We start from the raw sequence: 72089 nt of genomic DNA, 5'->3' as shown, positions 1-72089 counted from the left end.
TGATTCGCCTCTAAAATGTCAATAAACGTCCCCACCCCTGAATGGGCCTTCCAAATGCCAGACATCTTCAGCTCTTCTTCCCCATATGGCTTCCCACCATACTCCTTCTCCCCATATATCCATATTAAATATAAAAATGACAACTCTCCCAATAGGCCCTCTCCTCAACAAACCAAATCACCCCCATGTACCCCTTCTCAAAAGGCCAGCTTCTCCACCCCATACTCATTCTCCTCAATAAGCCAACGCCCCCATTTACCACTTCTCCTCAATAGACCAGCTCCCCCCATATACCCTACTCAATAGTCCCCTAAACACCTTAATATGCCAGCCTCGGCTCCCATATGGCTTCTCCTGTGGAAGAGAGTGTCGTCCCCCCCTCTTTCCCGAGCACAGCCTCGTTCACATCTCACGCCCACTGCCAAGTCATCCCCGAAGCTGCCCCATGCATCAGCACTATCAACCGCTTCTTACTTACACACACGGCACCTTTGTTGTGTCTGAGGGATGAGCACAAAGTAGCCCTGCCACCCACTGTCACATGAGAGAGAGAGCGGTGTTTGTGGCTGGCACCTCCCCCCTGGCTAGCTGGGATATGGACGAGAGAGCCTCCCGCCGCAGCTGGAATAGAGACTGGAAGTCCGGAACATGAAGCCCTCACAGACATGTCTGCACACCACCCTGTGCCACCACCATCTCACAGTCACTATTATTTTATTATACCCTACGTCTGTGGGTGGCAAAGCCCGGCGGCACCCCAGTTCTGCCGGTGCCCCTGGCGAGTGCCTACCTGGCCAATGGGAAGATATGCCCCTGGGTGTGACCCTCTACACGGTGAACAGTTATTCTATACAGTTCCACATTAATGCAGGTTGTAAACATTAAAAACACAGTGTTACAAGGCGCATCATCTGCCAATGCTCATTTTGCTTATTACAAAGCTTTTTCAAGGCTTATAGTCATCGGTGCCCGCCGCCAGTGACGGTTAAATAGGGTAGTCAGACCAATAGACGATGGTCTGGGAAGGTAACCGCCAATCAGGGATGTGTGTTGGGAGTTTAATCTCCCATCCGTTAGGTCTCATTAGCGCTGCTCCCCGGGACTCCATGTTTGATCACTTGCTCCCGCCTCTCCATTATGATCTGGGCACGCTGGCTCCCGCTGGTGCAGCGGTCCGGAATCTGTATAGCGTCTATGGGAATGCTGCTCAAAGGTGCCCAGATATTAAACCGTACATGTTTAATTTGAACATTTTCCATTAGTGGAAATTATTTATATTATCAATTAGTTATTTTCTGCTCTATGATATTAGTTATGTTAATATAATTTCTCTGAGCATATTAGTCTATGGGCCTAATTCAGAGTTGATCACAGCAGTAAATTTGTTAGCAGTTGGGCAAAACCATGTGCACTGCAGGGGAGGCAGATGTAACATGTGCAGAGAGAGTTAGATTTGGATGGGTTATATTTTTTCTGTGCAGGGTAAATACTGGCTGCTTTATTTTTACACTGCAATTTAGATTGCAGATTGAACACACCACACCCAAATCTAACTCTCTCTCTGCACATGTTATATCTGCCTCCCCTGCACTGCACATGGTTTTGCCCAACTGCTAACAAAATTCCTGCTGCGATCAACTCAGAATTACCCCCATGTTTTTGCCCAACTGCTAACAAATTTGCTGCTGTGATCAACTCTGAATTACCCGCTATATACTTTAGTCAATTCTGTGATATATGATTGTTTTATTCTGATTCTTTCATACCTATTTAGTATTTTATCTATATTACATTTTTATTTATTATGCAATTTATCATAGTGTATGTATTTTTGTATATGTAAATATATTGTCCACCACATAGTTGTGATTCGTGTTCATTATTATATCTTCCAATTATGTACATATATATATGAATAAAATAAATGAAGTAACTCCGTTCGTTGGTGCATTACATGAATTAAGATAAAGTGACTGAAATAAGAATCCAATCTTTGTTTCTCTTTTTCAAAATTTATTGTGTAGTCTGCCTATCATATTAAACAACAATGTGTATAGCCAGACATCATAGTGGTGTGCAGCAGCACATTACAGATAATTGCATATGCTCCTCACACCTTCACTAACTTCTTCTCTCCATTCTTCTCCTTACTGCCATGCGCTGCTGTAGCAGCACAGTTGGTCTGTGGCATATCAGGACAGGGATAGAGTAGAGCATACTTGCCTACCCGACCCTCTCCATGAGGGAGAAAATGCTCTGTTCCTGGACTTTCCTGGTAATGTATGATTGCCATCACCTGTGGTGAGCTAGGTAATTGATAAGAAAGGTGTTTCACCACAGGTGATGGCAATCATACATTACCAGGAGAGTCCAGGAACAGAGCATTTTCTCCCTCATGGAGAGGGGCAGGTAGGCAAGTATGGAGTAGAGACTGATGGTAAGTGGCAGAAGCCTCCCTCCCAGGGCCGGATTAAGCCTTTGAGATGTCCGGGGCACTTGAGACAGGGGGGCCCCGGTGGAGTTGGGGGGTGTATATTAGATTGTGCATACCTCTCAACATGTCCCATTCCAGGAGGGACAAAATGCTGTCTACCTGGACTTCCCACTTAATATATGATTGGCGTCACCTGTGTTGAACTATTTAATTGATAAGAAAGGTGTTTCAACACAGGTGATTGCAATAATAAAATAAGAAGGAAGTCCAGGTAGAGAGCATGTTGTCCCTCCTGGAATGGGTCATGTTGGGATGTATGGATTGTGTATATTAAATTTAAACCAATGGTGTATATTAGTTTTAAACTAATAGTTTAATAATGGCTGGGTACTGTTTACAGCTCCGCTTAATTGAAAGACAACTCTTACATAAAATTTTCTTGTAGTAGAACAAAGACAACTTAACCTTAAATACACATAGAAAAATAAAATAATTTATCTTGTCACATGCAAGAATATCAGCAACCTCTGTACTACTTACACAGTGGGACAGGACACAGAAGGACTCTCTGTGTGTGTCTCTATAGGGGGGTACACAACGGAGAGATCCATTTTTAAAATATAAGCAATCTGACTAGATTGCTTAGGTTTTAAGCATGGATCTCTTGTGTGTATGCCCCGCAGCGATAGCTATGCACGGCCCCGCGCCTCGCTATCGCCAATGCTAGATTGGCCTGCATGCAGACACAGTCTAGCACATAGCTAATTTCACGGCCCCCCGTTCCCCCTCCCCCTCGCACAGCACACATCGCACTGTGTGCTGAGCAGGGGAAGAGATGTGTGCTGAGCGGTCTGTGATAGATCGCTCAGCACACATCTCTGCCAGTGTGTACTGGCCTTATCTCTAGACCAAAATGGTTTAGTTGCATAACAGTTTACACAGGACTAAGACACCCAAGCAGGGTAAAGGAGAAGCTGGGATCCCTGTGTCACTTACAGCTCTCTCCACCCTCCTATCTCTCCTCTGGTCGGAAAGCTCTGTCAGTAGCTCATGAAACATGATATTCCTGTGTCTCTGCCTGCACTGCATACTGTCCTGCTCGTATTCTGGCTGCTGGTCTGCTCCTGCTTAAGATGGATAGCTATTGATGTCAGTGGGCTCTGGCCGGGGCGGGCCCCCTGACAAAGGGGGCCCCGCTGTATAGTATGCCCTGCATCCTCCCTTAATCTGGCTATGCTCCCTCCCCAGCCCAGCACACAGCAGCATAGCAAGCTCTCTCCCTGTCCTGATATGCCTCACACCCACAGCCTGCTGCTAGAGCTGGTAAAAGGTCTGTGTGTCACGGGGTCCCTGATCGCACCCCTTAGATCCGTTACTGCTTATACCATGGCAGTTTGGTTCTATCACTTGCATCCATGGCCTCACATAGGGGGAGATGTATTAAACCTTAAGAGGACAGGTGGAGAAGTTGCACACAGCAAACCATTGGTTTGTCACTATCATTTTCTAGAATGTACTAAATAAATGATAGGTAGAATCTGATTAGTTGCTATGGGCCCCTCTCAGGGTCAGTACACTATTCACCCACTGCTGTAAGCATTACTGTAAAATGATCTGATTATATACAGGTTCTTCTGTCCCGACCCACTATAAGACTTTATACTTCCCAGATGAGCAACATTTGTAGATTGAATTAAATAAGGTGATCAGACTTTATAAATGCTTCTTAACAAGAGTGAAGAACAAGACATTTCCAGTGGCTTAAATAAGGCTGAGTTATGGTTTCTCACATTATTAGATTGGGGTAGATCAGAGGTTCTCAAACTCGGTCCTCAGGACCCCACACAGTGCATGTTTTGCAGGTAACCCAGCAGGTGCACAGGTGTATTAATTACTCACTGACACATTTTAAAAGGTCCACAGGTGGAGCTAATTATTTCACTTGCGATTCTGTGAGGAGACCTGCAAAACATGCACTGTGTGGGCCCCCGAGGACCGAGTTTGAGAACCTCTGGGGTAGATGATCAGAACACTTTCAGGACTCAGTATTTGTTGAAATATGGACAACAGACTATGGTTTTGTTTACATGCATGTAGTTACCGTACAGGGGCAGCAGATGGCGCTGTATAGTTACAGAGATGTAGTGTTTGTCTGTTGCATATGTTATGTACTTGTTTGTTTTACCTCACATGTGTCTTTCTAGAAGAGTCTCTGAGGGAGAAGAGATAAGCTGATGATACTGAAACCTGTTGTATTGATCCTGCTATTACAGTACTATATAAAGGAGATATACATCTCAAGTCTCGTTCTGTCTGTATACAAGGTAACTCCTGAGGTAATACTTTATCTAAGGCTCCCCACTGCACACCTATGGTATCGATCCATCGCACTATACCAACAGGTTATGGGCCCAGACTGGAGTCTGTACAAGATAAAGTTTTCAGGAGTGCATCCCAAGCAGCATCCAGATCACGAGTCGCACTGCAAGTCCCAGCAGGCGCAGACAGCAGACTGTGTAACGCACAAGAAACAACCCAGGAGAACCTTGGAAAGAAAACTGTGAGTAAAACAAGTTTAATACCACAGAAGAATAGAGAGATCTATACAAGGAAGGGTTATGGCAAATTACACAGATCTCAGACTAGCTGCAAGCAAGCTTTCTAATGAGAACTATCAAACATGGAAGTTTAAAGTAGAAATGCTATTAACCAGAGATGATTTATGGGATGTTATAAATGCAGACAGACCTGAAGGAGAGGATCAGCAGTGGATTAAGAAGGACAGACAGGCAAGAGCCACTATAAGTTTACTAGTGGAAGATGAACAGCTTATACACATAAGACAAGAGAGTACAGCTAAAGGCATGTGGTGTGCTTTGCAGAGAGTGCATGAAGGAGCAAGTTTGAACAGCAAACTATTCCTATTAAGAAAATTATATCAAATGAGATTTAATAAAGGCAAGACAATGCAAGAACACATCAGTGCACTACTAGAGATAACCATACAGCTCAGGTCAATGGGAGAAGAAATCAAAAGCAACCACATAGTAGCCATCCTCCTTTGCAGTTTACCAGATACATACAGTGCACTAATAAACGCACTAGAAATGAGACCTGAAGCAGAAATCACACTAGACTTTGTGAAGAACAGGCTCATAGAGGAGTATCAACGCAGAAAGGAGCTTACAGAGTGCAATACTGAAAGTGACACAGAGAAAGCACTTAAAATGGCGGACACTAAGCCACACACCAGGGAAACAAGAGCATGTTTCAGATGCAAGAAAGTGGGTCACCTGAAAAGAGATTGCACCATATGGAAGACAGAGCAGCACAAACCACCAGAAAGATTACACAAACAAAGAGCCAAAGCCACACTTACAGATACAGGAGCACACAAGTGGAATGGAACATTTAAAGCGACAGTAAACCAATTATCAGAAAAGTGGTATGTAGACTCAGGAGCAACTAGTCACATGACAAATAACAAGGACTTCTTTACTGAACTTGATTTGAACCATAAAGAAACAATCTACCTAGCAGATGGAACAAATATCATTGCAGAAGGGAAAGGGAATGGTCAATTCCTATGTTCCAAGGGTAATGGCAGCTATACAGAAATACCCGTAACAGATGTGCTATATGTTCCCAAGCTTGAGGGAGCACTGCTATCAGTAAAGAATCTAGTAGAAAAAGGACTTACTGTAAAGTTTCAGAATAATAAGTGTTTTATCCAAAACGGAAGAGAAACACTAGCTACAGCCAGAATAAAAGAACAATTATACTGTCTGGATATTGCAGCACAGCAGGCAAAGCTGAGTACACAGAAACACGCTGACTGTATTCACAAGTGGCATAGAAGATTAGGACACAGACACCCAGATTGCATAAAGGAAATGCAGAAGAGAGACCTAGCTAGGGATCTCAAAGTGTCAGACTGTTCAGAAATGATGAAGTGCCAATGTTGCATAAAAGCAAAAGCAACGAGGATAACAATTCCTAAGAAAAGTGAAAACAGAGCTTCCAGACCACTAGACCTGGTACATAGTGATGTATGCGGACCTATGAAAACGCGAACCGTAGGAGACAAAAGGTACATGCTGACATTCATTGACGACTACTCCAGGTTCACAGTCACTTATCTAATAAAAAGTAAAGATGAAGTCTTTGAAAAGCTGCAAGACTACGTGAACATGACCAGAAACAGATTCAAGAGGAATATGCTAACTCTTCGCAGCGACAATGGAGGCGAGTTCACAGGACAGAAAATAGAACGGTACTTAAGAGGACTCGGTATTGAGCATCAGAAGACAGTACCATATACACCAGAGCAAAATGGCGTATCTGAGAGGAAAAACAGATCACTAACAGAAATGATAAGGTGCATGCTTACAGATTCAGGACTACCTGATAAATATTGGGGTGAAGCAGCAGCAACAGCCACCTATCTTCAAAACAGACTACTTTCCAAAGCAGTAAGGAAGACACCATATGAGCTGTGGCACGGTAAGAAACCCAGCTTAAAGCACATTAGAGTTTTTGGATGCAGAGCCTTCGTTTACATTCCTGCTGAAAAACGAAGCAAGTTGCAGAACCGAGCAGAAGAGGGAGTTCTAGTCGGCTATAGTGAACACTCAAAAGGCTACAGAATCTTAAATCCAAGAACTGGAAAAGTAGTTATAAGCAACAGTGTGACATTCATAGAAGAAACACGAGATGATGTCATAATTCCAGTAGACTCTACTGAAGAAGAAGAAAGCACCAAATTCAAAGAAACAGATGAAGTAGAGATCATTCAAGAAGTTGAAGTACAACACAAGACAAATACCAGCGACACTCATGAGAGTGCATCCGAGGGTGTGAGACGCTCTTCAAGAGAAAATAAGGGAAAAGCACCTACACGTTTATCTTACAAAGCAAAAGCCATTAGCATGCAAGAACCTGCATCACGAGAAGAAGTTGCTAAAGGATATTCACAGAAATTTGGAGAAGATTATGATGAAACGTTTGCTCCAGTTGTGAAGCACACAACCATTAGAACCTTACTCCTAACAGCAGCCATAAAGGGTATGAAAGTGAAACATTTCGATGTAAAGACGGCTTTCCTACATGGTGAACTAAAGGAAGATATATATATGGAACAACCACCAGGCTTCGTGAATTCTCAGAACCCAGATCACGTATGTAAACTGAACAAGAGTATATATGGTCTTAAACAAGCAGCAAGAGCATGGAATACAAAGATAAATGGAGTTCTGACAGAAAAGGGATTCATCAGAAGCAAAGCAGACCCATGTCTCTATACAAAGTTGATAGAGGAAAGATGGTTCTATGTATTAATTTACGTGGACGATTTGCTAGTTTGTTTCGAACAAGAAGGGGATGAAGTTGAATTGTTACAAGAACTAAACAGTCAGTTTGAAACAAAAGACCTCGGCCACATAACGCATTACTTGGGAATGCAAATCTCAAGAGAAGGTGATGGAACATTCACACTAAGTCAGAAATACAAAATTCAGGAAACCATTGAGGAATTTGGTATACAAGATGCAAAGACAGCAAGCACTCCTATGGAGACAAGTTATGGAAAGGAACCAAATGATCAGAGCAACCTGTTAGAGGACAACCATCTATACAGAAAAGCCATAGGAAAATTGCTATACATTGCAACCGTCACCAGACCAGATATCTCCACAGCAGTCGGGATTTTAAGCAGAAAAGTCTCTAAACCAACCAAGATGGATTGGAACGCAGTTAAGAGGGTAATTCGTTACTTAAAGGGAACGATTAACAAGAAGCTTAAGCTCTCAGCAAACACAAGTCACAAGTTAACAGGATACGTTGACGCAGATTGGGCTGGAGACACAAGTGACAGAAAATCCACAAGTGGATATCTATTCTCTATTGGAGAAGGATTAATCAGCTGGACAAGCAAGAAGCAGTCTACTGTAGCACTATCTTCTACAGAAGCTGAATATATTGCAGCAGCTCACGCAGTCAAGAAGTGGTATGGTTAATGCAACTACTATCAGACCTAGGAATGCCTCAAGAAGAACCTATCAAGATATATGAGGATAATCAAGGATGCATTGCATTAGCGCAAACAGAAAGAGTGAACCCAAGAACCAAGCACATTGATGTCAAGCATCACTTCCTGAGGGATCTACAGGAACAAGGTCTTATAGAGTTGAACTATTGCCCAACAGAAGATATGACAGCTGATATCATGACTAAGCCTCTTACCAGAGAGAGACATTGGAGACTTACGTCAAAGATGGGTCTAACTGAAGAAACCCAGTCTGTTGAGAAGGGGTGTTGAAATATGGACAACAGACTATGGTTTTGTTTACATGCATGTAGTTACCGTACAGGGGCAGCAGATGGCGCTGTATAGTTACAGAGATGTAGTGTTTGTCTGTTGCATATGTTATGTACTTGTTTGTTTTACCTCACATGTGTCTTTCTAGAAGAGTCTCTGAGGGAGAAGAGATAAGCTGATGATACTGAAACCTGTTGTATTGATCCTGCTATTACAGTACTATATAAAGGAGATATACATCTCAAGTCTCGTTCTGTCTGTATACAAGGTAACTCCTGAGGTAATACTTTATCTAAGGCTCCCCACTGCACACCTATGGTATCGATCCATCGCACTATACCAACAGTATTGTCATAGATAGTAAACTATGTCTACTATTAGGACAGGCTTGGGATAATATTAGGTCTCAGATTAAAATTTGGGGCTAGTTCACATTTCTCTGACGTCCTAGTGGATGCTGGGAACTCCGTAAGGACCATGGGAATAGACGGCTCCGCAGGAGACTGGGCACATATAAAGAAAGATTTAGGACTATCTGGTGTGCACTGGCTCCTCCCCCTATGACCCTCCTCCAAGCCTCAGTTAGATTTCTGTGCCCGGCTGAGCTGGATGCACACTAGGGGCTCTCCTGAGCTCCTAGAAGGAAAGTTTAATTTAGGTTTTTTATTTTACAGTGAGACCTGCTGGCAACAGGCTCACTGCACCGAGGGACTAAGGGGAGAAGAAGCAAACCTACCTAAGTGGTGGTAGCTTGGGCTTCTTAGGCTACTGGACACCATTAGCTCCAGAGGGATCGCACACAGGACCCGACCTCGTCGTCCGTTCCCGGAGCCGCGCCGCCGTCCCCCTTACCGAGCCAGAAGCAAGAAGGTCCGGAAAATCGGCGGCTGAAGACTTCTGTCTTCTCCAAGGTAGCGCACAGCACTGCAGCTGTGCGCCATTGCTCCTCATGCACACCACACACTTCGGTCACTGATGGGTGCAGGGCGCTGGGGGGGGGGTGCCCTGAGCAGCAATAAATAACACCTTGGCTGGCAAACTGACACCATATATAGCCCCAGAGGCTATATAGGTGTATATTAACCCCTGCCAGAAATATTAAAATAGCGGGAGAAAGCCCGTCGATAAAGGGGCGGAGCCATCTCCCTCAGCACACTGGCGCCATTTTCCCTCACAGCTTCGCTGGAAGGATCGCTCCCTGGCTCTCCCCTGCAGTCCTGCACTACAGAAAGGGTAAAAAAGAGAGGGGGGGCACAAATTTAGGCGCAGTATAATATATATATGCAGCTATATGGGGAAAACACTCTTTATAGGTGATATCCCTGTGGTATATAGCGCTCTGATGTGTGCTGGCATACTCTCCCTCTGTCTCCCCAAAGGGCTTTGTGGGGTCCTGTCCTCTGTCAGAGCATTCCCTGTGTGTGTGCTGTGTGTCGGTACCGCTGTGTCGACATGTATGATGAGGAAAATGATGTGGAGGCAGAGCAAATGCCTGTAAATGTGTTGTCACCCCCTGAGGGGTCGACACCTGTGTGGATGGACTTATGGAAGGAATTACGTGACAGTGTCAGCTCCTTACATAAAAGGTTTGACGACATAGGACAGCCGGCTACTCAGCTTGTGACTGTTCCAGCGTCTCAAATGTCATCAGGGGCTTTAAAGCGCCCGCTACCTCAGATGACAGACACAGATGTCGACACGGATACCGACTCCAGTGTCGACGATGATGAGACTAGTGTACCCTCCAATAGGTCCACCCGTTACATGATTGAGGCAATGAAAAATGTGTTACACATTTCTGATAGTACCCCAGGTACCACAAAAAAGGGTATTATGTTCGGTGAGAAAAAACTACCAGTAGTTTTTCCTGAATCTGAGGAATTAAATGAGGTGTGTGAGGAAGCCTGGACTTCCCCCGATAAGAAATTGATAATTTCTAAAGGTTATTGGCAGCGTACCCTTTCCCGCCAGAGGATAGGTCACGTTGGGAAACATCCCCTAGGGTAGATAAAGCGCTTACACGTTTATCAAAACAGGTGGCACTACCGTCTCCGGATACGGCCGCCCTAAAGGATCCTGCTGATAGAAGGCAGGAAGCTACCCTAAAAGCTATATATACACACACGGGCATTATATTGCGACCAGCGATTGCATCAGCATGGATGTGCAGTGCTGCTGCTGCGTGGTCAGATTCCCTGTCGGATAATATTGATACCCTGGATAGGGACAATATTTTGCTGAGGGGTGGAACTGTTGGGGATGGTCTTTCAGACCTCGTTTCCACAGCTACGGCTGGGAAATCGACATTTTGCCACAGGCTACCCCACAGCAAAAGAAAGCACCGTATTATCAAGTACAGTCCTTTCGGCCCCATAAACACAAGAGGGCTCGAGGCGCATCCTTTCTGCCGAGAGGCAAAGGTAGAGGGAAAAAGCTGCAGCATACAGCCAGTTCCCAAGAGCAAAAGTCCTCCCCCGCGTCCGATAAGTCCACAGCATGACGCTGGGGCTTCACAGGCGGACCCGGGTACGGTGGGGGCCCGTCTCAGAAATTTCAGCACACAGTGGGCTCTCTCACAGGTGGATCCCTAGATCCTTCAAGTAGTATCTCAGGGGTACAGGCTGGAATTCGAGACGTCCCCCCCCCCCCGCCGTTTTCTAAAATCTGCCTTACTAGCAACTCCCTCTGTCAGGGAGGCAGTGTTGGTGGCTATCCAGAAACTGTATTCACAGCAAGTGATTGTCTAGGTACCCCTCCTTCAGCAAGGAAAAGGTTACTATTCCACAATGTTTGTGGTACCGAAACCGGACGGTTCGGTGAGGCCCATCTTAAATTTAAAATCCTTGAACACTTATATCAAACGGTTCAAGTTCAAGATGGAATCGCTCAGGGCGGTTATTGCGAGCCTGGACGAGGGGGATTACATGGTCTCCCTGGACATCAAGGATGCGTATCTACATGTCCCCATTTACCCCCCTCACCAGGAGTACCTCAGATTTGTGGTACAGGACTGTCACTATCAGTCCAGACGCTGCCGTTTGGGTTATCCACGGCACCGAGGGTCTTTACCAGGGTAATGGCCGAAATGATGATACTCCTTCGCAAGAAGGGAGTTTTAATTATCCCGTACTTGGACGATCTCCTGATAAAGGCGAGGTCCAAGGAACAGTTGGTAGTGGGGGTAGCACTTTCTCGGGAAGTGCTACAACAGCACGGCTGGATTCTCAATATTCCAAAGTCACAGCTGGTCCCGACGACACGTCTTCTGTTCCTGGGAATGATTCTGGACACAGACCAGAAAAAAGTGTTTCTTCCAGTGGAAAAAGCCGAGGAGTTGTCATCTCTAGTCAGAGACCTCCTAAAACCGGGACAGGTGTCGGTACATCAATGCACACGAGTCCTGGGAAAAATGGTAGCTTCGTACGAAGCAATTCTATTCGGAAGGTTCCACGCAAGGACTTTCCAGTGGGACCTGTTGGACAAATGGTCCGGGTCCCATCTCCAGATGCAACAGCGGATAACCCTGTCGGCAAGGACCAGGGTGTCGCTGCTGTGGTGGCTGCAGAGGGCTCATCTACTAGAGGGCCGCAGATTCGGAATACAGGACTGGGTCCTGGTGACCACGGATGCCAGCCTTCGGGGCTGGGGGGCAGTCACACAGGGAAGAAATTTCCAAGGACTGTGGTCAAATCAGGAGATTTCGCTTCACATAAATATTCTGGAGCTAAGGGCCATTTACAATGCCCTAAGCCAAGCAAGGCCCCTGCTTCAGAACCAGCCGGTACTGATCCAATCAGACAACATCACGGCGGTCGCCCATGTAAACAGACAGGACGGCACAAGAAGCAGGAGGGCAATGGCAGAAGCCACAAGGATTCTCCGATGGGCGGAAAATCATGTGTTAGCACTGACAGCAGTGTTCATTCCGGGAGTGGACAACTGGGAAGCAGACTTCCTCAGCAGGCACGACCTCCACCCGGGAGAATGGGGACTTCATCCAGAAGTCTTCCAAATACTGGTAAACCGGTGGGAAAGACCACAGGTGGACATGATGGCGTCCCGCCTCAACAAAAAGCTAAAAAGATATTGCGCCAGGTCAAGGGACCCTCAGGCGATCGCTGTGGACCCTCTAGTAACACCGTGGGTGTACCAGTCGGTTTATGTGTTTCCTCCTCTGCCTCTCATTCCCAAGGTAATACGAAGGCGAGGAGTGAAAACTATACTCGTGGTTCCGGATTGGCAAAGAAGAGCTTGGTACCCGGAACTTCAAGAGATGCTTTCAGAGGACCCTTGGCCTCTGCCGCTCAGACAGGACCTGCTGCAGCAGGGGCCCTGTCTGTTCCAAGACTTACCGCGGCTGCGTTTGATGGCATGGCGGTTGAACACCAGATCCTGAAGGAAAAGGGCATTCCGGAGGAAGTCATCCCTACCCTGATCAAAGCCAGGAAGGATGTCACCGCAAAACATTATCACCACATTGGCGAAAATATGTTGCTTGGTGTGAGGCCAGGAAGGCCCCAACGGAGAAATTTCAACTGGGTCGATTCCTGCATTTCCTACAAGCAGGGGTGACGTTGGGCCTCAAATTGGGGTCCATTAAGGTCCAGATTTCGGCCCTGTCGATTTTCTTCCAGAAAGAACTAGCTTCCCTGCCTGAAGTTCAGACTTTTGTCAAGGGAGTTCTGCATATTCAGCCTCCTTTTGTGCCCCCAGTGGCACCTTGGGATCTCAATGTGGTTTTGGAGTTCCTGAAATCACATTGGTTTGAACCACTTAAGACTGTGGATGTGAAATATCTCCCGTGGAAAGTGGTCATGCTGTTGGCCCTGGCTTCGGCCAGGCGTGTGTCAGAATTGGCGGCTTTGTCCTATAAAAGCCCTTATCTGATTTTCCATATGGATAGGGCAGAATTGAGGACTCGTCCTCAGTTTCTCCCGAAGGTGGTATCAGCGTTTCACTTGAACCAGCCTATTGTGGTGCCTGCGGCTGCTGGGAACTTGGAGGATTCCAAGTTACTGGACGTAGTCAGGGCCCTGAAAATTTATGTTTCCAGGACGGCTGGAGTCAGGAAAACTGACTCGCTGTTTACCCTGTATGCACCCAACAAACTGGGTGCTCCTGCTTCTAAGCAGACTATCGCGCGCTGGATTTGTAGCACTATTCAGCTGGCGCATTCTGCGGTGGGACTACCGCAGCCTAAATCTGTAAAAGCCCATTCCACAAGGAAGGTGGGCTCATCTTGGGCGGCTGCCCGAGGGGTCTCGGCTTTACAACTTTGCCGAGCTGCTACTTGGTCAGGGGCAAACACGTTTGCAAAATTCTACAAATTTGATACTCTGGCTGAGGAGGACCTGGAGTTCTCTCATTCGGTGTTGCAGAGTCGTCCGCACTCTCCCGCCCGTTTGGGAGCTTTGGTATAATCCCCATGGTCCTTACGGAGTTCCCAGCATCCACTAGGACGTCAGAGAAAATAAGAATTTACTCACCGGTAATTCTATTTCTCGTAGTCCGTAGTGGATGCTGGGCACCCATCCCAAGTGTGGATTGTCTGCAATACTTGTAAATAGTTATTGTTACACAAATCGGGTTATTATTGCGAGCCATCTGTTCAGAGGCTCCTTTTGTTATCATACTGTTAACCGGGGTTCCTATCACGAGTTATACGTGTGATTGGTGTGGCTGGTATGAGTCTTACCCGGGATTCAAAATCCTTCCTTATTGTGTCAGCTCTTCCGGGCACAGTGTCCTAACTGAGGCTTGGAGGAGGGTCATAGGGGGAGGAGCCAGGGCACACCAGATAGTCCTAAATCTTTCTTTAGATGTGCCCAGTCTCCTGCGGCGCCGTCTATTCCCCATGGTCCTTACGGAGTTCCCAGCATCCACTACGGACTACGAGAAATAGAATTACCAGTGAGTAAATTCTTATTTTAGTATTTCAGATAATTTAATAATTTCATTTATTCAGGAGATCATGGTCATATAACCCATGTATTATTATTATTATTATTATTATTATTATTATTATAATCATGGTATTTTAAGTACTTCACTTATCTAGAACACTTTTTGCTTCTTATGGCAGGGACTCCATGTTATATTTTATTTTACAATGTCTCACAAACAATGAGTGATTAATGAATGAGTTTTATTTTGACTATGGGGGTAATTCAGAGCTGGTCACATGCAGGCCATTTTTTGCACTGCTGCAACCAGGTAATCACCGCCTGCAGGGGGAGAGGGTAAGGGCTTTGCAGGGGTGCAATAGGCTGTGCAGTGAGCTGCACAAACAAATGTTTGTGCGGTGTCTGCACAGCCCAGGACTTACTCACCGCTGCGATGATCCACAAAGCAGCTGACGTCAGGGACCCTCCTCTGCAACGGCCAGACACGCCTGCGTTTCTTCCGACACTCCCAGAAAACGGTGAGTTGTCGCCCAGGAATGCCTTCTGCCTGTCAATCTTCTTACGATCACCCCTGCGATCGCTTTCTTCGTAGAAGTCAACGCTCTCTGGCATGTGGGAGGGTATGTAACAGTCCAGTCAGGTTTTAAGGATAACCCATGCTTGAGCACAAGTGGTTTAAAAATTTAAATAGTACCTTGGTCAATTTGCTTGAACCGACTGTGCTTATTTATGGATACACTGTATCATTAAATCCTTGGACTGTTAGGGTGTCTTGAGGACCTAGTTTGGGATCCACTTGATTAACATCTAAACTAATTTGACTATTAGCAGAATATACCATTATGCATTCATACTGGTTTGTTTGTGTGCTGGCTGCTTTGCTGAAGACAAATATTTTGTTCTAGCATTTGATTGATCCTGAGTACATACCTATATGTTCCCAAATTGAATCAGCCACCCATACACTTGCTCAGTATCCTCCTACAGATGTTCCATACCTTAGGGCAGTGCTTCTTAAATCCAATCTCTGGGATACACTTAAGGCCCGTATTCACGGGCAGATCTAATGAGAGATGTGTGCTGAGCGAACCGCTCAGCACACATCTCTCCCCCCACTCAGCATAGGCCAATCTAGCACCAGCTATAGCGATGCGCGGAGCTGCGCATCGCTATCGCTGTGAGGGGTACACACGGAGTGATCGCTGCTTAAAATCTAAGCAATCTAGTCAGATTGCTTAGATTTTAAGCAGCGATCGGTCCGTGAGTACCCCCCTTAACAGTGCATGATTATCATATCTCCCTTGGGGAAACCAGCCCTGGTGTTAACTGGCCATGGGCTGGTGGAATCATAGTTCGGGCCAGTGGTGGGGGTGACACCAAGTGCCCACTCTTCTGCAGTGACAGGAGTGTGATATTCTCCTGCAGCACTCGGCTTCTGTCACAGAAGAAGAGCCGACACACACATAGCTCAGTCTCCGAGAGCAGCCAGCATATCCAGGAATGCTGGGCACGGCCCCAGAGTGATGGAAGAGAGATCCCTGTTAGGTCACCCTCATTATATTAGGCCACAATAGTGCAGAGTGCGCACCGGTTGTAAGCACACCCGGTGGCGCTTCTGGTGGGGGCACTCCTACACTGCAGGCGTCCCCTCTCTGGATCTATTAGTCTTGGCTGATCAAGCCAAATGGTGAGGGTAATGGAAGAATTGGTGGTGCACAATGCTCTTTGTCCACCCAGTTTTTCCAACTACAAGCCTAGGTAGAAGTGCTACAGCTAGTTAAGCTTAGAGGGGGTGGATGGGCTCTATGCTTTTTTCCCCTTTACATTATTTCATTTAAACATCAGTAAAATGGGTATGGGTCATTAGGTCAACAAGACTTAGGTCGACAGTCATTAAGTTGACAACTATTGGTCGACATGCATTATGTCGACATGGTCACTAGGTCGACATGGTCATTAGGTCGTTGTTTTCTTCGTAAAGGGATGGGGAACCCCAATTAGTGCACTGTGTCCCCTCGCATGCCTTGCTTCGCTCACCATGGTTCAGGTAGGTTGCTATTCCCAATCGTAGTCCATGTGGATTGTAAAGTATGAAAAAGTTTAAAAAATGGTAAAAAAGTGAAAAACTCATGTTGACCTTTTTCCATGTCGACATAGTACATGTCGATCTAATGACCATGTCGACCTAATGCATGTCGACCAATAGTGGTCGACCTAATGACTGTCGACCTATGTCTTGTCGACCTAATTACTGTATCCCCAATAAAATAAATGAAGCAGTGGGAGAGCTGCACTGGCACCACCTTTTGGTGGAGCGAAAATGAAAATCTTTTTTTAATTGGAACTGTGCGTCTGATCAAGTGCACAGGCAAGATGCATCATCGCTTGGATAGTGATGCACTAAAGAGAGAAAAAGTACCAGCCAGTCAGCTCCTAACTGTCATTTTTCAAACACAGCCTGTAATGGTATCCGGACTCTAGGTCGACTCCACTTAGGTTGACACCCATTAGGTTGACATCCATTGGTCAACAGTGGATAGGTGGACACTAGAAATAAGTCGACATTGCCATTAGGTCGACATGAACAAGGTCGACATGAAAAAAGGTTGATATGAGTTTTTCACAATTTTTTTGTGGACTTTTTCATACTGTACGATCCAAGTGGACTACGATTGGGAACGGTAACCTGTGCCGAGCGCAGCGGTAGCAGAGCGAGGCACCTTGCCCGCAGAATGGCGAGCGAAGTGAGCCATGCAAGAGGACGCAGTGCACTAATTGTGGTTCCCAGTCATTTGACGGAGAAAATGACACCAAAAAAACATGAAGAACTCACTTTTTATTGTTAATGTGTATATATATATATATATATATATATTAATCTCTTTAATTATTATAGCAGTAAACAGGTAGAAAACATATTCAACTGGAGAACAAACATTGTCATAGAAAGGGTTGGGTATGAATTGGCGGCTGTCAGGAGACCAACAGCGACATACCGACAGTTGAAATCCTGACAAGTGGGTAAGTAATCTAACCCTTCCCATACCCTAAACCTCCCTTTTAGGTGCCTAACCCAACCTCCCTCCCCTCCACCAATCCCCCTTCCCCCCTTGCAGCCTAACCCTAACATCCCTGTATGGCACCTAAACCTAACCCTGTCTCCCCACATCCTAACCCCCCCATCCCCGGCATAGTACATACCTGCCCCGGAGTATTGATGATCAGAAGTCCCAACGGTCAGGATTCTGTCATCAGTGTCCATTCCCCTTATTGATTCTGTTGTCTGCATTCCATCGTGTGTCGGGATTCTGGCACTGGTATCTCTTGTGCCGTGATCCCGATTGTCAGGATTCTAACCGCATCCACATAGAAAATACAAAGTAGATTAATATAGAAAATACAAGGTACAGAGATCAAAAGACACATAACAATCTTTCCAATCACACTAAATAGAACATCCAAATCGACTATGTTAGGAGATCAATAAATGACAATAATTAGCAGAAAAAAGGACCAATAACATGTAATGATGGGAAAGGTCTCAGTGCCATAATAAAGAAATGTATAACTAATGTTTTTGTTGTTGTTATTATTCTTTACAGAATCTATTAACGATCAGAGATGTGCATCGGACCATTTTTGTTGGATTTGGATCTGCTTCGTCGTCCAGCTTTGGATTTGCATTTGGATTTGCCAAACTGGCGTGACTAGTTTTGGATTTGGATTTTATTTAAAAAAATTGACAAAACAAAACTAAAATCACAAAATGTGGGCCTTTTTTTTGTTCATAGAGTATTATTAAGCTCAGTAACATTAATTTCCACTCATTTCCAGTCAATTTTGACCACCTCACAGCTTACAATATTGTTTTCACTAATACTGGTCATAGGCTGCAGCGAGCAGGCTGGTTACTAAGCAACGGAGCAGCGGCACAAGCACAAAGCAGTTTTTAGCACATCTACAGTATGAAACATTGCCACAGTGTATTTGGGTACAGTTCACAGAACAGTACAAACAACAGATCTTTTTTTCTTTTCTTTTTTGAACTTGCAGCTCAGTTCAAGCTGTGTAGAGTTACAGGGCTTATAGTTGCACGTGAACAAAGCGCACTAGGGTAAAGCACACCAATCCATACAAACAATAAAAATATATATTTTATTTTTCTGTTTTTTAACTGGCAGCTCGGCTCAAATTGCGTGGATCACAGGGCTTATAGATGTTCATGAACAAAGCACGCTAGAGTAAATTGCACCAAACAGCAGCGCCGTAACTACGTGTGTGCCAGATGTGCCTGGCACACAGTGCAGTCGCCCTGAGGGCACAACGGCCAGCGGCTTGTAATGAGTCTGTCTGCGTAATTGTAAAAAGGGGGACGCTGTCTGACGTAATGTGTAAAAAGGGAGACTGTCTGCCGTAATGTGTAAAAGGGCCTCTACCTGGTGTAGTGGCGCTACCGTGCAGTGTAATTTGAATAATGGTGACTACTGTGCACCGTAGTATTAATTGGTATTATTTTGTGGCCATGCCCCTTCCCCATGAAGCCACACCCCTATATATTTTTTGTGCGCACTGCCCCTATCTTGCATCGGGGGGCACCAATGCCGTTTCTTGCACACAGCGCTAAAATGCCTAGTTACAGCACTGCCAAACAGTTCAATTTATAGCAGAGTATAGCGTAGCAGCTTTGCAGAATGCCCCCTATACACAGTAGTGATGAGCGGATTCGGTTTTACTCGGTTTTACTCGGTTTTACTCGCTCACGGATGTCACGTGTTTTGGATAGCCAATAAGATGCCGTTTTGAGAACCGAGTAAAACCGAGTAAAACCGAACCTCGCTCATCACTAATACACAGTCACTCTATAACACAGCCATTTATGAGACACAGCACAGCCAGCATAGTAGAGTATAACGCAGCATGTATCAGCGTGAAGTGTGCCCCAATACATAGTCACTCTATAGCACAGCCACCGGTGAGACTCTGGACACAGCACAGCCAGTATAACAGAGTATAGCACATCAGACAGAAACATTCAGCATGCCCACTATACCCAGTCACTATATAGCACAGCCACCTGTGAGACTCTAGACACAGCACAGCCAGTATAGCAGAGTATAGCACAGCATGCAAGTGAGACGGACGTTCTATACCGGCTTTTCGCTGTCATACATGGCTGAATTGAATCGAGCATTATGACTTGGGATAGATGCAAATCCCGGACTGGCCACCAACATAAGAATGCGCTCCATATTAGTAATAGGAATGTTTTAGAGTTAGAGATCTATGTCTGGAAATAGGTTTTTCTTGTGGGGAGATCATTAAGGGTATAAATATCCAAGCAGCTATTACTTCCTCCATGCCTTGACAAAGACAGGAAGTATCGAAACGCGTTGGTGGTGGGAGCAAGCAGTGGTCCTGATTCGAGCCTGGTGTGTTTTGGAGCTTGCAGGGACGCCTGGACTTTCCATTCTCATGCTCATTTGTCTGCCCATTTTTGAGTAGACCACTCACTGGGTGAGAGGCTAGCATCACTGTCATTGTTCATTTTTATTGCATATTTTATTAAAACAGTATTACACTATCTTGGGATTATCTCTTCTCTTGGAGGATGAATACGTGAGGTATCCGGTGCGGGTTGTACCCCTAAAATATCACATGCTGTTTTGTCTACATAAAACGTAGACCACTCCAAAGGGTAGGAGTCCTCATTTATCCATATTGCACTAATATTGAAGAATTGGATATACTGCCCTATGAGGTGTTATTTTATGTTTTTAAGGTTCTAAGTGGACGATCTATATCTACTTTGAGTCAGCTTTACCAGAGGATTTTGGGACTGTAGCCCTGAGCGCCAAGGGAATCGAGGTTGATGGTCTTTTTTGGTGCTGTATATAGCACAGTCACCTGTGAGATGCTGGACACAGCACAGCCATTATAGCTGAGTATAACGCAGCACACAGCAGCGTGCAGCATGCCCCCATACACAGTCACTATATAGCAAAGTCACTGGTGAGAATCTGGACACAGCACAGTCAGTATAGCAGAGTATAGTGCAGCACACAGCAGCGTGCAGCATGCCACCTATACCAAGGCATTATATAGCACAGCCACTTGTGAGAATCTGGACACAGCACAGCCAGTATAGTAGAATATAGCACAGCACACAGCAGTATGCAGCATGCCACCTGTACACAGTCACTCACTATATAGCACAGTCACCTGTGAGACTATGGACACAGCACAGCCAGTGTAGTAGAGCATAGCACAGCATGCATCAGCATGCAGCGTGCCCTCATACACAGTTACTATATAGCACAACCACCTGTGAGAATCTGGACACAGCACAGCCAGTATAGCAGAATATAGCGCAGCACACAGCATCATGCAGCATGCCACCTATACACACAGTCACTCACTATATAGCACAGTCACCTGTGAGACTCTGGACACAGCACAGCCAGTAAAGTAGAGCATAGCACAGGATGCATTAGGAAGCAGTGTGCCCCCATACACAGTCACTATATAGCACAGCCACCTGTGAGACTCTGGACACAGCACAGCCAGTGTAGTAGAGCATAGCACAGCATGCAGCGTGCCCTCATACACAGTTACTATATAGCACAACTACCTGTGAGAATCTGGACACAGCACAGCCAGTATAGCAGAGTATAGTGCAGCACACAGCAGCGTGCAGCATGCCACCTATACCAAGGCACTATATAGCACAGCCACTTGTGAGAATCTGGACACAGCACAGCCAGTATAGCAAAAATCTTTCATCCAATTTCCCTTGAGCCTAGAACAAAGGATATTGAACTTACACACTGTACAATCAATGCAAACGACCAAATGATTTATTGTCTGATTTGATCATATACGATTTATCAATGCTCCTGTCCTGTGCACACTAGAACGATCATTGACAAGAGATGACGTATTCGGAGAGAGGCCAAATCGGAGTGACATATCGTCTGTTCGCCCGGTTGGCTGTACACACTGCACTATATGCTATGCACCAAATAGTGGTCCCCAGGATGTCATATGTGACCAGTGGGAGATTGGAATTGCGTGTGCACACTGGACGCACACAGCAAATCATCCAGATATTGCTCTCTAGTGTGTACCCATCCTAAATCTAGCAATGGAACAATCCATGCCCTACACTCAGGGCAGGGTTATCTATTTATCCTAATAGGCTACCTGCAATGCACCAGATAAACATCTCAGCTCATTCCTCCTTGCCCTTGTACTAAGCGCCAGTCACCTCTGCAGAGTGTTACACTAGAGATGGTCATAGGCAAACCAGCAGCAGTCCCAACTGTGAGTTAGACTGTGGACTATTGTTAAAGTTCTTTGAAAAGGCGGCAGATCACTATTGGTGTGGCAAGGGTACCCATCTCTGTTGGCATATTAGTCATTATTAACAATTAGAATATCAACCCATCTGATTTATAGTCTGAGCACCCACATATGTTGCTGTTGTATAATCATGGGCACTGTTGGTTTGCTATGGATATCCAGCTCGGCACTTCTACTGCTGGTATATATTAACCACTTAACTGAGGTTTTTTTCCCTTTTTATTTAATATAGTTTTCTCTGACGTCCTAGTGGATGCTGGGACTTCCGTAAGGACCATGGGGAATAGCGGCTCCGCAGGAGACTGGGCACATCTAAAGAAAGCTTTAGGACTAGCTGGTGTGCACTGGCTCCTCCCCCTATGACCCTCCTCCAAGCCTCAGTTAGATTTCTGTGCCCGAACGAGAAGGGTGCAAACTAGGTGGCTCTCCTGAGCTGCTTAGTGAAAAGTTAGTTTTAGGTTTTTTATTTTCAGTGAGTCCTGCTGGCAACAGGCTCACTGCATCGAGGGACTAAGGGGAGAAGAAGCGAACTCACCTGCGTGCAGAGTGGATTGGGCTTCTTAGGCTACTGGACATTAGCTCCAGAGGGACGATCACAGGTACAGCCTGGATGGGTCCCAGAGCCGCGCCGCCGGCCCCCTTACAGAGCCAGAAGCCTGAAGAGATCCGGAAAAATCGGCGGCAGAAGACGTCCTGTCTTCAATAAGGTAGCGCACAGCACCGCAGCTGTGCGCCATTGCTCTCAGCACACTTCACACTCCGGTCACTGAGGGTGCAGGGCGCTGGGTGGGGGCGCCCTGAGACGCAATGAAAACACCTTAGATGGCAAAAGATGCATCACATATAGCTCCTGGGCTATATGGATGCATTTACCCATGCCAAAAATGTACAGAAAAACGGGAGATAAGGCCGCCGATAAAGGGGCGGAGCCTATCTCCTCAGCACACTGGCGCCATTTTCCCTCACAGCTCCGTTGGAGGGAAGCTCCCTGTCTCTCCCCTGCAGTCACTACACTACAGAAAGGGTTAAAAAAAGAGAGGGGGGCGCAAATAGGCGCAGTATAAAACAATACAGCAGCTATAAGGGGAAAAACACTTATATAAGGTTATCCCTGTATATATATAGCGCTCTGGTGTGTGCTGGCAAACTCTCCCTCTGTCTCCCCAAAGGGCTAGTGGGGTCCTGTCCTCTATCAGAGCATTCCCTGTGTGTGTGCTGTGTGTCGGTACGTTTGTGTCGACATGTATAAGGAGGAAAATGATGTGGAGACGGAGCAGAGTGTCTGTAATAGTGATGTCACCCCCTAGGGGGTCGACACCTGAGTGGATGAACTGTTGAAAATTACGTGACAGTGTCAGCTCTGTATAAAAGACAGTTGTTGACATGAGACAGCCGGCTACTCAGCTTGTGTATGTCCAGACGTCTCATAGGCCGTCAGGGGCTCTAAAGCGCCCGTTACCTCAGATGGCAGATACAGACGCCGACACGGATACTGACTCCTGTGTCGACGGTGAAGAGACAACCGTGTTTTCCAATAGGGCCACACGTTACATGATTGAGGCAAAGGGAAATGGTTACACATTTCGGATAATATGAGTACCACCAAAAAGGGGTATTATGTTGGTGAGGAAAAACTACTTGTAGTTTTCCTGAATCTGAGAAATAAAATGAGGTGTGTGATGATGCGTGGGTTTCCCCCCGATAACAATTGATAATTTCTAAAAAGTTATTGGCAGTATACCTTTTCCCGCCAGAGGTTAGGGTGCGTTGGGAAACACCCCCTAGGGGGGATAAGGCGCTCACACGCTTGCAAGAACAAGGGCTCTACCCTCTCATGAGATGGCCGCCCTTAAGGATCCTGCTGATAGAAAGCAGGAGAGTATCCTAAAATGTATTTACACACATACTGGTGTTATACTGCGACCAGCAATCGCCTCAGCCTGGATGTGCAGTGCTGGGTTGGCGTGGTCGGATTCCCTGACTGGAAATATTGATATCCTAGATAAGGACAGTATATTATTGCCTATAGAGCAATTAAAAGATGCATTTCTATATATGCATGATGCACAGCGGAATATTTGCCGACTGGCATCAAGTATAAGTGTGTTGTCCAATTCTACCAGTAAAGTGGTCAGGTGATGCGGATTCCAAACGGCATTTGGAAGTATTGCCTTAAAAAAACCACGGCAACAGCTGGGATATCCACGTTTGTACCCCAGGTCGCCTCTCAAAATAAGACGCCGTATTATCAGGCGCAGTCCTTGTTGGCAAGCGGACAAAAGGGTTCCTCTTTTCTGCTCGTGACAGAGGGAGAGGAAAAAGGCTGCGGAGATCAGCCAGTTCCCAGGAACAGAAACCCTTTCCCGCCTCTGCCAAGCTCTCAAACGCTAGGGCTTTACAAGCTCAGGCACGGTGGGGGCCCGTTCTCAATGAATTTCAGTGCGCAGTGGGCTCACTCGCAAGTACACCCCTGGATCCTTCAGGTAATATTTCAGGGGTACAAATTGGAATTCGATACGTATTCCCCTCGCCGTTTCCAAAAGTCTGTTTTACCGACGTCTCCCGCTGACAGGGAGGCAGTTTTGGAAGCCATTCACAAGCTGTATTCCCAGCAGGTGAAAATCAAGGTACCCCTCCTGCAACAGGGAACGGGGTATTATTCCACACTATTGTGGTACCGAAGCCAGACGGCTCGGTGAGACCGATTCTAAAATCTTTGAACACTTACATACAGAGGTTCAAATTCAAGATTGAGTCACTCAGAACAGTGATTGCGAACCTGGAAGAAGCGGATTACATGATGTCTCGGGACATCAAGGATGCTTACCTTCATGTCAAAATTTACCCTTCTCACCAAGGGTATCTCAGGTTATGGTACAGAACTGTCACTATCAGTTCAGACGCTGCCGTAGGGATGGTCCACGGCACCCCGGGTCTTTACTGAAGTAATGACCGAAATGATGATATTCCTTCGAAGGAAGGGAATTTTAGTTATCCTTTACTTGGACGATTCCCTGATAAGGGTAAGATCCAGGGAACAGTTGGAGGTCGGTGTAGCACTATCTCAGGTAGTGTTGCGGCAGCACGAGTGGATTCTCAATATTCCAAAATCGCAGCTGGTTCCGACGACTTGTCTTCTGTTCCTAGGGATGATCCTGGACACAGTCCAGAAAGAAGGTGTTTCTCCCGGAGGAGAAAGCCAGGGAGTTATCCGAGCTAGTCAGGAACCTCCTAAAACCGAACCAAGTCTCAGTGCATCAATGCACAAGGGTTCTGGGTAAAAATGGTGGCTTCCTACGAAGCAATCCCATTCGGCAGATTCCACACAAGAACTTTCCAGTGGAACCTACTGGACAAATGGTCCGGGTCGCATCTTCAGATGCATCAGCGGATAACCCTGTCACCAAGGACAAGGGTGTCCCTCCTGTGGTGGTTGCAGAGTGCTCATCTTCTAGAGGGCCGCAGATTCGGCATTCAGGACTGGGTCCTGGTGACCACGGATGCCAGCCTGCGAGGCTGGGGAGCAGTCACACAGGGAAGGAATATCCAGGGCTTATGGTCAAGCCTGGAGACATCACTTCACATAAATATCCTGGAACTAAGGGCCATTTACAATGCCCTAAGTCAAGCGAAGCCTCTGCTTCAGGGTCAACCGGTATTGATCCAGTCGGACAACATCACGGCTGTCGCCCACGTAAACAGACAGGGCGGCACAAGAAGCAGGAGGGCAATGGCAGAAGCTGCAAGGATTCTCCGCTGGGCGGAAAATCATGTGATAGCACTGTCAGCAGTGTTCATTCCGGGAGTGGAGACACGACCTCCACCCGGGGGAGTGGGGACTTCACCCAGAAGTCTTCCAACTGATTGTAAACCGTTGGGAAAAACCAAAGGTGGACATGATGGCGTCCCGTCTTAACAGATATTGCGCCAGGTCAAGGGACCCTCAGGCAATAGCGGTGGACGCTCTGGTAACACCGTGGGTGTACCAGTCGGTGTATGTGTTCCCTCCTCTGCCTCTCATACCAAAAGTACTGAGAATCATAAGAAAGAGAGGAGTAAGAACTATACTCGTGGCTCCGGATTGGCCAAGAAGAACTTGGTACCCGGAACTGCGAGAGATGCTCACGGAGGATCCGTGGCCTCTACCTCTAAGAAAGGACCTGCTCCAGCAGGGACTTTGTCTGTTCCAAGACTTACCGCGGCTGCGTTTAACGGCATGGCGGTTGAACGCCGGATCCTGATGGAAAAAGGCATTCCAGATGAAGTCATCTCTACCCTGATCAAAGCCAGGAAGGATGTAACCGCGAAACATTATCACCGCATTTGGCGAAAATATGTTGCGTGGTGTGAGGCCAAGAAGGCCCCCACAGAGGAATTTCAACTGGGTCGTTTCTTACATTTCCTGCAAGCAGGACTGTCTATGGGCCTAAAATTAGGATCCATTAAGGTTCAAATTTCGGCCCTGTCGATCTTCTTCCAGAAAGAACTGGCTTCAGTGCCTGAAGTTCAGACGTTTGTCAAGGGGGTACTGCATATACAGCCTCCTTTTGTGCTACCAGTGGCACCTTGGGATCTCAATGTAGTTTTAGGGTTCCTAAAATCACATTGGTTTGAACCACTCACCACTGTGGACTTGAAATATCTCACATGGAAAGTGGTAATGCTGTTAGCCCTGGCTTCAGCCAGGCGTGTCTCAGAATTGGCGGCTTTATCATATAAAAGCCCTTACCTAATTTTTCATTCAGACAGGGCAGAATTGAGGACTCGTCCTCAATTTCTACCTAAGGTGGTTTCAGCGTTTCACATGAACCAACCTATTGTGGTACCTGCGGCTACTAGGGACTTGGAGGACTCCAAGTTACTGGACGTAGTCAGGGCCCTGGAAATATATGTTTCCAGGACGGCTGGAGTCAGAAAATCTGACTCGCTGTTTATCCTGTATGCACCCAACAAGCTGGGTGCTCCTGCTTCTAAGCAGACGATTGCTCGTTGGATTTGTAGTACAATTCAGCTTGCACATTCTATGGCAGGACTGCCACAGCCAAAATCTGTTAAAGCCCATTCCACAAGGAAAGTGGGCTCATCTTGGGCGGCTGCCCGAGGGGTCTCGGCTTTACAACTTTGCCGAGCAGCTACTTGGTCAAGGGCAAACACGTTTGCAAAATTTTACAAATTCGATACCCTGGCTGAGGAGGACCTGGAGTTCTCTCATTCGGTGCTGCAGAGTCATCCGCACTCTCCCGCCCGTTTGGGAGCTTTGGTATAATCCCCATGGTCCTTACGGAAGTCCCAGCATCCACTAGGACGTCAGAGAAAATAAGAATTTACTTACCGATAATTCTATTTCTCGTAGTCCGTAGTGGATGCTGGGCGCCCATCCCAAGTGCGGATTGTCTGCAATACTTGTATATAGTTATTGTTGCAAAAATCGGGTTATTTTTGTTGTGAGCCATCTTTTCAGAGGCTCCTTCGTTATCATACTGTTAACTGGGTTCAAATCACAAGTTGTACGGTGTGATTGGTGTGGCTGGTATGAGTCTTACCCGGGATTCAAAATCCTTCCTTATTGTGTACGCTCGTCCGGGCACAGTATCCTAACTGAGGCTTGGAGGAGGGTCATAGGGGGAGGAGCCAGTGCACACCAGCTAGTCCTAAAGCTTTCTTTAGATGTGCCCAGTCTCCTGCGGAGCCGCTATTCCCCATGGTCCTTACGGAAGTCCCAGCATCCACTACGGACTACGAGAAATAGAATTATCGGTAAGTAAATTCTTATTTTAAAAGAGTTTTATTAAATATTTAAATATTATAGTATGCACTTCTGCAGAACGGATCTCCTCGTCAAAAACTGGGGCACACAGTTAGGTGGCACGGTCACATGTGATCTGACTATGCCAGTTACGTGGTTAATGACCACTGCTGGCATTCTATGGGAATTATGACATTTATGGGTACTGCTGGTTTGCTATGAATATCCACCTCTGCTGGCATACTTGGCACTTCCTCTGCTGGTATATATGAATGGCCAGTGCTAATATTCTATGGGAATTATGATTTTATGATATGAAGGTCATCATGAACAACGTTGGTACAATATAGGCATATGCTTCTGATGACAGCTTGCCACCAATGCTGGCATAATATGAGGACACACCTTCACAGGCATATAGTGATAAGCACTACTGGCAAATATTGGCACAACAATTCACTGGATTACAGTTATGAGCCTGATTATGAACTATGGACAAAGGTCTGTATGTACATACTGTACAGTATGTACTAAATACCTAGGTTCCACCCACATGGTATGATACTGTGTTTCATGATAATGTCCATCAGTACAGGTTGAAGATACCAAGATAAGAGGAACAGCTGATGTTATCAGTTTGTTTTGGAACAGCTTGTCCTCACTGGCCAGTCTGTGATTGCACAACGTATATCAATAGAACGTTGGGAATTCTTTTGACTTTTTATTTGATTTATTTTTAGAGTTTTTGCATATTTGTACTGATACATGTGATATTTTCACCTTTACATTTACACACATGCCCCATCAAGTAATGACATTCAATTCTGATTTAAACCTCAAAACATGCAGTTTTTGGAGATTTGGCTGCATTTCTCATATGCACCAAGCTCCTGAATACGATATGTTCCGGAGCTGGACCCGGTAGGCAATGCCATCTTTAGATGGTGTTGCCTAATAGAAGCCTATGGGATTCTTTTCCCAATGTTTCCTGAGAGGATCCAGATGTATCCTTCCTAGTTGTCCTCTGTGGTGCGTGTGCCAGCCGATGTATGTACAGAAGGACTCCCAAGTCATGTGAATGTGTCTCACGGCATGTAAGGGGCCCGAGGGGGTCTGATAGCATTGGCATGTAGAGGTGTCTGATGGTATATTTAAGAGGTATGTGGAGGGATCAAATATATACATATAGTATTGACACATTGAGCTTGACTAGGTTTTAGCTGGCACACTGAAAGCAAAAATAAAGTTGCATAGCCCTGAACTAGTGTCTTGGAGATATCCCTATTTCCTAGTGTGTGGCAGTGGCACTAAGAATCGTGTCATCACAGCCCTCTTTCAGAGACAGAAACAACTTTCATTTTAGTGCTAGATGCTGAAGGCAGCTGCCTAATGGTATCGCCATGTCTGATTACTCTCCTCTCTCTCTGGAGACATCTTCATGGTAGAGAGGTGATATATGTATGGCACACTGTATTAATCCGTGAACATCACATCATGGAATTACAAACTTCTACCACTGAATGGCTCCACATAGTCATAGCATAGTTGCCTTCCCTCCTGGATCCTGCAGGAGAGTCCTGTTTGAAGCTCTTGCCTCCTGCTGCCCTGCATTATAAATTAAATCTTCCAATTCTTTGGATTCTTCACTGCAGCCAGAGGCGGATTTAGACCTTAGGGGGCCATGAGCAAGACACCGATTTGGGGACCCCCTTCCTCAAACAATTCATAGAACTATATCTTCGTACCTGAATTATGCACCTTACATTATTTTAAATTATTTATCAGTGTGTGTGTGTGTGTGTGTGTGTGTGCGTGTGTAGTAATATAGTTCAATTTTAAAGCGCATTGGAATATGCTGGGGCTGTGTTAATAATGGGATGCGGGACCTGCTAATAGGGGGTAAGGTATGTTTTATTAAAAATGTTTTTAATTAATTAAGGTTTAAGATTATTCTTTAATGAATTTATTCTATTTTTTTTTTTTTACCATTTTCACATTGGTGCAACTGAATGCCCAAATCTGTGCTACGCTTGTGCATATCTGTGAAAACTAGCCAGCAAAGTGGGAAGCATTCCTTTTCTGTGTCACCTTCTGTGGCAGTGGAGAGGTATCTGAACACATTTGAAAACTGCAGGACACTGTATTATAAATCAAATGAGCTGTCCATATTATTTATTATATCATAAATGGCACTTTGTGAGGGGGCTGCGGTGCTGGAACTTGGAGAGCTGGGCTGTTATCTCTGGCTTCACCTTCTGTGTTAACAGTCCTGTGCAACCCTAGCTGACTCTTAAAGTGATTGTAGCTCCCATCCCCCCCCCCCCCCCCCCCCCCCCACACGCACACACACACACACACACTTTTTCCAATTGTAGCAGGCAGGCCCCTGCCAGTCAGTGTATGTTTCCCCATTCCCTGGCACACATTCCCACTCACCCCTCACTGTCACACATTCCCACTCATCCCTCACTGTAACACATTCCCACTCACTGTAACACATTCCTCCTCACTGTAACAGTCTCATTCACCACTCACTGTAACACATTCCTCCTCACTGTAACACAGTCTCATTCACCACTCACTGTAACACATCCCTCCTCACTGTAGCATAGTCCCATTCACTGTAACACATTCCCACTCACTGTTCACTGTCACACATACCCACTCACTGTCATACATACCCACTCACCCCTCGCTGTAACACATTCACCCCTCACTGTCAGACATACCCACTCACTGTCATGCATACCCGCACACCCCTCACTATCACACATACCCACTACTGTTACACATTCCCATTCCCCCCTCACTGTCACACATACCCACTCACTGTAAAACATTTCCATTCACCACTTACTGTAACCCATAACTCACTCATTGCCAGAGATCCCAGGATTACCACACAGTCACACACAAATAAGTCTATGTGTCTCACATGCCTCCTATCCTTCCGTGCTTTATCCATTAGTATTCTCCCTCCTCCACTTCAATGCCACAAATGCCCCCTCTGCCTCTGCCCATCTATACTACATCCAGGGTGATTCTTCACCTCCTGCCCAATGTGCAGGCACATATCACATTTCATCCAGCTACTATGACCAGTGTGCGTGTGTGTGGGGGGTGTAAAGGCATGGTCAAAAAGATCCCCCTCACCTTGCACCAGCAGGACAGTGCAGCACCTCAGAGAGTGTTTAACGTGCTTCTCCTTCTCCTGCAGCCTGCTTCCAAACAAAGTGTAAGGCTCTGGAGATCGCAGTCCCATCATGGTCCCAGCAGCTATGTCATGGCCGGCTTCTCACTACGTGCATGTCACACGCACAACACATTCAGTTGGAATGAGGTCGCAGGCCAGCACTGGACAAGCTAGCACCGGACAGCTGTCCAAACACTGACAGCCTGCTGAGATCATTAAGACAGCCCAGTGTGCACAGATTTTTGGAAATGCTGTGATTCAGGCGGGCCCTGTCAGCAGGCTCTCTGGGACCCACTGGGCCCTAAATGTCTGCCTTGGATGCCTTGCAGGATATCCTCTGACTGCAGCTAGGTGATCACCAAGGAATTTTTGGGCAAGGACAGTGATTTGCTGCTGTCACTAGCATGACTTCTGTCCAGGGCTCATCAACCTTTGCTGTCCAACTCTCAGTAAAACTTTGTAGGACCCCCAGCAGTAGAGAATACAGCTTGCCTGACCCCTGTGATCTGTGTCCTCTTATCTCATCGTCTGCTGCTGCTGCTGCTGCTGGTGTGTGAGCTGTGGAATGTTTGATTAGTAATCTTTAGTTAAAAAAAAACTAAAAGACAATACAAAACAAGTTTTCAAATTTACTTTTTACCAGAAGATGAACCTTAAAGTAAGAATTCACACACAGTCAAATTGTATTTGGAATTTTTTGCAATGTCACCACTTTTATTATGTATATTGGGGGTCATTCCGAGTTGTTCGCTCGTTATTTTTTTCTCGCAACGGAGCGATTAGTCGCTAATGCGCATGCGCAATGTCCGCAGTGCGACTGCGCCAAGTAAATTTGCTATGCAGTTAGGTATTTTACTCACGGCATTACAAGGTTTTATCTTCGTTCTGGTGATTGTAATGTGATTGACAGGAAGTGGGTGTTTCTGGGCGGAAACAGGCCGTTTTATGGGTGTGTGCAAAAAAAACGCTACCGTTTCTGGGAAAAACGCGGGAGTGGCTGGAGAAACGGAGGAGTGTCTGGGCGAACGCTGGGTGTGTTTGTGACGTCAAACCAGGAACGAAACTGACTGAACTGATCGCAGATGCCGAGTAAGTCTGGAGCTACTCAGAAACTGCTAAGAAGTGTCTATTCGCAATTCTGCTAATCTTTCGTTCGCAATTTTGATAAGCTAAGATTCACTCCCAGTAGGCGGCGGCTTAGCGTGTGCAAAGCTGCTAAAAGCAGCTTGCGAGCGAACAACTCGAAATGACCCCCATTGTGTGGAGTGACAGGAAAAGAAGTATCACAGTGACTAGTTGCAACCAAGAAATTATGTATTGAAGGTAGCAATGTTAGTAGTGATAATGGCAAAATTTCCCAAAATATATTGTTACCAACGTTATATGCAACATCCATTTAAGCAGAGCCGGCCTTAGGCATAGGCAAACTAGGCAAATGCCTAGGGCATTTGGTATGCTTAGGGGCACCAGCAGCTTCTGCTGATTAAAATGATATGCGGCATGCCTATATTCTGTTTGTGACTGCGGCTGTATCTGCATACGAAATGCTACGTTGCAGTGTATTCCTCCAAATCACTGTAATGTAGCATTTTGTATGCAGATACAGCCGCAGTCGCACACAGAATATAGGCATGCTGCATATAATTTTAATCAGCAGAAGCTGCTTGTGCAGCTATCCACATAGTAATGCAAATAAGATGCATTTTCATAAACAAAAGGCGCCCGACGTTAGCAGAGCTGCCAGCTAACTCATGCCAGGCATCTCCTGCAGAACTAGTGGCGGTGCTAGGGGGCACCAGCCAAAATCTTGCCTAGGGCATCATATTGGTTAGGGCCGGCTCTGCATTTAAGCATAGAATTTTGAGCAGAATTTGCAATACTTCGACTCTCATGCTGGGGGCCGCTTATCGCAGGGCAAGGCTGCCCAGCATGCTGACCGCCGCCTCCCCATGACCACGCACTAATTGTGATTGCACTGCAATTAGTAGGCTGTAGCAGAAATTTGGGAAGCCTCTTGCCGGTGCAGCAAGAGGTGTAACGCCATGCAGCTGCCCGGGTAATGCCTGCGCCATGCCCCCATGTGCACCACCTAGCCCCCGTTTCCCTGCCACCGCATCGCTCCGTCACCGCCTTGGAAACGAAGTGTTGCCGCCCCGTGAACGCCTCTCACTGTCAATCAAGTAGAGCCGTTTGCATTTACTGCGGGTCTCCCGCAGAAAATGTGGACACATGCGCAGGACGGACCTTACGCATGGGCCCGCCGGGCAAATGCAGAAATTCCAGTTGGATAGTGATTTGCGATCCAACCTGAATGAGGTCCCATAATCTCCCTGAAACTTGTGGCATATGTATTCAAATTTGCGGTCTGCAATCAACATTATTTATATCCGCATATCCCATCAATAAACAATATTTTTCGGAGTACGTATGATCCTTCAGTCACTGGGACATGGGTTCCAATAAGAGCTCTTGCCGGTGCTAATAAAGAAAAGTACAGCGATTGCTTACAGAATAACTTTACTTCTGGGTTCAAACCCGGACAGTTAAGACCTTCTTTCCGGCCCACCGGAGAGGAATCGCAAGCTATCGCACTACAAAGACTTCCATCATAGAGCACAGCAGACTAACATCATCTAAAGATTCCATTATGTACTGTAAGCAAGTTACCAGGAGCTTAGCTCTTGTAGCTTGTTACATAGCCCTAGATGTCTTCTCCATAGAAATCCATGTGGATTGTTCCTGCAATGACTGGTAATTTCCGAGACCTTCTGCTTTCAACCCTGTTACATAATGATTCTGTTAATTCTGTCCTAAAACATGTGGAAACAGCAGTTTCTACACGTTTTAAAGGCAGAATTATCTTGATAAATATGCAACTAAATAAACAGAGTAGCATCTAAACAAATACAAAAACCAAAACTGATTTTTTTAATTCAAATATATCCCAAAAAATTTCATTTATATTATTATTATTATTATTATCCTTTATTTATATGGCGCCACAAGGGTTCCGCAGCGCCCAATTACAGAGTACATATGCACATAATCAAAACAGGAAGACAGTGACTTACAGTTGAAGACAATACAGGACAAGTACAGGGTAACTAAGCATAACTACACTAGTAAACGAGGTGGCCACAAAACTGCGGGATTTGGGCAGTTGAGGATTATTAAAGTAAGAAAAGGATAAGCACATGAGGGAAGAGGGCCCTACTCGATAGAGCTTACATTCTAAGGGGAGGGGTGTACAGACAGGGGTGACACAGATGGGGTACATAGAGAGCGTGGAACAGAGGGTTAGGATGAGATTTGGCTGGGTTTGGTAAAGAAGTGGGTAACATATATATTTAATTTTTTATTATGCTTCCACTTTTAACATATTAGCTGTCACCGGGGAGAGATTACAGCCTCCCCATATGATCTGAGGATGGGGTAAAAAACCCCATCACAGATCCCCCTCCTGGGCATGACAGATGGCGACGCGCACTACAAGCACCACAGTGGCAGAGGTTGCTGCAGGGAGATGTTCTGGACCATTCAAGTTTTAACCCAATCACAGTTGGGCTGTTTACTTTCAAGCCTCTGAGTGCTGCCTTTGGTACCCCTGGCTAAATCAGAGGGAGAGCCAGAATGGTTTTTCTTTTCTTTTCTTCTTCTTTATAAATGTATTTTTTTTATTACGCATAAATGTTGTAGAACTGCTACCTACTGTAGCACCCCTATTACTCAGCACAGTGTTGTGCAACTCCAGATACAGCCAAGTTATTACCAGATGTTTGGCAAAACACATTACTGTCTTACTGGCCACTGCCCCCACAGTGGATTGTGCAACTGCAGGTAAAGCCAAGCTATTTACAGATGGTTGGCAAGGTTCACTGGTTACTGTCTTAGTGGCCACTGCCCCCCGCTTGCATCAGCAGGTTATTACCACCCAGCAACATGTCATGTGGGTCATCAGACATAATAACATGCCCTTTTATCAACTACAAAGCCCAGGCTGCATTGCGAGTGACAGGCTCTCCCCCTATGAAGTACCAATAGCAAGCAACAAGTGGGGAACTGCCCCTGATAACACGGGTCCGCGCAGTTCCTATATATAAGGCAATGAGCAGCAGAGCCGGCTACACACACACTGGCTGCTCATCCTTCCTGGGAGATGGAGTCCATGCTGCACAGCATTGAGGCGTCGCTGGGGACCGACTATTACTCTCTGTTAGGATGTGATGAGCTCTCCACGGTCAGTGTGCTCTGCCTATTAGTCTGCTGCCTGTCTGACATATTGCATTGCCGCTTACAGGATACGTATGTTTAGTTTTTGTATGGGTTGCTAAGCCGATGTGCATGATAATCCTAATAGTCTATTGCAAATGAGTCTGTGATATGTAATATGTAACTATGTACACTACATGCAGCACAGTGTGGTGGTGCAGATGTTTCCATTCCATGATGTTTTAATTGTACATAAGCATAAACCGCTCTTAATGATATATCATATATACAGCCAACCAGCAGCTATTACATTATCATTTGAGGGTATAGATTCAGCTGTGACGTGATATCATATAAAACGTATTTTTAAAAATATGATATTACATATGATTATGAATATAATACCAATACAATCACACAATGCATTTTACTTAACCACTGTCTGTTTTTTTGCAAGAGGGGGGCAGCATTTAAATTCATTGAAAAATAATTGTATGTGATGTCTCCAACTACTATTGGTAAATGTTGGTGCTTTATAAACAGTGCTAGAATGCTACGGGCCTGAAATCTTTTATTTGAGTTCTGTTTACAGTTTTCGCCATTTTTATTTAGTACAGTATGAAAATAACAGGTGCTGCTTATACTTTTGTTATTTGCTAGCTTTGTGTGGGTTGGCAGAACGCACTTGTGTCTTGTGATAAACACTGAGGATAATTGCAGTTTATTCAGGCTTTGACGTCACTGTTCAGCTAGGCAATACCTTCCACCCCCTGTGTCACCAAAGCGACATGACGGAGTCTGGTCTCTATGGCACAGATGGTTCTGTGAGCTTTGAGCTGCTATTTCCAGCCTGATTTGTCCACCCACAACTATTACAATTTGTAAGGGTCAGAAAAAGAGCAATTTTTTTTTAAATCTTGACCTACAGGGTCCAGAAATGTTTTGATGTATATTATACACGAATTCTAGCATGTCTTAAGCATTTAGCTTGATTCATAACTTAGACAAAGGGACATTCCAAGTTGATCGCTAGCTGCCGTTGTTCGCTGCGTAGCCTTTAGTGAAAAAAACGGCTAATCTGCACATGTGTATGCTCCGCACACGCGTCGTACGGGTACAAAGTCCATTGTGGTTTTGCACTGGTTTAGCGACAATTCCAATCGCACAGCCGGCCGCAAGGAGATTGTCAGAAAGAGGGCGTTTCTGGGTGCCAGCTGACCGTTTTCAGGGAGTGCTTAGAGAAAAGCAGGCATGGCAGAAAAAACACAGGCGTGGCTGGGAGTTCGCTGCACAGGTGTGCGACGTCAAAAGCCGCCCCTCCGTCGTTAGAATCAGCGCACACGAAGAGTTACTACAGGGCTACTCTTGTTTTACACAAAAACATTTTGCAGGTGCTCGGCTGTACAAGCGTTCGCACTTCTGCAAAGCTAAAATACACTCCCCAGTGGGCGGCGACAATGCATTTGCACGGCTGCTAAAAACTGCTAGCGAGCGATCAACTTGGAATGACCCCCAAAGTTAATTAGGTGAAATGTATTGTACAGTGTCATTCGTGTGGTTGATTATTTTGGTAACAGTTGCTCTTAGAGACAGCTCACTGATTTATTCAATGGGGGGGAACTCAAATGTTTGAAAAGTCATTTGGGTGTCTGTTTTTCCCTGTCTATTAGATAGGAAAAACAGACACCCAACTGACTTTTCAAACAATTGAATCTCCCCCAATATGTCTAAATATTGTTGTTGGGTTTATGTGACTTTCTCTACTACCTCTTCTGCAGCCACGTTTGGTATATATGACAACAGATTGGGTCTCCTGTGAATAATGGACATGCTTTGTGAATTGATGTTCATTAATCAGTTGTCTTATAAAGTATAATAGAGATGCAGTATTCTCACGTTGTACCTCATGTGGCACCATACCCGATGTGGCACCATAATGCTTCCTATTTTCATAATGGAGTGATGCCACTTGATGTAACTCTGCAATTTGGCCATCTACAGTACATTTGAGATTGGTTCTTATAGGGACAGAGTTTTTTTTATTGGTAATTAAGGAGGGTGATTAGGCAGGGAGGACACTAAGCTAATCAAGTAAAGAGTATACTGTACATTGAAAATATAATAAGCACACATCTAATTGCCTTCATCAGTCTTCACTTGTTCAGGCTACTCTAAATATTTCCTGTGCTTTCATCTTTGCACTTGTTATCAGGTAAGTAACAATGACTAAGGGAAAGTGTTTACTGCAGAAGAGAATGAAGTGGAAAATGAATCCTGACAGGTTTCCTACTGCTCAAGGAAAATAGCCGACCATTGTCCAAGCATGCATAGCTTATTCTTATCGGAATAGTCAGTATGATGGAAACATTAATGGCGAGCATCATGCGCAAATGAGTGTTTCTTTTATTCCATTAGGTCGAACAAATTCTTGCAGAATATAAAGTTAAAGCCCTCGAGTGCCATCCTGACAAACATCCGGGAAATCAGAATGCAGGTATGTTAATGTTACACATACTGTATGTGATTAGGAATGGGACGGTGTAGTGACCGCCATAGTTTATGAGAGTTAGAAGTCATTGAAGAGTTCTCTGATTATATAACAGAGTGAGGCTGTAGGACGAGTACTTTATACTGGTCACAGAAATCTGATGTGTCCTAACAATATACAGTAGAGGGTATAATATTTCTTATAATATACAAGTTTTCCAAATGAACACTGAAATGATGACATCGGAACTCTCTGATTATAAACAGTGTCTGAGAGAACTCACTATTTATGCAGATAATGTTTATAGGTATGACTGTTTTACAGGTTGAGTATCCCTTATCCAAAATGCTTGGGACCAGAGGTATTTTGGATATCGGATTTTTCCATATTTTGGAATAATTGCACACCATAATGAGATATCATGGCGATGGGACCCAAGTCTAAACACAGAATGCATTTATGTTACATATACACCTTATATACACAGCCTGAAGGTCATTTTAGCCAATATTTTCTATAACTTTGTGCATTAAACAAGGTGTGTGTACATTCACACAATTCATTTATGTTTAATATACACCTTATACACACAGCCTGAAGGTCATTTAATACAATATTTTTAATAACTTTGTGTATTAAACAAAGTTTGTGTACATTGAGCCATCAAAAAACAAAGGTTTCATTATCTCACTCTCACTCAAAAAAGTCCGTATTTCGGAATATTCCGTATTTCGGAGTATTTGGATATGGGATTCTCAACCTGTATTACTATTTCATATATTTATATAGTGTCACCAAGGTCCAAATGTAATATCGGCAATATGCAGAAGTTGGCGAGATTCCGGTGAGATAGTCACTAGATTTAAAGTGACAATTAGTTCAAAGACAAAGCCAACCTTTGTGCCATACAGTGAAACACTGCAGTGATTATGAAGTAATTAAATGTAAAGAGATTCAAATAGGAAGCACAAGATAGAGAAAAAATCAGACTGTGAAATATTCACACTTGTATATAATAACAGTATTATATATAGTATTTAGTGTTGGCGTCTATAGCTAAGGTCCTGTTAATTGCAATCCCCCCATCTATTGACCGGGTCATCAATGAAAATGTAAATAATACACTGCTCAAAAAAATAAAGTGAACACTAAAATAACATCCTAGATCTGAATGAATGAAATATTCTTATTAAATACTTTGTTCTTTACATAGTTGAATGTGCTGACAACAAAATCACACATAAATTATCATTGGAAATCAAATTTATTAACCCATGGAGGTCTGGATTTGGAGTCACACTCAAAATTAAAGTGGAAAAACACACTACAGGCTGATCCAACTTTGATGTAATGTCCTTAAAACAAGTCAAAATGAGGCTCAGTAGTGTGTGTGGCCTCCACGTGCCTGTATGACCTCCCTACAACCCACACAAGTGGCTCAGGTAGTGCAGCTCATCCAGGATGGCACATCAATGCGAGCTGTGGCAAGAAGGTTTGCTGTGTCTTTCAGCGTAGTGTCCAGAGCATGGAGGCGCTACCAGGTGCGAAGGCAGACAGCTACTGGCCATGTTTCGGGTTGCAGCAGCTGCGAGTGTCATCATGCAGCCGCCGCAGCCCGCCCCGCAAATGGTCCAGACACGCCTGCATTGCCCATAAAACGTGCGTCAGCGCCCTGCAAATGCCTCTGCCTGTCAATCAGGGAGAGGCATTCGCATATGTGAGATGCCGTCGCATCTCACTGTGTTCACAAGCGCAAAAGACTTCAGTATGCGAACGCATCGTAGATGCGTTCCATGCTGAATTGGGCCCCAGGTCAGCATTTGTAACTGAAAGCATAGGTTTGTTCTAGAGTGTCAGTTTCATGATGTCCTAAATGACTGAAATTATTACTATTTTGTAGTTGAAGATTTTCAGAAACTTCAGCAAGCCAAAGACACCCTAATAGATGAGGAAAGTCGTTCACATTATGATTACTGGAGACGGAGCAAAATCATGATTCCATTCTCACAATGGGAAGCTCTGAACGATTCTATGAAAATGGTAGGTTTTAATGAAATATTCTCTTCTGGGCAATTTGCCTTTGAGTGTAACAGAATGGTGTGTCGCAGAAAACAAATGGCAGTGGAGGGTTAATGTCACTATGTCACTGTATGTGTCTCCAATTGTCTGGTTTTAATTTCACAAACATGTTTGGATGTTATCATGTGACCTAGCCATTGTGAAATCTTATTGGTGGAGGGTTTTCTATTGGCACATATCTGTGTTTTGAATGCATAAAGTTCTATTTCCCAATCATTGTTTTTCTTTGATGAAATGGTTTCAATATCCTATGCCTTTGAACATAGTAAACAAATATTTCCTAATCCATGGCTTGTAGTAATTTGTACAAATGGGTCACTACTCTACAATAACCCTTCATTGTTTGTTTGTTTTATTCTGTACTCGTTGTTGTTGCTTGACTTTGATCTTTCCAGAGGATGGGCTACACAATACACTGTTGACTGCTATGTTTCTAAGGAAAAACAGTCTTGCATGGTGCAAATCAATAACAGAGTAGGAAAAATGTGCAAATTATTTTATACATCCCAAATGATTAGTATCACCAGCCGGTGCCCCACTACCCAACTTGATAGTGTAGCACCCCATCACAAAATAGGGTATCACAAGATACAGATGAAATGTAATGATTTTTATCTTTACATAGAGATGTGAGCTCTCTGGTTGGTGAGACAGACACGGGTTGAACGCAATAGCAAAGTGTCAGGTCTTATATGGATAGCTTGGACTCTAGAAATTGCTGGAAAGTCTGATGGTTACAAGGTAGCAGACACAGGGTGGCCAGGGTGCATAGACTGAAGATATGTAGTGTAGCCATTTGAAGAACAAGGACTGAAGATACACAGGATAGCCAAGTCAGGAACAAGGACTGATGATAGACAGAATAGCCAAGTCAAGAACAAGGACTGATGATAGACAGAATAGCCAAGTCAAGAACAAGGACTGATGATATACAAATAGGCAAGTCAAGAACAAGGACTGATGATAGACAGAATAGCCAAGTCAAGAACAAGGACTGATGATAGACAGAATAGCCAAGTCAAGAACAAGGACTGATGATAGACAGAATAGCCAAGTCAAGAACAAGGACTGATGATAGACAGAATAGCCAAGTCAAGAACAAGGACTGATGATAGACAAATAGGCAAGTCAAGAACAAGGACTGATGATAGACAAATAGGCAAGTCAAGAACAAGGACTGATGATAGACAAATAGGCAATTGAGGAACAAGGACTGATGACAGACAAATAGTCAAGTCAGGAACAAGGGGCCTAACTCAGATCTGATGGTAGATGTGCTAAATTTAGCACATCTACGATCAGCTTCCCAGACATGCGGGGGGACGCCCAGCACAGGACCAGTCCGCCCCGCATGCCAGGCTCTACCCCCCTGCACAGGTACAAAAGCATTGCACAACGGCGATACTTTTGTACCTGACAAGTAGCTCCCTGCCAGCACAGCTCCTGCGCACTGGCAGGCCGCTATCTCGCCGCATCCCGGGTCGCAGCAGCTAAGTGTGATGTCACGCAGCCGCCGCGGCCCCCCACTCCCCCCAATGGTCTGGACACGCCTCCGTTGTCTGGACCGTGCCCTGCCAACTGGGTTCTAACGCCTTTGGCACGTCCCCTCCTGCCCCACGACCGCTTCTGCCTGTCAATCAGGCAGAGGCGATCGCAGCCCTGAGATGCTGATAGCATCTCATTGTGCTCCCGGGGTGCACACGCGCAGTGCGGCCTCTGCACGTGCGCACTCCACAAAGTAATTCAGACTGCGATGCAGCCAGAATTACCCCCAAGGTCTGATGACAGACAGAATACCCAAGTCAGGAACAAGGACTGATGTAACATAGGAAGCCAAGTCAGGAGCAAGTAATGTAGGTACACAGGATAGCCAGGTCAGACACAAGTACTGAAGAGACACAGGATATCCAGACTAAAAACAAGGACTGCAGATGTACAGGCTTTCAGAAATGGCTGTCATGTGACACCATAGAATTACTCAGTGTTCTGGCACTGATAGCGGGGAGAGCCATGGTTCTAACACCCAAGTACAGGAGCATATAGTCACAGGCTGGTAGATGTGACTAACTATTCATATGTTGGAGTGGCATAACTCTAATACACCGCCGCACCTCTGACGATAGAACAGGACTCCTAACAGGTCTATTTTCTATGATCAGACGATGATAAATATTTTCTTAGGAACATCAACCCCATTTACATCACCCAAGCAGTTGAGCGATACACAGCGGCATATGCTTTTCTGGCAAAGCTGACGGCGCCCCTGCCCGCTCTCATTAGGAAAACTTGCAGAAGTGTCCTCTCACATCTTTGCGCCATCTGCTAAATGTTGCATTATACATAACGAATGAGTGCCATGTGACTTAGCAGTGCAGAGCGTCTTTTTTGCCATGCATTTTAGTCGCAAAGTAATGCAATAGGATGCACAAGCAACTTCTGCTGATTAAAATGATATGCATCATGCGTATACTCTGGGTGTGACTGCAACTGTATTTGCATATAAAATGCTATGCTACAGTGTTTTGCTATAAAACATTGTAAAGTGGCATTTCGGATGCAGATACAGACGCTATTGCACACAGAATATAGGCATGTTGTATATAATTTTAATGAGGATCTGCTCATGCATCCTATTGCATTACCTTGCAACTAAGATGCATTTTCATGACAAAAACTGCAAAATAAGATGCTCTGCGCTACAGTCCCGCCACTGCATGGCACGACTTGAAGGGCTGTTTAGCATGACTGCAAAAAGGATGTGAGTCAGTTACCTATAGCACCAATGGTTAAGAGGTGCCTAAAATGCTGAATGATTAACATAATGTCACACAACCAGTGTGTTTCATTTTTGTACTGCACAAAACACAAAGCACCTGCCACAGACATTGAGAAGAACCACCTTCCCTATAACAGCTGCTGCTCCACCATGTCTGTGTGGACTGGGAGTGTGATGCTGGGTTATGTCGTCACAGCCAAGCACCACACTACAACTCTGAGGAGCAGAGCATGCATCCACACATAGAGGGGGAGATGTATCAAGCCTGGAGAGAGATAAATGGGAAAATGTATCAAACCTTGGAGAGAGATTAAGGGTCTTTGTACTAAGCCATAGAGAGTTTAAATTGGACGTAGATTAAGAGGCAGATTTACTAACGAATGATATTCTTGTTGTCACCAGTAACTAATCTTAAATGGTGCTCCAAGCAATCCGCTCCTGTCATTTTTCAAACACATGACAGCTAGGAGCTGAGTGGCTGCAGTGTCCTGCGGTGTGGGATAGGAGGAGTTGGAAGGCCCCCGTCACTCGCTGCTGTGCTTAGCGCATGCACACATCATCTATTCAAGGTAGATGGGGACTAGGGGCATGTCCAGCCACTCCTGGAGCTCTGAGCATGCTCCCAAAGTGAGGAAAATGGGGACAAGGCTCCCGGGCACAGCATTTCCTGCAAGACAAGGCCCCCTAACAGCAAGGCCACTCCCCTGATTTCAGGCACATAGGTGTCCCTCGTCATGCCTGATAAAGTTGGGGGATATGGGCAGAGTGGGGAAGGCGGTCTCTATTTACGAAGGGGGAATTGCCTAGGTTATTCCTCAGAGCTAGTGCTGACCCTGCTCAAAAGGCTCTGTCAATTCTGTTTCCCTCAAAGCTAAAGTGTTCTGTAAAGGATAACTAAATGATTTAGAATATATTCTAAGACAAGACAAAATACATTAAAAGTTTTATGTAACAACTAGAATAATCATATATCGTTTCTATGTAAAGTTTTGCTGATTTATGGTTTGGAAGCAGAGTGTGTTCCTATGGTAGGTTTCCTTACAGATTTCTCTGCTTTTAGTCAATGCATTGGGCTGTAAAGAGCAAAAAAGAAGCGATGCTTGAGGCACCAGCCACGTCTTCAAGTGAAGCACATGATGACATTTCATTTAACGCTGAAGAAAAGAAAAATCAAATCGATGATGAAAACCAGGATTACGTATTGAAGAAAACCCTAGAAGATATAGATATGCTGCCTGTTACCAGTCCTGAAGGTGAGAACAAAATTAAATAAACGGCTGAATCAATGTGTACTTTGAGCAGTTCATTAGCGTTAAGGCGTTATAGATATAAAATACATAATTTCCACGCACATTCTAAAGACTTTATTTAGCTTTCATTTATAAAAAAAATTCTTGAAATGTAAAAATACATGAACCTGTCTTTGTTTGTCAAGAGTATGTGACTTATGAGTGTGTTTTGCCTCTTCTGTTAATAAACTTGGCACACATTCAGAGTGGAGACACTAAGGGTATATTTACTAAGGGGCGATTTTTATCAATTTCAAACTGTTGAAAATCTATCTAAATCAATGTTTTATTTCCAGAGCTAAAACGCACATTTACTAACAGTTTAAAATGAATATAAAAAAATTATCTGTTAGGAAATGTTTGTTTTAGCCCTAGAAATACAACATCGATTTAGATCGATTTTAAAACGACTTTTTAGAAATATACCCGCAGTAGTAGAAGGTGGAGGATACATCAACATCTTACTTATCTCTTCACTTAGATACATTCTGTATTGATGCTTATCAATGTACAATATGAAGTCTCTGTAGTGATCTTGCAGTAACTGACCCCACAGGTGATTGTGTTCCTTTGTGTTACATCAAAGTAGCGCTGATGTGATATGGAATACGCATGTTCAACATATTAATGCAACATGTATGTTTATATTAAGCAAAGTGCACATTACAGAAGGTTTATGAAGGAGGAGTCTGCAAAAGTGGCTTCGGCACTGTAAGTCCCTCACAAAACAGGATCACTCCCATAGAGAGCTGTAGCAGCCTCGATAAAATACCTTTTTCTGGGATATATTTATAAGAAAACGGCCATGAATTCTTGAGGAGAGGAGGCAATGACATTATAGAGGCACAAGATACTTGTCTTGGATATAGTACAGTCCACACCGCCAGTCTTCCAGCAGTCTGGGATTTCACTTTCCAAACTGTTGGATACTAAGGGGCAGATGTATTAAGCCTGGAGAAGTGATAAAGCAGTGATAAGTGGAAGGTGATAACGCACCAGCCAGTCAGCTCCTAACTATAATTTTTCAAATCTGTAATGATTGGCTGGTGCGTTATCACCTTCCACTTATCACTGCTTTATCTCTTCTTAATCCCTTCTCCAGTTTAATACATCTGCCCTTAAATCATGTGGTTTGGAGATGAAAACCTTCAACATTGCACCAACATTTCACCAAAGTAGTTGATATTTACTAACAAATTAGCACTTTTCATAATTTAGATGCTCTTCATCCATAATCACACACTAAACCAAAGACAAAACTACAAATATCCGGTAGTGTAATGGTGGGAGTGTCTATAACATATCTTGTAAAGTGTTTTCACTTGTTGTATGCGACTGTGCTGCACTTTTACCAACAGTTGTTCTATTGTGTTTGCCTACAGGAAGCCCAGACAAGACATACTGCCTTCTGAGCTTCCGCTGGTCGGCTGAGGCGCCCTCAGATCTTCTTCGGAAATTCAGAAATTATGAAATCTAAACTCCTTTGTCCTGAAGTATTATAAATATACTGTCACTATGTGTTAATGTATTTGTGAATAGTATTTTATTGCATGGAATGTAAATTAAGCACTTTTTTATTTTATGTAAAACAAAAACAAAAAACCTACAAAATATTCTGATTGGCTCCAGAAGAGTAATAAGTATATTATGATATTTTTATTAGCTATTCTATGATTATACAGCATATCACTAGACATGATGTATGTAATAGAATCTTTTATTTAATGTCTTCGTTATTGTCTGTCACTTATGCTTGTATTCTTTTGGTAACAGTTTCTTATTCGCCTGTCTATAGAGTTTAATGTATTTAACGTTACTGTGCGCACCAGCTATTGTTACATATTGCAGAGAATTCAGTATGTCTGACCGCAACTGTTTAGTATGTATATGAGATTCCGTTGTTTTCTGAGCATATTCCTACTGTATTTAATGATGTAATTAAAATGATGGCACAAAATTATCTAGTTTACTTCATGGTATATTTAATAATGGCTGAGTTACATGCATGGTAATGTTCACCAATAAAAAAAGTGAGATGTAATTCAGCCACAGATGTTTCCAATGTTTTGTAGACTAGCGTCTTATGTGTTTTGTGATACTTCTGCCATATGCTTATATAATAAGCTAAGGTTTGTCCCATCTCGGATATTGCTTCCACTGCATACATGGGACAGACCAACCAGTAAAGAGGGACGACCAGGGCTGGCTCCAGGCCTACTAGCAACCCGAGCGAGAAAATTTAGCCCCGCAGCAGTGCCAGATACACGATATGCCCCCCAGCATTGCCAGATACACATAATATGCCCCCCAAATACACGTCCCCACAGTGCCAGATACATATATGCCCCACAGTGCCAGGTACATATATGCCCCACACAGTGCCAGATACATATATGCCCCACACAGTGCCAGATACATATATGCCCTGCAGCGTCAGATATGCCCTCAGTGTTAGATATATCCCCAATGCCAGATACACGTCCCCATAGTGTCAGATATGCCCCCAATGCCAGATACACGTCCCTATAGTGCCAGATATGCCGCCAATGCCAGATACACATGTCCCCCAGTGCCAGATATGTCCCCAATTCCAGAAACACATGTCCCCATAGTGCCAGATATGTCCCCAGTGCCAGATACACATGTTGTCGCCCCCCACCCCCCCACCCGTGCTGTTCACCGGGCATCTCTTCTGAAGTGTGGGGAGGCTGCTGCTTCTGCTCCTTAGTTGAGGGCGGGGAGGAGAGTGCAGCGTGCGCCTCTCCTGCCCCTCAGTCTCCGGCGGCCGTGGCGGTGTGTAGCTACAATTAGGCGCCGGTCCGCAAGCCAATCAAAGCTCACGGTCCGGCAGCCAATCAGGAGCCTCAGCTGCCGGACCGCGAGCTCTGATTGGCGGTTAGCGGGAAGGGGGTTGGGGCTGTGTTGCAGTGTACGTCTCTGCTAGGAGACGGACACTGCTGCTGCTGTAGGCATGGCTCCAGGCTCCAATATGGCGGCCAGTGCTAGTGGCGCCCATAAAATGTAGCGCCCTGTTCGGCCGCTCTATTGGAACGTGCCTGGAGCCGGCCCTGGGGGTATTAATTGAACTTGGTTATAAGGTAATATTTTCCCTTTGAATCAATCCATTAAAAGGAAGTTATAAAGCCCTAAGTATAAGAGTAGGTAATAATAACTGCACACAGAATATGTTAGCTTAAACTGTGCAGCTAATATTAAAAATATGAACATTTCAGGCTATGTCTGAGCTGGACTGGTGTGTGTATAAACCACAAGCATAAAATCCATCCCAAAAAGGCATATTTTGCTTACTGTAGCGTGCAAAGCTGCCTGTATAGATCCATGTATGGGTAGCATACGTGCCTCATTTACACTTGGAGTGAATATAGTAGTAAGCACATGGTTTATGCCCAGATATATTACAGTACACAAGTTACACACAATTCATTACATGACCGGACAGCATTATAACCAATAGGCGTATTCGCCTACTTCAAAATTAAAATTCTTAAGTTCCATTCAATATGCACATTTGTCTCTTTACCCTTTAACAGTTAATTTGCTGTGACAATTTATTTGTGCCAAGCGATTTCTAATTGCACAGTAAAAATGCAAACATCAACATTTCTATTTTTTCTATGATTTGAGGAGGATACAAACAGTAGCAGCCAATATTCATTGTCGTCATCACAATCAGTATGCATTTTGCACCAGGGCTGGAACACCTGCACACGGTCGGACTGACTCACAGGGGTAGGGGGGGGGGGGGGGGGGATTCTCCAGTGGGCCCCACTAACTCCTCTAGGGATCAGGTTCCAGACTGTGCAGTAAATTTATGAATTGTTACTATATTAGAGATCAGTTACCTGAAAGAGCAGGACCACTGATAAACATGGGTGTTTGGTTCTCTTCTATAGAAACTACACTATGGATCACCTAGTGGTTAGCCAATTGTCTGTGGTGACTGGCCACACACCCTTAGTCATGGGCCCCTACCACTGTGTTTTCCTGGTAGGGCCTTCTTGCCCCAGTCCGACACTGAACCCGCACGTGATATAACACACCAGTGCATCTGCACCTTATGGTCATCATGGGACTCGTTTTGCATAAAACTGCCCTTACTGTACTTTGGCCACGCTTACACATCCCCTCCCACTGTATCTTGTCCCCATAGAGCAAGGAGGGGTAAATCCAAAGCGTGTCTCAGTCAGTATAGATCCAGATGCAGAAGAATTCTTGGTGCACATTTACAGTTAAACAAGACGTACTTTGTAGGGAGAAAACGTCCAAGTTTACGTCCACCTCTACACGAGCCCCTGATTGTGGGTGTCTGACCACTGTAGATAGGAATAGAAGATTGAGTAAGACATGCGTATAGAGCGACTCTTACTGCCAATCTGTTTGCATGTGTGTTATAAGGTAAGTGACCTACAGTATTTCAGTTGATTAAAGAGACAAATAAGCATGTATATTGAGCACCACCATTTACTTATAAAGAAATTAATAATACACAATAGCAATTCATATGGTTATGAAATTATATCTAAAATTTAGTAGAAGTGGCCAGTTCTAATATGAACAATTAAGATCCCATCAATTATTAGGTAAGTTAATATGCTACCTATATCCTTCTTGAATTGCTGTTTCAGGAGTTAACTGGCTTTGTAACGTAGTATTCTATGGGGGAGATTCAAATGTTTGAAAAGTCAGTTGGAAGTCTGTTTTTTCTATCTAATAGACAGGAAAACACAGACTCCCAACTGACTTTTCAAACATTTGTATCTCCCCCTATAAGTCTTCTCCTGTATATAATCACTGAAATATGGGGAGACTTCTAATTACTACAACAGAGTACATTATCATCTATACAATGCACAATGATTTTGAACGAACGGTCAGATGTACAGACTGCTGATTAGCAATACTGGGGCAGATGTATTAACCGTGAGAAGGCATAAGGAACTGATAAACCAGTGATAAGTGCAAGGTGAAAAACTCACCAGCCAGTCAGCTCCGATATGTAAATTAACAGTTAGGAGCTGATTGGCTGGTGCGTTTATCACCTTGCACTTATAACTGGTTTATCACTTCCTTATGCCGTCTCCAGGTTAATACATCTGCCCCACTGTACTGTAGCTAGGGAGACGTTTTTGAAATTCTTAAAGGGCAACAGAAACTGTGAGATGACCACCAGAGCATCTGTGAGTTTACTTCTAGCTTACAAATAACCAGCATGGTGTGAATCAATAAAAATGGTTGCTGTATCTGATTGTAGGATTTCATTTCCGTAGAGATACAGTACACATTTTTAGTTTTCTACATTGAAAAAAATCAAAATACCATGGCAATAACTCAGAGCTTCTTAAAGAAAAATGCAATCATCTTCAGATACAATCTTTTCAATTTTGCCTGTACATCAATTTTATAACTACTTTTCTGCTATTTCACTGTTAGGCAAAAATCAGTGTGCGTTGCTATATATTAATAGGTAAACAAGCAGTTCAATTATGCTTTTTGCCTTTCATGTAAAAAAAATTATAATAATTTTCTGGGATATAAATGTCTTCGCTGACTGATGTAATCTTCCATCTAATAAGTTTTATGGCTTGGATCCATGCATATAGTTGTTGCAAAAAAACATTCTAACAGGCCTGTCAAATGTTCTGACCGAAGTCAGATCCTTTTCCTTTAGAATGAGATTTAAGCAAAGGGGTTAGTTCTAGAAACCTTCAGCACACCATTACTTATTATTACCCTTTATTTATATGACACCACAAGGGATCTGCAGCACCCATTATAGAGTACATAATCAAATAAGCAAAGTAGCACTTACAGTTCAGGACAGTATAGGATAAGTACATAAAACCAGGGGTTAGGTGCCATTAAAGGGAGTATGGAGTATGAGATACAGTAGTGTAAGTAAGAGAAGGAAAGGCACATGTGGGAGAAGACCAAGCTTACAATCTAAAAGCTGAAGGGCTAACAGACCGGGGTGACACAGAAGGGGTTAGACAGTGTGCGCAGACAAGAAGGTTAGGAAGAGAGTTGGCAATGGATGTGTGGACTCAGTTAATAGGTAAGCGTTGGTGGCAGAGGGTCACCGGATAGTTGGCCTCTCCCCCTTATAACGACAAAGGATGCCAAAGTTGGTGCGGGAGCCACCTAAGTGGGCCCCTTCCCCATTCTGTGACCTTAAGAGTCCACTGGCTAGTCGGGTAGTGCTGTCGCACCAGGAAGAGATGGTGTGGGCAGGGGCTAGATAAGGAGCAGGAGGAAGGAGGGGGAGAGATCTCAGTGCCTCCTGGAAGCACAGTATGTCAAGAGTAAATTACCTTCTCAGCTCTGACAAGTCCATGGCCACCAATTAGACAACATAAACCAACACCAGCCTGAACCGTTTACACAAGGTACTATAGATTCATGCATTTTTGTTGCTTAAGCCAAATTCTGATCTTACTACAAGCATATTACAGCATGAATCATGATTTGGCAGACCAGGCAAGTTCTTCTAATCCTCAGGTGCCCAGAATTGGAACACCTGTGTTCAATGTAACCTCAATTTCCTTTGCTTAACTGACAGGAATGAAACCTGGTGTGGTCCTCTGCTACTATAGCGCACCCCCTTCAAAGTGTGAAATGCTCCTCTACATATCGCTTCATGGCTATCTGAGTTATACCCCTTTCAGACCGCCATCTATGAACATGGGTTATTGGCACATGAGTGCACATAACCCGTGTTCCGGTGCGGTCTGAAAGGTGCAAGGGTTGAAATACTAGTTCGAGTGACCCAGTATTTCCACCCTGGTCATGAGCAGGGTTAAACACGTCTTCAACCGGTCTCACTGTACAGTGTGAACGGGAGCCAGGTCAATGCGACCTGTTTCCCGTTCACTTTCTGTGTACAGGTGGCACTTGGAGATCATGTGATCAGGAGCATTGCATGGTTGCCAAGCACTGAATGTGGGACTGAGAAGTGCAAATGTTGCAGGAAAACATCATTGCACATCTCTCTCTTCTATTATAATTGTATGCAGGAAAAAACAACAATGCATAAGTGTTAAATAAACTTTTGTTCTTAAATTATTAATGAAACAAACTGATCTACTTACTCAAACCGGAACATTTCTATTGTAACCTAAACAGAAATGTACTATATTTATAGTCCAAATTGATTTTTTCTTTCTTGTAATCAATAAAGGAAAATGTATTTTCTGTGAAAAGAAAATTCCTCGTGGATTTCGTGTAAAGAACTCACCTACAATAGTTAAATTTAACAAAGATTTTTATCGCCACTGTATTGCGGTTCTTAACAAGTACTCGATGGCCCTTATGACTTTAGTAGTAGAAGAGTCTGCACGTGAACTCACTGTGATTAGACACAAAGGGGATCATTCTGAGTTGATTGCTCGCAGCCGATTTTCGCAGCGCGGCGATCAGGTGAAAAAAACGGCATTTCTGCGCATGTGTATGCCCCACAATGCGCACGCGCGACATACGGGTACAAAGCTCCTTGTGGTTGTGCTCAGGTTCTAGCGAAATTTTCCTTCGCACTGGCGGCCGCAAGAAGATTGACAGGAAGGGGACGTTACTGGGTGTCAACTGACCGTTTTCAGGGAGTGTTTGCAAAAACGCAGGCGTGTCTAAAAAAAAAGCAGGCGTGGCTGGGAGTTCACTGGGCGGGTGTATGATGTGAAATTCGGACACGAATAGGTGGAAGTGATGACAAGCACTGAGTAGGTTCAGAGCTACTCTGAAACTGCACAAACTGTTTTTGTAGAGCTCAGCTGCACATGCGTTCGCACTTCTAAGCTAAAATACACTTCCCAGTGGGCGGTGGCATAGCGTTTGCATGGCTACTAAAATTAGCTAGCGAGCGATCAACTCGGAATAACCCCCTAAATACGTGAACAAGAGGAGTCTAATAAAAGACTATTACTACAATACAGTTCAATGAAATGGATGGAGAAGTTAGATCAGCAGATGGCTAAATATAAACGCGACCTGATTGCATTCAAAATTAAAAAACTTGAAACCGTGAATAGAGATTATGCTGAGTTCACTGTGTATCACTGGCTGTCTGGTAAAGGGGACACTGAATCTAAATGTAAAAATTCTAGAGGCAGAGGGAGACGTATATACCCGGATGTCCGACAATCTAGTGAGATATACACCTCGCCGGGGGAAGATTCAGTGGACTCTGACAAATTTGAAACCTCCTATAGGGGTGACTGCCAGAATGGGACGAGGCACAAGAGGAGGCGCATGAGGCGGGGTGGACAATACCGCCGCAAAAAGTGCCAAGAACAAAAGACACAAGAAATAGACTTGGTGTTTAATCTATCTGATAGAACACTCACTAAGGTAGAAAAAACTATCCTGAGTAAAGGTTTAAGTTTTGTGCCAACTAATTCATATAATAGTCTTGAATGGAAAGTTGATCAGTATTAGTTGAACCGTCAATTAAAGTTGAGAGAGTACTTTGATAATAAAGAAGCAAGTGTTACATCTGTGAGTGGACAAAGGGTGTTTAACCACTTGCCTGGCATGGTTGCATCAGATGCGACCACACCAGCAAGTGCTCTATCTGACCTGGTCGCACGGGATGCGACCAGTCAGATAGAGAGTGTTAGCAGCGGCAGGAAAGAGAAACTTCCCCCCGCTGCTGCTGTCAGGGGGACCGGAAGGTCCTTCTGCCTCCCTGCACTCTACCCCTGTGTCTGCCGTGCTGCCGATCACTGCTGATCGGTCAGCATGGCAGGATCCCCCCCCCCCTCCAGCGGCTGCAGACAATGGCAGCCGCTGGGGAGTGTAACTGAACCCTCCCAAGCCACCCCCAAACCCCCCTGTATACCTGCAGGTTGTCCCGGCTTTCATAACGATGGTTGTGATGTTCTCGATCGATGTTCCAATGTTTGGGGGAAAAAATTTAAAACAAAAAAATCGAAAAAATATATATTTTTTTCCTTTTTTTTTTACTAAAATCATTTGGGATAGGGTTAAATTCATGTTCTTCACCTAATTCACTCATAAAAAAAAAAACGACAATTTCGGAGCGGTTTTCGGTGAAATAAATAGTCAGTTAAGTGGTTAAGAGAAAATCAGTCTTTGACCCTGTATCTAGAAATCCAGCTTTGCAGAGCTTTATGAGGGTGTTAGATGCACAAGTATTGGAATCTCAGAAATCTCCTATTCCTTATAGAAATAACCTTAGTCAGATTGAATGGCAGGCATTGAAAGATCTTAATGGTTATAAGGATATTGTAATTCGCCCAGTCGATAAGGGTGGGGCGTTGTGGTATTAAATGTAACAGATTACTGTAATGAGATCTATTCGAAATTGTCAGCATGTGATGTATATCGTAAACTGGACTCTGACCCCACTGACACCTTTAAGAAGCAGATTGATATTAGATTGGATAGTGCGGTGAGAGATAATATTATCACACTAAAGAAGAGGGTGATTTTCAAAAACAAGATTTTCCAAAGGTACTGTATACATTGCATAAGATACACAAGAGGTTAATTAACCCCCCTGGTATGCCTATCATTGCCGCCAGGGATTCATTATACAGCAATATAGCAATTTTTTGGGATCATTTCTTGCATTCATGTGTACAAAGCAGACAAACCTATCTTAGAGACACCACCGATCTGTTATTACAGTTAGAGGCTCTTGGTGCACTTCTTGACAATACCTGGCTTTGTGTATTAGACATCACCAGCTTATATACCAATATTCCGCACACAGGTTGTTTGTTAGCAGTGTACAATTATTACAGGATAATGAATTATATACAGGACCTCAATTATCAGTTTTTCTGCAATTGTTGGAGACTATATTAAGTCTTAATTATTTTTATTTTAATGGTGAATATTTTTTGCAAACAAGTGGCTGTGCTATGGGATCTCCCGTAGCACCAGCCTATGCAAATTCATACATGTTCAGTGTGGAGGAGTTTTTTTTTACAAGAGATATACGCGAGAAAATAATCTTTTAGAAAAGGTATATAGACAATGTGATATTGTTTTGGAAGGGGTCATTTGATGAATAGCATACCATCATAGAGGAAACTAATGTACGTGATCATCCTATTAAATTTACTTTTAAGATGGATGTGGAACAAATAGATTTCTTAGATCTACATATTGAGGTACATAATGGTGTAATATCAACCAGTATCCATTCTAAAGAAATGGATAGGAATACAATTTTGAGGGCAGAGAGCCACCATCCACCTTCTTTGATGAGAGGTTTACCGTATTCACAATGGCCCTCATTCCGAGTTGTTCGCTCGCAAGCTGCTTTTAGCAGCATTGCACACGCTAAGCCGCCGCCTACTGGGAGTGAATCTTAGCTTAGCAAAATTGCGAACGAAAGATTCGCAATATTGCGAAAAGACTTCTCTGTGCAGTTTCTGAGTAGCTCGAGACTTACTCTTCCAGTGCGATCAGTTCAGTGCTTGTCGTTCCTGGTTTGACGTCACAAACACACCCAGCGTTCGCCCAGACACACCTCCGTTTCTCCAGCCACTCCCGCGTTTTTCCCAGAAACGGTAGCGTTTTTTCACACACACCCATAAAACGGCCAGTTTCCGCCCAGAAACACCCACTTCCTGTCAATCACACAACGATCACCAGAACGAAGAAAAAACCTCGTAATGCCGTGAGTAAAATACCAAACTTCATAGCAAATTTACTTGGCGCAGTCGCAGTGCGAACATTGCGCATGCGCAATTAGCGGAAAATCGCTGCGATGCAAAGAAAATTACCGAGCGAACAACTCGGAATGACCACCAATATCCGATGGTGAAACAGATCACAAGTGATGAACAGGTTTTGCAAACTAGCCTAGATAATATGACAAACCGCTTTTTAGAGAGGGGATACACACATAAGAACTTGAATGTTGCTAGAAGAAAGGTTGAATTGGTGGATAGACGGGAAACTTTGGTTCACAGACAAAGAGATAAGAAATTTAATAAAATTCACTGGGTTCAAAGATATACTACAGCTCAGAAACAGATCCAACAACATACAAGGGATTTATAGCCAGTGGTTAAAAATGATAAGGAACGAAAAAGCTTGATACATATGGAAGTTATGCCCTGTTTCAAAAGAGGAAAAAAACTTAGCGATTGGACGGTACATACTGACATAACATGACATATGAGACCAGATGATAGAACACGGACAAAAAGTCCTGGTTGTTACACGTGTACTGGATGTACCACATGCCAGCATATGATAGCTAGTAAAAAAAAAATCCATCCTTATACAGGCAAACGGTACAGTATTAGACACGTCTTAACATGCAATACTTCGTTTGTGGTATACTTGGTGAAGTGTCTGTGCGGTTTGTGTTATGTAGGCAAGACCATGCGTACCTTTAAGGAACGCATGGCCTTGCATAGAACGGCAATAAGAGCTGCCATTAATGGTAAAAAAAAATCTGATCAATCAGTATAAGCACAATATGTCAAATTTTAGACATTTGATCATTGACCATGTCCCAGAAACTAAAAAACATTGGTGATAGACAACCTTTACGTCTTGAATCTAAGTGGATTTTCATGTTAGATACGCTCAAATAACAAACAAAACAAAATAGCAGCGCTACAATCAACAATTTAGATATAGATTAAACCGAGCAATCTAAATCGGTTGGAACATATGGAGATGAATGGACTGAAAATGGAAGGTACCAAAATATTTAATAACATATAAATAAAAAATAAAAATGCATAACAATGCTGATACAATGAATTAAAAATGGGTATTAAGATCAATAACCAGAATCACCAAGGGGCTACTGAGGTAAGTGTCCATTCCTTAATTGGTGTGGACTTCAGATGAAAAAGATCAGATTGAACAGTAGAACTGGTGGCACAGTCCTGATGGTGATAGTTACCACAATGATTACCGCTGGAGGGAAGGAGTCCTCTGGATAGCGTCCCTTTGTATGGGTGGAATCTCTGGGATCCTAGGTCCTCACCAGGTAGCGGAATACTCAATGCTGAGTTGGAAATATGGTGTAACCGGTATGCCACAAAAGACAACAGGAGCAGGGACACTGTCTCTTCCTCCTCCCTCGTGTTCCTCCACCTTAAGCAGAGCAGAGTGCCAGATCGATCATATCATACTAGGTTAACCTCCGCCAGATCCACCATCCAATGCTCCCAGGCCTGTAACTCCTGGGAGCATTGGATGGTGGATCTGGCAGAGGTTAACCTAGTATGATATGATCGATCTGGCACTCTGCTCTGCTTATGCTATGTTTTGTTTAAACTGAATGTGTTTGATTTTGGTGCAAAAGTTTGCATTGGCAGCAAAGAGGTTAAATAGGGTGCATGGCCTGTTCTGTCTTATATGCTTTGCACCATTCATTGAAAGTAGCTGTGCTGATTTGCTCTAAGGGGTTGCAAGCAGCTGATAATTTATGACTGAATTTCTTTCCCAAGCTTATTTTTACCTGTGCCTGCAAAATCTGGTAATGGGAGTCTGGTATCCCTGTTAATTACAGTAGCTCATTAAGACCAATCAAGCAAATTTGAAACCTTTTATAAATGTGGTTCTTTTTAAATATAGAAATTTTGTGGCACTGTGTGTCCCAGCAATCCCTGAGTTCTAGTTTTAAGAGCCTGAAGGGAGAAGTTATTTATTTGCACTACCAGTGTAAGGTATTTGGGGCCACTACGTACATGCTACCTTTCAGTGCTTTGTTAAAAGCTTAATATGTGCTAAAAAGAAAAAAGGAATTTTTATTTCCCTTTGACTTACAGTTTTCAAAGGTAACAGGGTGAATAAAGATTTTCAGATATACAGCATATTCTGAAGTGTCTCTTCAAATGGGTAACAAAAAGAGAATTCATGCTAAAAAAACCAAAGGGGTGACAGCTCTAACACCTCAGGTCAGGAACTTATGTGACCCTATTAAAGTCCCACAGTTGGAGGGTGAAGTGGAGAGCTTATTGGGGAGTAATCCTGATCTTGGGGAAGATTTTAGCATGGAACCTGTTTTTTGGTGTCACATGATAAGTGACCTTGAAAGCAATGTCCAATTAAAGGACCAGGAGCTAGAAGAGCTTAAGGAAAAATGTGATTTCCTTCAAGAGCACGTCAGAATCAGAATCAGCTTTATTGGCCAGGTGTACTCACGTACACTAGGAATTCTTTGTGGTACAATGCATCGCCAAGCAGAAACATGAAGGGGGAATACATAGCATACGAATACATAGCATACGAATACTGATTCTTCAAGAGCACGTGAACACCTTAACGCAAATACTGGAGGAGATGGAATCTCTTTTGTCTGACTCTCTGACCAAATTGGGAAGGAGTAGAGAAGAGATTGCCAAGCTCTCAGGCCAGGTGTCAGAGTTGCGGAAAACCTTGGCAAAGGCTAAACCCAGATCTGAAAACTTTGTAGTACATAGCCAAGGACTATTAGAGGAAATCTCCTGTGACCAGACACGATATGGGAGTTTGGTGCTGGCCAATAAGGCTCTGTCGCAAGACTTGGCGGAGCTTCAGGAGAAGGTTTCTAAGGTAAAACCATTGGCTATGCCTAGTTTCAGTTCAGACACAGGCGTAGCTACACCAGTTGCTGAAGACGTTATGCTGAAGGTTGGGTCACAGACATTATCAGCCAATGTGGAGATGCCATCTTTGGGGGAAATGATGCCAATGGTGGTGCAGGCTGTGGAAGAATGGTACCATACTGTACTGGAACCCGGCTATACTGGATTTCCTGTTCCAGCCAGAAGGAACATGAAAGTTGAGCCAGAGCTGCCAGTGCCTAAGGCACGGAAGGCTCCCTGCTATGCCACTAGTAAGGCCATCTGCCTGGAAAGTGGAAATGAGGGCCTTTCCTCAGAGGTAGAGAATTTACAGGCACTAATGTCCATTCAGTTGGTATGGCCATACCAGAGCATGGAGTAATCTGCAGCCATTATTGCGCAGCGCACAGAAAATCCACTGGAATTTTTCAGGCAGCAAGAGAGAGCCACATCACATGGCAGTGTTTTGTTGTTAACCCCTAGGATGGCAGCGAGACGTTCCTCCGAAGCAGGACCACCTCATTATCCGGAAAAAGAATGTTGTAGCTTGGGTGAAGAGTGGAACAAAGCCCTGAGTTCAGTGGAACCTGTTCAAGATGGAGCATGGCAGCCACAGGGGCTCACAGAAGATGTGTTTATGGAGACACGAGATGAGAATGTAGGATTCCCGGCTGCTCCTCCATTGACAGGGAGTGTGGAGCAAGCGGTAATGGAGCTGGGAGAGGTTGACTTGATGTCAAGTGATTATCCACCTCCAAAACAAGAATCCTCTAATCTGCTGGATCTGTGGCAGAATGATGAACCCCAGGAATCTACCTGGACAGATTGCAATTTGATGTCTACTCAAGAGCCCATCCTAGAACAGGAAGTCTTATCTGAGCTGGGGATAGCTTCTGTTGAGGTCTTGGAAACCCAGGTTCCTTCTCCTGTTGACGCGATGTACATTCAGAAGTTATCCCTGATGGGACATCACAGGTTCAGAAGCCCCCGGTTCTGGACATCCAGTGCACATGTGAGACTTTCTCTGACGAATCACAGACAAAGACCGTACCTTTGGAGGTGTCTCGCCTATGTGAGCTAGTCATGGCTAAGCTAGTTGCAATACAGGAGTCTACTTCCGAAGACATCCGGGAACCTGCTTCTGAAGGAGTTCTACTCATGTATGAGGAGGATAAAGTGCAAGATTTCAATCTTAGGGTTGTTGCACCCCAGCATGATCCACCACAGGAGGCTCAAGATCCAATTGCTGAACTGGGACAGTTTATAAAGGACACATTAAGGAGCAAGAACCTGTCTCAGAGTAATCGGTGCAGAGTCCCATTTCTGAGGTTGCTCTACCCAGGGAGAGTTCTCTATATGAGACACGAGAGCTGGAAACTTTGAGGGGAGAGTTCCAAAAGCTGGCCCTAAGTAACAGCCATCTAAAAGAAACAGTGAAGGAGATTCCTAGACTACGGTGTTGAATAAGAGACCTAGACAAGAGACTCCAAATGGGTTATGTGCCAGTCATAGAACGGCAGGAGTCAGTGACTAGGGTCAAAGATGGGAGATCGGAGGACCAAGCAGTCACGTTAATGAAGGAAATGTTACCAAAGCTGGAAAGACTGAAGGAAGCACTAAAAGTTCAACAAATGAAAGGACTTTCTGAGACTCTGGACCAGTGCCTCACTCTGAGGGAAAGGGTGGGGGCAAAGTTGGACCATGACCTCAGAACAATTAAAGTCAGGGCAGAGACTAGGTGTTACCAGTGTCAAGAGCTTGTCCATATAGGCCAAGACCAGTGAGGGCCGGGGTGACTACTAAGCTCAAAGTGAACTTAAAAACCTTCCCCAGTCCAGAGTTGGTTAATGTCAGGTGTCACAAACACCCAGAAAAGAATGAAGCAACTTCCTCAGTAGCCAGTAAATCTGAGCCCGATAAGGGAAACATCCCTAAAGGTGGAAAGGTGAAGAGAAGGGGAAGTTTGGTGTGCAACAGCAGGGCCGAAACTAGGGGGGGGCTAGGGGGGCAGGCGACCTGGGCGCCGGATTGGAGGGGGCGCCGAGACCCCCTAACACCCTCTCCCTATGCGCCAGTGCCGTTTCTTGCGGCGGGCGAGCCGTGCAACTGCACAGGGCGCCCGCCGCGGCACTTCTTTGTACTTTGAAACCCCCTTCTCCTTCCTCCCGAGTGCCCAGCTCGGGGGGGCGGGGTTTCGCGGAATGACGCGATTGCGTCGTGACGTCACGACGCAAACGCGTCATTCCACGAAACCCCGCCCCCGAGCTGGGCACTCGGGAGGAGGGAGAAGGGGGAGCCGCGCAGACGAGGAGGGAGAGGCGGCTGAAGAGCGGCGAGAACCGCTTCAAATGTAAGTCAGCCCCTCTCCCTCCCTCCCTCTCTCTCTCTCTCCCTCTCCCCACCACCTGCCGGAATGTGTAAAATGGGGACCTGTCTGCCGCAATGTGTAAGATGGGGACACTTTTTCCTGCCGCAATGTGTAAAATGGGGACACTTTTTCCTGCCGCAATGTGTAAAATGGGGACACTTTTTCCTGCCGCAATGTGTAAAATGGGGACACTTGCCTGTCGTACTGTGTAAAATGGGGACACGTGCCTGCCGCAATGTGTAAAATGGGGACACTTTTTCCTGCCGCAATGTGTAAAATGGGGACACTTTTTCCTGCCGCAATGTGTAAAATGGGGACACTTGCCTGTCGTACTGTGTAAAATGGGGACACGTGCCTGCCGCAATGTGTAAAATGGGGACACTTTTTCCTGCCGCAATGTGTAAAATGGGGACACCTGTCTGCCGCAATGTGTAAAATGGGGTCACCTGTCTGCCGCAATGTGTAAAATGGGGACACTTGCCTGTCGTACTGTGTAAAATGGGGACACCTGTCTGCCGCAATGTGTAAAACGGGGTCACCTGTCTGCCGCAATGTGTAAAATGGGGACACTTGCCTGTCGTACTGTGTAAAATGGGGACACGTGTCTGCCGCAATGTGTAAAATGGGGACACTTGCCAGTGTACTGTGTAAAATGGGGACACGTGCCTGCCGCAATGTGTAAAATGGGGACACTTTTTCCTGCCGCAATGTGTAAAATGGGGACACCTGTCTGCCGCAATGTGTAAAATGGGGTCACCTGTCTGCCGCAATGTGTAAAATGGGGACACTTGCCTGTCGTACTGTGTAAAATGGAGACACTTTCTCCTGGATATGAAATTTATGTTAGAAAAGGCAATTTTTCAGGTAAAAAAGTTCTGAAAGAGATATATATATATATATATATATATATATATATATAATATTTTTATTCATTTATTTATTTATTTTAAAATGTTTTTTATTTTTTATTTATTTAAAAAAAAAAAATTTTTTTTTTTTGGGGGGGGGGGGGGGTGGGGGGGGGGTGTCCAATGACTACCTTGCCCCGGGTGACAAAAATCCCAGTTTCGGCCCTGGCAACAGGAAGTTGTCCATTAAAACGACCACTTCGGCCACTATGCCAAAGTGGAGGGAAAGGGAAGGTGTCACAGTGGAGTCGGTGCCACCAACCTTTAATGGAAATAGATTCCAAGGCCAGTTAAAAGGGCCTCGGACGTGTACTTAGGAGAGGAACTTGGGACCTAGGTGTATGTGCCCAAGTTATGTCCCAAAGTTTTCTCATCCCAGACTGTCCTAGCCATACATATAAAGCAATGAGAAACAGCAGCATATGTATATAACTACTATTGGCAAGAATTCGATATAACTCGATAATAATTGGACGTATGAATCCAAGTGCCATATAATTGATAGAGGGCAGCCTCTGAATTGAGAGTTAATACTCTCTCTTTACATTAGGAAAGTCAGATAGCATTTGTATTAAAAACCCTTGCTCAATACTGAAATAAGGATTTGACACTTATATGATATTTACATTTGTATAATGGATTTGACAAGGGAAGTCAACTTGAGACATGTCTCAGAGTGTAGTGAATGAGATACAACATAAATCAGTAAAAGGAGCAGCTTTGGCAACAATTGTTGCTGCTGAATAATAACAGCTTTCTGATAACACTAACTGAAAATTTGACATAGAGAATGTATAATCTGTAGCTGTAATGACAACAACTGTTTTTTTGCTCAAAAAAAGTTATTCCTTTTTAATATTGGCTGAGGGGGTTTGAAGGAACAATACAATAATCATACAATTAAGGGTGGTTTAGGTAGTGGCAGAATTGTGAATACATTTCATTATGATTCAGGAATAATAAGAAAACAGAACCTTAAAAAATTGTTGCCTTTATTAACAAATAGATTGCAGAGAATAAAAACAATAGGTGGTAATCCCTATATTATAATTAAAATAGATAAATGAGTATTGGATATACAGACAATATTGTGACAGACGTTTATATAATTTATGGAGTAGGAACCTACTGTATACAAACATGTAGTAGTAGACGGACAGCTCTTCAATAGCTTGAACCAGGTACATCGCATTAATAATCGATGCAAGAGTTATATTGGTGGACATTGCTTTTTAATATTTGTATCTTCACATTATTCTAAATTTTTCACGTATTTGTGTATGTATGTCAATTAAAATACTTTTAACCTATATATTTTGCTGTATACATTCCAAAATTGGGATTTTTTTTTTTTTACATTTTGAGCATTAAAGGCTAGGTTAGTGGTTGCCAAACTTTTTTGAATTATGGCACCCTAGAGTATCAGAATTCTTTTCACGGCACTCCTAGGCCAAACGTTTTTTTATTGAGAGCTTTATAATAACTATTAAATGAAGTAAATTGTGTTAATAGGTCATCTTTAAGTTACATTTTGTGGCATGGGACAGAAATAGCATCTGTTTGTCCACATATTTTATGATTGGCAGCCACCAGCACCGGTTTTGCCTATTACATTGATCATAAATAATTAAAATTGGTCCTGGACCACCAATCCAAGGCACCCCTGCAAGTGTCCTGAGGCACCCCAGGGTGCCTAGGCACACAGGTTGGGAACCACTACGCTAGGTTATAATATGATATGAATTTTCAAGAATTCTTCTCATATCTGTGCGCCCAATTGAATAACTGCTTTTTGGTCTTTCTCTCTTTTTCTCATGGATATAGAACAGCAGGATTGTGGTTGGAAAGAATCCAGGCCAGGTATTCCATTAAGTCAAGTCTATTTATTTATTTTAATCATGCCTGCTTCCATTCCTTATAATATGGAATGGAAGCAGGGAGGATTTTGACTTGTTTATAGAATAAATAAATACCAACTGCTACAATTTAAAGTTCACTGCCACTTTTAGTGAGGAAAAAAAATAGCGTTTTTAGCTCTAGTATTAAGTAATAAAAATTATCAACATGTAAAGGCCATAGAAACTAGAGATGAGCGGGTTCGGTTTTACTCGGATTTACCCGAATCTCCTTATTGGCTATCGGACGTCACGTGTTTTGGTTAACCAATAAGAAAAATCCAGAAAATAAGAAATGGCAATAATTCTGGCATAAAGAACCGAGTAAATCCGAACCCACTCATCTCTAATAGAAACATACACTCATTTTAAAAATGTGGACAGTAATAGTTACCTTCATTTTAGTAGCTGACATCATATTCCATGGAAAGAAAACATACCTTTTTTGCAATTTTCTTGGCTTAGAAGGAATTGCACGAATATCAATCGGTTTGAAGAACAGGCACAGATATATGAAGAGAGATTTAATTTTAAAGGATAGTCAAATAAAATCATACAAATGTCAAATAATAAAGCTAAAGAAACTGAAAAAAGGACATTGGTTCAATATAAAGATAGACATTTGGAGAGTAATGAGGATAAAAATGTTTTCATCATTTGTAGTATATGCCCTTGCGGCTTAAAATGTACTAATAACACCAAGCGTCCTTTGAAAGTGAGACTACTAGAGCATATACGGAATATAAAAAATGGAGTGTCCCAAGGCACTTTACGCAATGCCATCATTCATGCCCTGATTAAATTCAAAGGCATAGAACTATTACCTATAAATAAACGGGGAGGTGATAGGGAAAAATGTCTAATACATAAACATTCTGGATCCTGACCTTAACCACCATGGCAGCAAAAGGTTTAAATGAGAGCTATGAAATAACCCCATTTATAAACTAAGATACTAAATAGAGTGTAGATAAATCATCTGTAGGACTAATAAACCACTGAGAAATTTTATTGTGATCTGACCCAAGAGTGTACATGATTTAATTTTACAAATTTGATATATGTCATTTTTTGTGTGAAATGAGTTAAATAAGGGTAAATGTAAATCGTAGAATGGTCTGTATAATTATGAACAATCATGCATGCACTGCAAAGATTAATTATATTATATATGGATTTTAAATTAGTTTTATAGTTGCTGTGTTTCTATATGTATATATATATACTTGTTGTGAACTCCGGCACTCCTAAATTGGCCACCTGTGTCTTGCTCCGGTGCCTTCCACCCCAGTATCTGAGGAAGGGGAGCACGTCCCCGAAACGTTAACCTTTTTGCCAATACAAGGATTTTTCACTAGCCTCTGAGTGCCGCCTCATTTGTTTCTTGTTATATATATATCGCTGAGAAAAACTTCTATATAGCAGGTTATATTTGTGATCAGTAGGAGAAGTGTACTGCACTGGCACGATTGAAATAGAATGGATAAATGTACAGTATACAGTATATGATTTAATGTATGGTGAATAATAGCTGTAAACATTCGGCTTTATATATAAATGGTATGATATGTAGCCGTGATTAAGCGGTACTGATAGATAACTCTGTTCGGCTTTGTTTACATATGTAAATGAGGCTAAGCAGATTGGCCACCAGCTCTGTTAAACACTGGCTTCAGTGTCACCTGCACCACTCTGTCTGACGAAGTCCTATGACTAAACGCGTTAGATGTGGCCAGGTGACGCAACTCGTTTGGAGACTAGGGATGGCCATCGGTGTGTTCGTCATCTATGGTAAAACTGTGAGTGGCCATCGATGGTCACCAACCTTGCTATGGGAGACCATCAATGGTTTTCACTCATTTGTGTATTTTTTTAATATCCAAACCAAGGAATTTTTTTCAGATTAAATACATTTAATCATGCATATTCTCTGTATTTATTGTTGAATTTGTGAGCCCGTGAGGTCAGTGCTACAGACATATGTGTAATTAAGTGTTTAGTATTAATATTTGTGTAGAGAACATAAAGGCTCCCTTAAATTCTTTTGTGGTGGCAAAGTAAATTGTGTAGTCATCCTAAATGACCAAAGGTCTCACCACCATCATCCAGCAGTCCTACAGTAGATTGCAGTATCTAAATGCGGTATCTAAATCGTGACAAGACTCAATTTACAAAATCTCTAAGTTTATCTGATTTGCAGGTACTCCTAAGATTCAAGCAGCATCCAAAATTACTAGAATTAATCGCATATGGCTTCAAGCAAATCCCTGCTATCAAACATCTGCTCTCATTCCAGGACTCCCATTTCCCATATAAGCAAAAATAGGATTTTAATTACCTACCGGTAAATCCTTTTCTCATAGTCCGTAGAGGATACTGGGGACCACATTAGTATGATGGGGTATAGACAGGTCCACTAGGAGCCATGGGCACTTTAAGAACTTGCTAGTGTGGGCTGGCTCCTGCCTCTATGCCCCTCCTACCAGACTTGTAGGATACTGTGCCCGAGGAGACGGACATACTTTGAGAGAAGGATACAAAAGGATAGCAGTGAGATTCCGAACCAGCGCACACAAACTAGAGGAAACCCAAGCTAACCAAACTTCAAACCAGGAACAGCAACCGTTGAACCAACAATACTTACCAAGTAACAGTGCAGGAAGAAACAAAGCACTGGGCGGGCGCCCAGTATCCTCTACGGACTACGAGAAAAGGATTTACTGGTAGGTAATTAAAATCCTATTTTCACTTACGTCCTAGAGGATACTGGGGTCCACATTAGTACCATGGGGATGTACCAAAGCTCCCAAATCGGGTGGGAGTGCTGAGGTTTCTACAGAACTGATTGACCAAACTGAAGGTCCTTAGAGGCCAAAGTATCGAATTTGTAGAACTTAGCAAACGTGTTAGAACCTGACCAAGTAGCTGCTCAGCAGAGCTGTAAAGCCGAAACACCCCGGCCAGCCACCCAGGAAGAACCCACCGACCTAGTAGAGTGGGCCTGTACAGATTTTGGACATGGCAAACCTGCCGTGAAATACGCATGCTGGATAGTAAGTCTGATCCAGCGTGCAATTGTCTGCTTTGAAGCAGGACACCCAATTTTCTGGGGATCATAGAGAGCAAACAACAGATTATCTGTGATGAGCTGTCCGCTTCACATAGATCTTCAAAGCCCTCGCCACATCCAAGGACTTTGAAGTAGCAGAGGTGTCGGTAGCCACCAGAACCACAATAGGTTGGGTGATATGAAACGCAGATACCACCTTTGGAAGAAATTGCTGACGAGTTCTAATTTCAGTCCTATCTTCATGAAAAATCAAATAGGGGCTTTTGTGAGACAACCCCCCAAGCTCCGACACACGCCTTGCAGAAGCCAAGGCCATTAGCATGACGGCCTTCCACATAAGAAACTTGACATCAATGTCCTGTAAAGGCTCAAACCATTCCGATTGCAGGAACTGCAACACCACATTGAGATCCCAAGGTGCCATAGGAGGCACTGGTAAATTTGATTAAATTACAAGGAAAAGCAATAAATGATTACACTTAGGTTTGAGCTGCTGCACATAAATATAACCGCTAAATGTGTATATACGTTACGTATACACGCTGACTCGTCATGCGCACAATATAGCGTCACGAGTGGCTGCATACACTTTACCCCAAACAAGAATGGAATGCGACACCAGTAGTTAAATGTTATGTTGTGGTCCAATGCATCAACAGCATTTACTTAAGAATATACAGATAAAAAGGTACACCAATATACAGAGAAGAGCTACAACCAATAATACATACGTTTAAACTTGGGCGCTCCTGGATCCAGGCCTCAGTCAGTGTTGGCAAGATCACCTCAGAGAATAGGGACTGAGCCTGGCCAGGAGGCCTCTCTTTTATACAGTGTGTCCAAATACAGTATAATGGGAAGTGTAAGCTCTTCTTTCATAGGTCAGAGGGCAGGTCATTTACAGTACATGAGGGGTCATAGGTTGGTTTGAATGAATGGGCAATACTTGGTCCAGGTGTACTTGCAGGTGTTCGCCACTGGGTTCCCGCCGAATATCCTGAGCACAGTATCATAACAGTTTGCGAATATTACATTTCTGCGTATATCTACATGCAGAAACCTGCAATCTACTGCAAATAGCAACCGGAATGTAGATCTACAAATACTGCACATCTGGATACCAAACACTAAGTCCTAACCATTCTCCATCCCCTCACGTCCTGTAAACCTGAATAGCTCTGTTGTTTTACCTTTTAAGTGCATGTAAGTTGCTGACAAGGTGTGTGGAGACTATGTGTAAATTATGTACTATGTGAATAAAGTATTGAATGTGTCTTTGTGGCTTTTCTGTGCGAATGCGTTTGCTACCGTATATATCCTTGCCACGCGTTAATACGCAAGGACTGGGTACGTAGCATGCGTGTATGCATGCGCACGGCGGCAACATGCACGAACAGAGGCCAATCTGTTTGGAGTTTGCACGTGTGTGTGTAATATTTTTGACTTTGACAGTAAACAATAACTATCATAATGGTCACACTAAACGTAATTAAGAAAATATATATTTCAAACACATTACTGGTGAACTAGACACACGTATGTATTCATTTCTCAAATCAGACATTGACTATAGTTGGGGAAGACAGGGAAGAGGGCGAGACATCCTCTATATGTGCTCAGCAGTCTCGGGACCACTGGGTGGATGTGGGACAACATTCAACCTATAGAGTATGCTGGGACAGTGCTATAGCCTATGATGTCTGATTTGCATGAATGTTGCATACATACATGTACCTATGTCTTTGCACACTGATGGTCAGATTTGAAAGAAGTTTTGCTGGGTAGAGGGAGAGAAAAACACAAACAAATGGTGAAAGAAACAGGTCATGAAATTCATTTGCATTCCTATCACAGTACTGTTTCTATCATTGGGTCGTATACCAGATCTGACGCATTTACAACGCACCCACTCCTTAGACTCATTAGGTTTGTATTGTGGTTTGTCCTTTTTCGCTGCGTCAAAATTTTAACACATTTACATATCAGTCCAATAATTATGACAACACCCAGGATACAGAGAAGAATCTTCCCCACGTTTGCAATCATTCCTTGTGCCCACTCTCCTAACCCAGAGAACCATTTGAGTGGGTTCAACCATGAGGCCCATGCAGTCAATTCATTACCCACAGCTGCTAAAGTGAGATTGTGTTTCTTTCTAAACTCCCATTTTAACTGCAATATCTCATCCATCTTTTGATCAATGATCTCTTTTGGGTCCTCAGTACTGTTTGTAATATACGTACACCACTTTACACCATACTGAGTTGCTAAAGAAACACAATACCCACCCGTCATGGCCATGATGTAATTCTAGACCATTCTGTGTTGTACCAGTGCCTTCTTTTAGGCCTGAAGCTCCCTACCCGTATACCTGAAGGTGTCGTCATACATCTCAGTGATATTGTCTATCAGGTTCGCCAGCACATGGATATACCTATAATTTATGATTCCTCTGGCAGTACGGGTGATGTCTAATGCGAGGAGAATCTGAATCCCGGTGGATTCATGAATCAAATTTGATGCCGCTGGCTCTCCCCTATCTATGAGGTGTCTCTTATAAATGTGTTCGTAGTCGGTGTGAGTGTAAAGAGGCGGAGCACTGCTGTGAATGTCTTTCATTTTGTCATGTACAATGGTCATGACTTCTGGTAGTACTTTGCCTATGTAACATAACCCTTCAGAGTTCAGAGTAACCCACTTGTACACCTTTCTTCCACATATGAAATAAGCGTCATCTGGGAGAACACAGGGGACAAAATGCATTAATATCATGTCACAGATAATTCTCACAAAGACACCTGTCCCCAGTTTTTCCATCTGCTTGACAAAAGTATCTGGCTGTATGATGTGTGCACAATATCCCTGTGACACTTTTCCAGCCCACATGGTTTTGGTCCCACATGTATACCTGTATCGGAAGTACCTCCCACTTGTGGCTATCCCACGTACAAGTTCAGAGTTGATGGACTCCTTATCAGCTCTGTGTGAGAAGGTCATTGTCTGATTGTTCCAAGTCACTTCCCAATTTCCTGTTTTCCGGAAATTGGTTACGTTGAAACAAAGTAGGGATCTGTATACGTGGTACTGGTGGAGCTTTAGGCTAGGGGGTCTAGATATATTGTATTTTCTGTCCACCGGTCTCCCCCCATGCAATTCGAGTACCTCATTTACTGTTAATGGGTATGGCACTAATCCCGATTTACTCTGTCCTTGAGGTATTTGTGAGCACACCCAGCATTCTGTTTGATTTAAGACTGTACCTACTATGAGTGATAGTCACTCAAAGGATGTCCGTCAATATCAATATTATTGTTTGACTGACATCTCTGGATGCACTCATCTTCGACTATGGGGTCGCAGTACTTGCATATGCAGTATTCATCAGACAACAACCCCTCACATTGTCTCTGAACTCCGTGACTACCAGATCTCTTACTTATACCAGCTTTGACCAAAGTGATGGACTGATCCTGGGATCCTACAAATTCATCTCCTTCATCAGAACCCATTCCAGATCATTGCTCAACTTCTTGGGGGCTCTCGCAAAAACAAATTGTCCTGATGAAAAATGGAGTCACAAGAAAAATCCAGAATAGGGATAACACAGTCTCTTAATGCAAATCCATTTCAGCAGGAAAATAAAAAGAAAGGGGAGAAAAGAAAAATAAGATGACAGTCCTTGGTCTTGTCTCTCACCACGCTCAGGTACCGTTTGACAGTTCTGTCTTTCAGCTTTCCCGAAACAGATTCTCCAGTGATATCAGGCTTTCTTCACCTTTCTCTTTCTCACAAGCTCTCTCTGGGTTAGCAACCTTCTTGCAGTGTGATGAGTGGACCCAAGTCTCTCTTTCGGCAACCTTCAGTGATGTCGTGCTGGTCAACAAAACTTGATATGGTCCTTCCCACCTATTAGGCAACCTGAGCATAGAAAATTCATCACATAGTCCCCAGGTTCAATTTCATGACAATTACTGTTTGGTAGGTCAGGAATCGCCAGTTTCAAATTCCTTTGCTGGTTTCTCAATTGCTGGCTCATCCTAACCAAGTTTTGCACAGTCATCTCATTATTGCATTTCAGATCATCCTGGGGATCTAGCATTACGTGGGGCTGTCGTCCAAAAAGAATTTCAAAGGGTGATAGGTTAAACAGTGACCTGGGAGTAGTTCTGATGCTGTACAACACTAGTGGCAGTGCCTCCGGCAACAACAGTCCAGTTTCAGCCATCACTTTGCTCAGCTTGTTTTTAATAGTGCTGTTCATTCTCTCCACCTTCAAACTGGCCTGTAGTCGGTAGGGAGTATGTAGTTTGCTATTAATACCCATAAGTTTGCACATAACCTGAAAGACTTCACCTCTAAAATGGGTACCCCTATCACTCTCAATGATTTTTGGAATACCATATCTACACACAAATTTCTGCACAATTTTCTTTGCGGTAAACACGGCAGTATTTGTGGTGGCAGGAAATGCCTCTACGCAGTTTGGGAAAACATCAGTGCACACCAATACATACTTCAAATTCCTACAGGGTGGTAGCTGTATAAAATCAATATGTATTACCTGGAAAGGTCCGTCTGTAGGAGAGATATAGGATGGCTCCATTGGTATTGTCTTTCCAATGTTCTTCCTCAAGCAAGTAAGACATGTCATTGCTTTTTTGCTTGCCTGAGAAGAGAACCCTGGTGCACACCAGTAAGCTCTTACCAATTTGCACATACCTTGCTTGCCCAGATGAGTCAGACCACGTGCCGCTTCAGCTAGGCTTGGGAGATACGCTCTGAGGGCCACTGGCTTACCTTGTCCATCTCTCCAGAGTCCTGAGGACTCCTGACCATATCCCTTCACCTTCCAGACCGCCTTCTCCTGTAGGGAACACAAAATCTTGTATTTCAATTAACTGTTGTGTATTTACTGTATTGAATGTAATCAGTTGTGTGGTGTTAATTTGTGTGGTGGTGCTTGCTGCCGATTTAGCAGCTTCGTCCACCCGGCTGTTACCAAGTGAAATTGGGTCTTGGTTGTAAGTGTGTGCTTTACACTTGATAACAGCCACTCTGTCCGGTTCCTGTATGACCGTCAGCAGTCTTCTGATGTGTGATGCATGCACCACAGGTGTGCCAGCTGCCGGCATGAAATTTCTGAGGCTCCACAGGGCCCCGAAATCATGCACTACTCCAAAAGCATATCTAGAGTCTGTGTTTATATTAGCTGACTTACCCCTTGCCAACTCGCATGCTCTGGTCAGTGCTACCAGCTCAGTGACTTGTGCTGAGTGAGGTGGACCAAATCTCAGGTCTCGCAATGAAGGTCTGGTTCAAGTATTCCATACAGTCATGCATATCAGTGTCTGTACTAAATCTTCCTTCACCATCATTCTCATCCTCCACCCTTTGTGCATGACCAGGCACACTTGGCAAATACTTTGCAGGATTTAGGGTTACCTTTTTATGGTGATGTTTACAGGGGTCATCAATGACAGTTCCCATTTTGTAAACCGAGTGGATGAGATATGTCTGGTTTGGGCGGAGTTTAGCAAGGCTGACACTCCATGAGGTGTATGGACTGTCAGGTCGTGCCCTAGCACGACGTCTTCACTCTTACCAACAAAGCTATCGCTGCAACACTTCGTAGGCAAGTGGGGAGAGACCGTGCTACAGTGTCCAACTGTGCACTGTAGTAGGCTACCGGTCTGCTGGCATCACCATGTTTTTGTGTTAGGACCCCTGCCGCGCAGCCAGCACTTTCGGTACCATATAATTCAAAAGGTTTCTCATAATCTGGCATCCCCAATGCTGGTGCTTTTGTCAAGCATTCTTTCAGTCTCTCAAACGTCAGTTTGGACTCCTCAGTATGAGAAACACGTTCTGGTTTACTTGAAGAGACCATTTCTTGCAGTGGTAGTGCCAAAATAGAGAAATCTGGAATCCAATTCTGAAAATATCCACACATTCCTAAAAAATTGTGAATTTGTTGCTGAGTCTGCGGCAGAGTCATGTCATGGATGGCCTGTATCCTGTCTGTGGTCAGGTGTCTTAGTCCTTGTGTCAAGCAGTGTCCCAAGTATTTAACCCTTGTCCAGCACAACTGTAATTTATCCTTATAAACCTTGTGTCCTGTCTGGGAGAGGTGAAACAGAAGCTGTTTAGTATCTGCCAGGGATAACTCAAATGAATCAGAGCATAACAACAAGTCATCAACATATTGTATCAGCACCGATCCATTCTCAGGCTTCAGGCTGAAAGGATTGCAAACAGTCATGTAGGGCCTGTGAGAAAATACTTGGGCTGTCACTGAAACACTTCAATATTTGTATCCCGAACCAGACAATATATACTCTAATTTGGAATTATGGGGGTAATTCCAAGTTGATCGCAGCAGGAATTTTGGGGGTAATCCCAAATCTAACTCTCTCTGCACATGTTAAATCTGCCTCCCCTGCAGTGCACATGGTTTTACCCAACTGCTAACAAAATTCCTGCTGCTATCAACTTGGAATTACCCC

At 44.0% G+C, this 72089-nt stretch overlaps 1 protein-coding gene across 1 annotated transcript; it reads left to right on the top strand.

Moving 5' to 3' along the window:
* The first annotated feature begins 34988 nt into the window (after window positions 1-34988).
* DNAJC12 (DnaJ heat shock protein family (Hsp40) member C12) lies at window positions 34989-45837 on the top strand. The gene is made up of 5 exons (XM_063961606.1): window positions 34989-35188; window positions 37576-37654; window positions 39549-39688; window positions 43564-43756; window positions 45175-45837. Exons 1-5 carry the CDS (start codon window positions 35108-35110, stop codon window positions 45267-45269), a joined length of 588 nt encoding a protein of 195 aa, XP_063817676.1. The 5' UTR covers window positions 34989-35107; the 3' UTR covers window positions 45270-45837.
* Window positions 45838-72089: the final 26252 nt, after the last annotated feature.

Source organism: Pseudophryne corroboree, chromosome 3 (genome assembly GCF_028390025.1).
Source record: "Pseudophryne corroboree isolate aPseCor3 chromosome 3, aPseCor3.hap2, whole genome shotgun sequence".
Lineage (NCBI taxonomy): Eukaryota > Metazoa > Chordata > Amphibia > Anura > Myobatrachidae > Pseudophryne > Pseudophryne corroboree.
The sequence above is the reverse complement of the archived record's forward strand: the minus strand, read 5'-3'. Positions and strand labels throughout refer to the sequence as shown.

Excerpts from the sequence above, each read along its gene's own strand:
- DNAJC12 (XM_063961606.1), top strand. The coding sequence starts at position 35,108 with ATGGAGTCCATGCTGCACAGCATTGAGGCGTCGCTGGGGACCGACTAT. Across the intron at positions 35,189-37,575 it reads GATGTGATGAGCTCTCCACG|GTCGAACAAATTCTTGCAGA; the intron begins GTCAGTGTGCTC and ends TTATTCCATTAG. Across the intron at positions 43,757-45,174 it reads GCCTGTTACCAGTCCTGAAG|GAAGCCCAGACAAGACATAC; the intron begins GTGAGAACAAAA and ends GTTTGCCTACAG.